This window comes from Pholis gunnellus (genome assembly GCF_910591455.1).
Source record: "Pholis gunnellus genome assembly, chromosome: 1".
Lineage (NCBI taxonomy): Eukaryota > Metazoa > Chordata > Actinopteri > Perciformes > Pholidae > Pholis > Pholis gunnellus.
The window spans coordinates 2,440,944-2,513,032 of NC_136528.1; the positions used below are offsets into that span (position 1 = coordinate 2,440,944).

Consider the following 72,089-nt stretch of genomic DNA (forward strand, 5'->3'; position numbering starts at 1 on the left):
TAAAACACAAGTCAGTAACATTTGACTTTATTTCCATTCATCTTAAAACCTGACTTTTTACTGATATTTTTCTTTTTGCAATATGATTAGCTGTATTTTAATGAAATGAAGACGATAATATCAGCATGCGTCAATGTCATTATGACCATAGTGAGACCTCATATGATCATGGTGTCCATTTTGTCTGCGTAACCAATGTCTGTTTTTTAACCAGTTTTAGAAACTACCTTAGTGAAATGTGGTCTTAGTTAAATAGTACACACATAAATCTCCTGAGTCATGCTATGCTAATAAGGCATCAGTGAGGAATACTGGCCATACAGGTTTCTGGCGACTGACCCACCAGGCTTCCCAACAAGTCATTCTGCTAATTTCACTTTTTCCACTTAAAAAAACAAAAAAAATCCCAACCCACGCAATATCTAAAAAAAATAATTAAAGCACATCATACCAGCTGATCCGCGGCATCTTGTTTTGACAGGACCTGGACCTCGGTGACCTCTGCCAATTTTCTTTTATTTATTTTTATCTCGTTTCACTCTAACTTTGTAGATCAGACTTTAATTTTGAAGCATGGACCACAGGACAGTGATGAATAGGCTACATCAAGGAGGGCTTAAATTACCCCTCTCCCTGGTGGCAACACTGACCGCAAGGAGAGGTGTGTGTGCATGTGCGTGTGTGTGTGTGTGTGGTGACCTAGTAACAGCAGACAGAGAAAGAAAGAGGGCCGGTCAGCACTTGCCCTCTCAACCCTGCCAGCTCTGCAGCACACCCAACAAGGTAGGAGAGGGGGGGGACACACACACACACACACTGGGGAGAGAGAGAGAGAGAGAGAGAGAGAGAGAGAGAGAAACAGAAAGAGAGCATCCACTCAATCTCTTTCAGCTTCTCTTGTCAATGCATTGTGTTGTTTTTTGGTGGGACTTTGTAACTTTTAAGGTTATTTGAGGAGAGTCCAACCCTGGCCTCCTTTTTTTCTTTCTTTCTTTCTTTCTTTCTTTCTTTCTTTCTTTCTTTCTTTCTTTCTTTCTTTCTTTCTTTCTTTCTTTCTTTCTTTCTTTCTCTCTCTGTCCATACAAATAGGTTATTTTCTTCTTCTTTTCTTCATGTAGACAGTTTTGGGAGAAGGCCACTGAGATATCGACGAAACCTTAACACTACATAATAAAAAAGTCAGTCTCAAATTGAGGTGGGAAAAGGCAGGAGGGTTGTGGCCAAACAGCCACAGGCACGGCCTTAGGCTGAGAGGAAGAAAATCCCAAAACAGGGTGATGAAAAGCAGATTTCTGTGAAGGAAAAAAAACTACTTTTAAAACTGAAGAAGTTTAAAGGATTCTTGTGGACTTCTCCTCTCAGCCTGCTCAGCTTAATAGAGACAATATTTATTGTTTTTCTTATTAACAATAACTCTACCTTGTGACAGAATATATTTTTTGACTCAGAAGGAGAAACGCCTATTTCTTTGTATTTTTCCTCATATAAATTATAGAGCGTTTTAGATGCATTATCATAGTAAATGATTTGTTTACAAGAACATTACTCATGCGAGCTTCCATTATAACAAGGTATGTGCAAGCTACTTTGGTGACCTACGCACTACTTTATCAGCAATCATACATCAGTTACTGTCACACGTCCGTCTCCTGTCGAGAGCGGATGAAAGGATTCAGGGGCTTTGATTGTTTAAGGTTCTTATAAAACAAAAAAAATCCTGCGATTTTTTTCCAAGCTGCTCTGCAAACTGCCCCCCCCCCCCGGCTCTTTATCCAGTCTACTAGAAACCAGTGTGCCGTGAAGCCAGTGCGCCACGCCACCTCTCCACGCCAACGTGATCACCGTAGAAGAAGAAGAAGAAAAAAAAACCCGAAAAAATTTCGGATAGTGTAGTATGGTGTGCTCTAAACCTCCCCCTGTTTCTGCTGAACCCCACCGCTTCTATTTGCGTTTTGAGGAAGGGGGGCGGCGGATATTCACTAAAGCCTAATCTGGACTGTGACAAAGTCCCTCCAGTTAATAGAATATGGCATTGGAACTTTTAAAAGCCGCACTTGCAGGTTATATTTCTATGAACAATGTATATGAAAGAAACCTAAAAAATATATATTATTCTCATGATGCATCCATGTGATAAATAGTGTGTCGGAGATCACCAAAATAACATCTTCAAAAACAATCATGGAATATTCTCGTGCGCTCCTGCGCTCAGGTGATCACTCACTCAGTGAGCTTCCTCTCCGCTGCTTATTATAAATAACCTCAATAATAAAAACGGACAGGATTGAGTTTGGACTCACCCAGTCCAGTGCCAAAGCCGTGCCCTGCCGTGCGTCCGTGGAGAGGGCTTTTGGAAACTCCGATTCGTGCGTAAAGACGGCAGTGGCAGAAGCGCAAAGGCGAAGTCCCGATTCCCTCAGCACAGCCCCCCTCGGCACACACACACACACACTAGATGGCATTCGGAGTGTGTGCGTGTACTCACGCTGATGGCACGTTTAAAGCTGCGTTCCTCTCTTTGACTGTTCGTGGAATCAATATTATAATTGTTCATGATTAACTTCACCCCCCTCCCCCACACACATGTCCTTTAAATAGAGTCTCATAGATGAGTCATACACGCGGTTATTCCTTCATAGAGTCCGCGTATACTTCCAGTGAACTCTAATATGTCACCGCGGATTGTTTTTGTTTCCATATGAAGCACATTGTTTTTAGAGGGAAGAAGTAAATCTGCTCATATCATCAGTGGAACTTAAATGTTGCGAGCAAGCAAAGGCGAGATAGTTCAATGAAATCAGAGTTTTGTATCAGTGAGGACGACGTGATAGTGTGCTATTTATCCAATAAAATAGGCCTAACGAGAATTAACAATTGTTAATATTTTTGTAATGCAGTAGTTTTTTCTTCTTCTGTGGTACAAACAGGACACGAATTAAATGGCGGTGATGCGCTCATGTAGTTTATTTAAAAAAAGAAAAACATAAAAAGTACCTCTGCGTCGTGCGTAAAATACATATTTGTGCCAGAGACATAAAGTTGTGTTCTCTTTCACAATAATCAGGAAATCAAAAAAAAAAAATATCCACGAGAGAATGATTCAGTGGGGTCTATAGTTAACGTTACCTCACCCAGAATTGTACCGCAGGTCTCCTAATCTACAAACGTCGACGGTTCCAGGCAGTTTCCAAACATTGAAGGGTTCGGCTAATATCAGCAATGATCCGATATATCTGCTTTGAAACACTGAATTACATTTAGTGTTTTTGCTTTCTTAGTGCTTAATCACAATGCTGCATTCAATACGTGGCTTTTACAAGATTAAGTGTTTTGGAAAGTTTTATGAAAATGTTTTAGGACGTGAAGCAGAGATTAATGATCAGTCTCTCTCTCTCTCTCACACACACACAGACACATACACACACACTGCACGAATGTTGTGTAAAAAATGAGAAAAACAGACTTTAATTCAGTCAGAATGATTGTTAACGTTCAAACGAATATTATGACTTTGTTTTGGGTTCGTAAGATTTGGTGATGGACATGTGAAAATAATAACCATGCAAGTAAAGCACACTGATTTAAGGCATCGACAGAAACTCATTGCTGCCTTTTAATTACGTTAAATATAATATCCACACTGGTGTTTTCGCGAGTCGTACTCGTACACGAGTCTCAACAGCAGTTTTGCGTCGTGATTGTATTTCACACATGGATGGTTAAAAAGGAATACAACTCCTAAAGCACCAACCGTGCAAGTTAAAAGCCTAATTATGCCCCCCCCCCCCCCCCCCCCCCAAAAAAAAAAGCGCATATTGAATAAAATCCCCGCACACGTATCTGGCACATCAGGAACTGTGACGTTTCTTTTTATTTAATCTATAATGTGTTCTATCTAAACCCAGTTCTCCTCCAGACTGGTATAAATCTCCAGGTCTATCAGAGTATATAATGCTTTACATTATTGGATTATACGACTTTAAAGAGGAGAAAGAATTCATTTTGTCATAACAGGCTTTTTGTTTTTTAGTTTTGGTATTCATGTGTTTGCATCCGTATAAATCGAAGCCTTTCTATCTCTCTCCCTCCTCTCGCTCTCCCTCTCTAAAGGTAGGCGTAGTGGGTCACGTCTGTATGTCTACATCCCCATTAGAGAGTACAATGCGCGGTACTCTTTCAGCCAGGATTTGTCAAATGACAACAGCAATTTATGATCAAACCTATTGTTTTACAATGAATAATAATATTAATAAAAACACACGGTAGATGTATATTTCATTTGACTTGTAAAAAAACAGTTTTTAGACTTAATAAATGATAAACATTTAGACACTTTATTTATAAGTGTTGGATGGACGTTAGGGAGCGACCTCTTCAATTGAACTTAATCCATACCGTAAACAAATGTAATGAGATTATGAGCATTTGCCTGGCCACCTTAACAGGTAAACATCTTGGTTATTAGGTAGACACGTTTCACGTGCTTTCGTCTAAAAAAACATAGTTATATTTCAAAGCAAATTTAAGTGTTTCTCATTTGAGCGTAACGCGCCGAAACCAAGCCGAGCCTTGTGATTTATACTGAGAAAGTCTTTCTATTTTATTTCTCTGTTCCTGTAGATTTTTAGGAAGAAGAATAAAGTGCTGGCGCCGCGAGAGGTAAAAAAACCCCAATAACAACTAAAACTAAAGACAACACTCGGACTCCTATTCTGGAGAGAAAATGTCGCACAAAAGCGCAGCGCGCTCGCGCGACGGGCTTTTAAGAAAGTGGGCTGTGTCAATCAGACGGAGAGGAGAGAGAGCTCTCCATCGCCGACGAGCGCGGCGCGCGTGTGTGTGTCTGCGCGTGTGAATGAGCGCTATGTGTTAGTGCACACCGTGATGGGAGGGGGGGGGATTGTAGCATCGCATGGAATGTGCGCACAGCAGCTGTGTGTGTGTGTGTGTGTGTGTGTGTGTGTGTGTGTGTGTGTGTGTGTGTGTGTGTGTGTGTGTGTGTGTGTGTGTGTGTGACACTGATGGATGCGCCAATGGAAAGACGGACAGATGCTTGGGCGGATCTAACGGCACGCAGTGGTGGAGCGGCGCACACAGTCGCGGCGAGATTAGGGCGAAAACATCCTCGGATCGGCGGAGAGTCACCGAATCAACAAATCCTTCAACCGAGCCCCGGTAAACGGAGGAGGGAAAGAAAGCACCCCCCCGGTTTATCCGAGGAGCGGCGCGCGCGGAGAGAGAGAGGCTGAGGATCCGACGAAGAGAGACGTTTCTCCGGCAATTGGGCGAGCGCGAGAGGCGAGGCGGCGGCAGCCCCACATCTGGCGCAGAGGGAGACGGGAGGTAAGAGACAGACAGAACGATTTTGGCGACTCACCCTGGGTCGCTCTCCCTCGTCCTTCAACTCCCTTCTTCAAGAATCCGTCCACCCTTTTGTCTTCACCCCGAGGATTTGCCTGAAAAAGATACAGGAGAATAATTTTTTTCATCCACTTCACCAAACTCAGTTGAATCCAAAAAACTTTTTATTCCTCACTGCGAGAGAGAAAAAGGGAGCAACGGCATCTCCAGAAAATATTTGAATAACCAACATCTGGAGGATTCTGATCTTACCTGTGAAGAAAAGCCAAAACTACTTTATTCCATTCAGTGCCAAATAGAAAGGGACAGCGCTTTGGTGAGCTTTGTTTTGCGCCTCTCTGGTCACGGGAAGGCAAGCGTGTAGGGGGAGACACGTCTGATTCGCCGCGTGGCTGATTTAAATAGCTCCTATCGGGCCGCGCGAAGAAAAGAAAAAGAAAAACGAAGGAAAAAAAGTACCATTGGCGGCCAAACAAAGTGTTTGTCAGAAAGGCGCTCGAGCTCGGCTGATCCGTGCAGCTCCAGCCAGCCTGCATGCATGGGAGCAGCCTGAGCCCGTCCCCTCCTCCTCCTCCTCCTCCTCATGTACATTATTACAACAAGGGAGACCCAATCAAGCGCGTATCTCATCGATTCGGTCACACACACTGACGCGCGCGCGCAGTTGCAGCGACGCGCCGCGCACACGCGCGCACTCACACGCACACACACACCGACGTTGTGACTTGCCCCTCAGCGGATTTTTTTGTTTTTTCAAAGCAACTACGAAATATCGTAGCTCCGCACCAGGCAGGCAAGCAGGGCAGCGTGTTGGGTGACCAGTACCCGCTCGTCACCTCCTCCTCTTTTCTCTGAGAATAACAAACTGAAAGAAAAAGCTTCATGTTGCTTTTCTTTTTTCATTATTTTTCTTTTTTTACATCCCCTCCTAACAACCAACAGGACTTGCGAGAGCCGATTGGATTTTTATGAGATGGTTTCAGGCACGTTTCGGCTGGTCCGCCACCTCTTGGCTTTGAATTGCGCGTGATTGCCGGGAGGGGAAAAAAAGAAAGAAAGAAAAGCGGAAAAACCTCATGGATAGCGCGGCGGAGGATCAGCCCGTAAAGTAAGTATGCATGTCCGTTCAGATCACGCTGTCAGCCGTGCCCGCGTGCTTGTGAATGATACTGTATACACACATATATGTGTGCGTTTGTGACGGGCTACCATGCGTCCATAGTCTGCCCATGTATAGCGCTCCTTAGATCCATCTGCAGTACGACTGACGCACATTTCAAAAGCAGAATAAGCACAGAGCTTCTGATTAGCCCGCTCGTGCAGGGAAAGGGGGGGGGGGGGGGGGTAAACGGGGACGGAACGAGGCAGTGACTGACAGAGAGAGAGAGAGAGAGAGAGAGAGGCAGAGAGAGAGAGAGGGTGAGAGAGACGGGGAGCTACGTGACGCCGATCAGCAGCGGAGAGGTTGAACCGTAGAAGGAGGCGCAGGGCTTCAGTTGTGTCAGCTCTTGATGTGTTGTTGTCCCCTTGTTTTGCGGACTTTTTTTTTGGTTCTGGTTTTTGACTGACGCGATCGTTTTGCTTTTTCCCCCCCCCCCCCCCTCTCTCCCCCCTACCCCCTTCAAGCTTCGAGCCTGTTGCAGCTTCCGACGCCAAGTAGAGGGGATCACACGGAGACACGAGGTGATTTTTAAAAAAAAGAAGAAAAAAAACCTCCGTGTTCTTTTTTTTTTTCTACGGAAAAGCACCCGCAGACCTCTGTTCAAGCTCCCACCGCGTCCATCCAAGTCGGAGCGTGGAGCGGGGCGAGAGAGAGCGACACAGCGCGACCGACGGAGAGGAGCAGCCAGCCGGAGGAGTCGCGCTGAATTTCCACCAGTCTCTCTATTTTTATTTTCATTTTTTCATCACCGTCTTCTTCTTTATTACAAATTATCAAACTGCACACCCGCCTCCTCCTTACACACACACCCACACCCCGATCTATGTGGAAGCCCTGAGAGCGCATCCAGGGGGGGTGGGGGGGGGGGGTATCAAAGCTCCGCGGAACCCTTCCGGGCAGCATCGACACAGCAGGGCCAGAGAAGAGCGCCCTGCCGGGGCCCCCGAAGCCGACATGCCGCGGAGGAAGCAAGAGGCGCCTCGGCGCGCATCAGGTACGGGCTGGCTTTGGTTTGAATGCAATTTACCTCTCTCTCTCTCTCTCTCTCTCTCTCTCTCTCTCTCTCTCTCTCTCTCTCTCTCTTTCTCTCTTTCCTCTCTCACCCTCTCTCTATTTTGCCCCCCTCATTCAGTTACTTTTCACTATTATTTCCCTCACCCCCTCTGTTGTGGGGGCTACTGTAAACTAACAAGGACAGGGCAAACATCTAGCACTCTGGAGGTACTTTTCACAGCTCCAGTGCCCTCAACATAACTTTTGTTTTGCCTTCACATACTAGACATGTCCCATCACCTCTGTCATAATTCCTCCTGTTGTAATCAGTGGAATCAAAATCAACCCCATACCTCTGTTTTTACAAAATATCCGTTATTCTTGGAATCCCAAAGACTCAGAACTCCACATTTTTCTTTCTGTTGTTGTTATTGTTGTTGTTGTTGTTGTTGTTATTGAAGTGTTTGTAAGCAAAGTCGTTCCTTTCGTGGTCTGCAGTAGAGCTTCAAGGACGAGTTGGTCAATCGATCAACAGAAACAATTATAATTTGTCTCTCGTCGTTTGAGTCAAATGTCTAACACATGCAGTTTTCCAGCCACTTAAACGCAACTATGATCTGCTCGTGTCTGCTCGTGTCTGCTCGTCTCTGCTGTGTGTCGCTGCGAATTGAATCTGGGTGGCTTTTTGAACTGCTGTGGTTGGACAAAACCAGTCACCCGAGGCTTTGGAAAACTGTGTTTTTCGCCATTTCCTGATTTTCTGTACACAGAGCGGTCTCATAAAGGAACATTAATCAATACTGCGAATTATTGTTATTGTTGTAATTATTCAATATTTCTTCAATCACCCATGTCAGAAGAAAAAAGAGGGTCTGGATGCTTTTACACCACCCGGTAGTTAGAGCAGTCATCTTATTGCACTCTGAAAAGAAAGGTCACAGGTCAGCCTCGGCGTAGCAGTTTGCACGCGTCCTAGAAAAGAGTGTCAGCGTGTGAAAAAGCCTCCTTCTTTTCATTCTCCTCCTTTTCCATTCTTCATTTCTCTCTCCTTTCGCCGTTCACAGCGTCTCTTATCTCTTTTCCGCTCCTTCGCTGCGCCTCCTTCACTACGTACATTTTGACTGTAGAATCAGGGGTGTGTGTGTGGCTGGGGGGGGCTTGGTGGAGCCCTGTAGGGGTCAGCTGACCGTCACCGAGGCCTCCAATGCCTTCTGATTATCTCAGAGTTGGATTGAACTCTGAAAACATCCCCGACAGACTACAAGGAAGTGGACATTTGCCTTCCGTGATCAGCGTCTTTCTGTCACGGAACCATTTGCATCCCTTAATATCGTCTGTGTTCGACTGTCTGCCGGTGATGCTGTTGTACGTCACGCCGCAGGAATTTGGGATGTCTTCTGGTTCACAACATTGGGCTTTAGGGACCTTTTGTTCTTGTTCTTTGTCACTTTTGGACTCTAATACTGCAACCTCTCCCCGAGCTGTTTACCACCTTTGTTTTTTACTCATCAGGGTCCGGGCCTGTTTTCTTTCTCTAATTTCCCCTCTCAGTTTCCGGGAAAAAATACTTTTCTCCTTGTCTAAAGATTATTTCACCGCCCCGCAGGAGGGAGTGCATACTGGAAGAGAGCTTTAATGGACAATTGCCATCTTTGATTTGACGCCTGATTGATCGCCTGTCATCTGGCCGAGGCTTTGATCTGTTCATTCCCGATAAGTGTCAATAAATCACCCCCTCCCTCCCTCCTGCCTCCCCCTTCCTCCCTCTCTCGCTCCGAGGGGCCTGCTGAAGTCACGTCTGGCCCTCACAAAGTTCTCGCCATTAACAACGTCATTTAATTGCGTTTTTTTGTTGTATCTATCCCCCCCACGCACACACACACACTTTTATTAGCTTTGATTTCTTACCCCTACCCCTCCCGCCCTCCCCCATTCTCCTAAGACTTGACGAGGATAATGAACCGCTCTCGGCATTTATTTTATGTTTCCCATTGAAGTGGAGGGAGAGTTTCGGTGTTCTCATCAGATCATTTACGACGCCAATAATTTGCGCTCAAGCTCGAATTTTTGCCATTTTCCAACCTAAGTTTTTTACTGTAGCTTTGGACTTGTAGCAAACGTGGCATTGAAACACTAAATTACCATTCCTGTTTATTATAGGGAATTAGTAATGATTCATGTACGACCTTTAACATCTCACCGTAAGCCCTTTTTACCTTTAGCACACTCTTTTTGCAACTTTTTTTTCTCTCTTAAGCAAACCTGGTCATCGAATGCGCTCACAGCCGAACCAGCACGCGCACGCAATTACAAATGTGCAGCGGTGCATGCTGGGAGGACATGCTGCAATGACTTTATAGTGCATATAAACAAGCATGCGATACTTTACGCCGCACACACACACACACACACACACACACACACACACACACACGTAGAGTGGTATGAAAAATGTAACTATTAGCCTAATCGTGAAGCGGAAGACTGCTTTGCTCCATCAGAAGGGCCCGTCAGAGAGACTTTGTTTCATATTTGATTTAATTGTCTGCCCTCTGACAGCCACATTCATCAATGGCCCTAATGGTCAATCAGAGGCTGGGACACACACACACACGGATAGAGAGAGAGTCTTATGTATTCTCAGCCCAGGGCCTTACTTGATCAAAATGTTTTAGCCCTAATGGACACAATGGGTGGGGGTGAAGGAATGGGTGGACAGACAGACAGACGGATGGATGGATGGATGGATTGATGTACAGCGAGGGAGTGCGCCGGCAGAGAAAATTAGGCATTTATTTCTTTGATGAGTGGACGAGAACAAACGCAAGGCAGGCGAAGGAGGAGTTTCACTTTAGACTATTGGCAGCTTCTTATTTTTTTGTTTTGTTTTTTTACCCTTCATTCCTCCTCCTCCTCCTCCTCCCTACATCCCCTACTCCCTCCCTCCCTCGCTCACAGCTGCAAGTTATAAGGTTGAGAAGAACTGCATGGCACACAAAGAGTGATGACAAATTGATTGCGCCGGAGTGATGGCAAGAGTTATGGGAGGATGGCAAATGATAGGCCTTGATTAGGAACTCGGGAGGGGGCAGAGCACACCACAACCGTAGGGTTTTTTTTCAGCTTTATTTCTCTTTTATGTCACTGATTCTGTCTCCCTATCCTGCACCCGGAAAAATGAAGCAGTCCTCGAGGGTTTTGCGGTCAAAGACGGCAGGCAGATCATGCCGGGCTTCGCTGATTCACTCAACCATCAAATTTGCTAAAAACGACACAAACTCGTAAATCCGGTTAAAGGTCAGCGTGCTTACCGAGTGGCCTCTTTTTGAATCTGCTCATTTGGAGCTCCTCATGTGGTCTTAATTGGCCACCGCGCATAGACGCACTCCAACGTGGAGTCACACACGGCCAACTCTTTGCGTACAGTGCACGAGCGAGGAGGACGTAACCCGTTTATTCTACGTCACACATCTTTCTCCATCCTTCCCGTCTGGTGATCCCACACATTTGTCTCCTCTCTCCCATCCTGCAATCCTCCACATGCAAACACACAAACACGCAAACACACTTCCAACCCCAGCGACGGCGCGCATTCAGCCGTCTAAAAAGAGGAGTTGTTTTGCCAGCTTCATTAGCGTTCTCCTAATTAGCCGGAGCATCTGATGGATCTCCTGACGGGCCTAATGATTGGAGATGACAAGCTCAGCACACTGTCACGCTCGCCAATTAGGGTCCGCGGCATGGTTGGATGTAATCAACTTGATCTTACACTGTCCTCATTTGCCCCCCCTCCCCCGATTCCCTTTTTGATTTTTTTTTAAACCCCACCACAGGTGAAGGCTTTGGGACGGCGTTGGCGCAGTTTGAGCGTGAGCGTCCACCGGTTTGGTGGGAAGCCATCGCAGGTCGCTCCTATAATTAGCAGCGAGGATTGTTGAGGTGGAAGATGTTATGCAAAGCCCACGCTGGCTCATCCACGTACGCACGTATATGTGTGCACGCCATTTTTTTTCTGACCAAAGGGTGTTTATTTGATCAGGGGGAAGAAAAGGCACAAAGCTCCGGCGAGCGGCGGGCTTTTTTGTCCATGCGCTTCAAAGCCAGGCTAGACCAAACAGATCATTGTTACGGGACAGGAAGCTTCCACATCCAGTGTATTTTTTCAACCTGTTTTTTTTTTTTTTTTTTACATTTCCAAAATCCTACATCCTCACATGCACGACTGCAAATCTATTGTTTCTGTGTGGGTTATTTGAAACAAAGGATGTTAGGCAGTAAGTCGCAGCTGCATGGTGTTAACATAGCACTGTGTGTGTGTGTGTGTGTGTGTGTGTATTGTTCTCCTGAGAGCCCCCTTCTGCAGATTGATGACGTTGACACCGGTCATTATTAGCTACTCAATGACACTTTCCCGGAGCGGGAGGATTTTTCAACCCCCCAGCGTTGATTTTTTTTTCAGAAACACCTATCATCAGCGTGGTGTCCAAAGAGGCTAAGCATGATTTATGTAAATATTAACATCGAGACAGATCTGGTTCTGTCCGACCGGAGATAGATGGCAGCCGAGGAGGGAAAAGCAGCTGATTTCTGGGATTTCTCTGCCTCTCTGCGTGTGTGTGTGATTGATTGTAGATGAGAGCGAGAGATTAATCATGCTTGATGTGTGTTAACGTCGCACTCGCGGTGGATCTAAGTCGAGATGCAGTGGCCCATTTAAATATACTCACTCACACACACACACACACACACACACACTCACAGGAGGGAGCGGGGCTCACATGTACTCACCACGCACACACACACACACACACACACAGCTGTGAATGGCACACAGGCACGTAGCATTTGTCCGTTTTAGGACACGCGTTACGTGAGAGCTGATGTTGTTTGTTGGAGACAAATGTTAATAATATTCTGACACCTTGTGTCAGAGCCTTCAGTCCATTTGTAATGAAACATGGCAACATAATGAAGCCCATTAACCTTGTTTAAAATCTCTTGATAATTGTGTTGATGATTAAGAGGGTGACACATTCTTTTTTATAAACAACGACGTTCACGCAGCACTTTGCTTCATGCCACTATTAGCTACAATGTATGGTAAAAATGTTATAATTATATGCTACTTTTAGCAGACGCAAACTTTCTTTTTTTATTTTAACAATCCCTCTTCAACATTACAACGCTTTTTCCGCCTGGGAATGTCAAACACGACATGGTAGAAGAATTACTACAAAGTCCCTCACTGAAACATGATGTTAGGAGGTTTATCAGCCACTCCGATTTCTAATGAAGAGGATGTTTGAATAACAGCACTTAAACAGTTTTTTTCCCTGTCTATTAATCTGAAAGGCGGTGGTCCTTTTTTGTGCTCCGGCTGCTTTCCACCTCACTCAGTAACAAAACACATTGACTTCAGATTGAGGAAGAGCAAACATCAGGGGAGTTTTCTTTGAAATGGAGTGTCATAAAAGTATATGGCTACAAAACCCTACCAGCATTTATTCTGTTAGTTTGACATGTTGTCAAATGTATGGGATTGAACTGTTTCTCTGGAGGCAGAAATAACTGCCGCCTTAAATGTTAAACCAGACTTTCGATTACAGTTTTCTTTGCTTCGGTTTACTTACACGTTAACTTGTAACAGGATCACTTTCGGCTTTGTTTGAAGTGGTGCAGACTTCCCATGATCTTTTAAAACGGAGTTGCCATGTCAAAGTTGTAATTACCAGAATAGTTTTTATTTTTCAAATAGTTTGTAGAGTTTATCTTAAACACATTTCGTCATTATTATTATTATTATTTTACATTTTTCACCAGAGTTTCTTCTATACAATTGGTTCCCAACCTGGGAGTCGAGACCCCCACAAGTGGTCGCAAGATTATTCTATGAGGTCGCCAGAAGGGTAAAAAATATGGTACAAAGCTAAATAGTTTTTGATAATATCTCTTGTGAATAACTTCATATTGTGATCTGTTCAGGGCAGGAAATATATTATATAGACAATACTGATTACTAACAGCCTGCGGCCTGTGATGAGGGGTCAGACATCGTTTCGTAGAAGAGGATCAAACGCAAAAGCGGTTAGGAACCACAGTTCTATGACCGACAACAAGCTAACGTGGCCACTTTAAGTCGTCCCGAATCCCAAATCTGCCCTCACTAGCCTAAAGCCTCCCATGATTCAAACACTCTTGAGTGTCGGCCCCGCTCCCCCGCACTACTGTGTGCAGAGTGAGTCTTTCCCAGGCAGCTAACTGACACTGTGATTCGTTCTGGCCCTCCTCTGCTTTTTTTTTTTTTTTTCAGGGCTCTTGCCCCAAACGACGCTCTGCCACAATGAAACGAGAGAGGGAGAAAAGATATGAAGTGGGGAGAACTGTTGCATAGTTAAATATTCTATCATAGGGGGAAAGACAGAAAGGTAATGAGATTGTAAAAAAAAAAAAAAAGATTATGTGCTTGGGCAGGAGAAAGCATGAGCGAATGAAAACGAGAGCAAGTAGACAAACGACAATCATAGACAGAGAGGAAGAAGGAGGGGAGACAGAGCTCCCTCACCCCCCCCCCCCATTTCCCTTCCCTTCCTTGAGGATAAGTGGCTGATGGTTTATAAACAGTGTTTCTTTTCCTCCCTCTCCCAGAATCTTCCGTCATGGCTCCCATTAGGTTGACAGCTGTCAATTAGAGCTCCCTTGGTCTGGCGCACTGCACTTTATTGCAGGCAGTTGATGCTGTCATTTCGCTCCCAGTTTCGCCTTGAGCGTTATCACGAGCGCTCAAACAGTCAATAGCTGATGCATCAGCAGTTATTTCTTAAATTGGCTCACAAGGCTGCATCCTTTCCTCATTTTTTTTCTCCGCCCCCCACTCCTCCCATTCTTCTCCCTCCCTCCCCATCGCCTCTCTGTTCTCCTTTTCCTCCCCAAAGATTATTTTTTGTGAGAACAGAGCACTGGGTTGTGTTTGTAGAGGGGCGGCTGCAAAGAGTGCACGAGTTGGTTGCGGAGCGGAGGACAGATACGTTCACCGAAAGATGCTCCAGGATTTGCATCGGTATATTTATTTAAGTTATGTATTCAAAAAAAACATCAGATGCAACTAAACGTAGGTTTGAAGATGGTTGCACAACGAGGATCAAACAACACATTTATTTTCCTATGATATTTCCAATAACAACAAGAGGAAGCGAAGAAGAGAGAAATACTCTGTGTCTCTTTGGGACATGTTTCTTTTATTATTCCTAATACCGTCCTTATGAATGAAGCAAAACAAATCAGAGCAACTATCTTAAAACAGCTGTGAGTTAAGTGTTCTGATCCGCAATTAAAGCTGCAAATACCGCATGCAAAGCAAAAGCATTGAAATTCAAAAGGTGTTATTTGTCACACGTCTCATGCAATATGTGCACTGAAATGCACTGTGGCATACTGAAACAGGCTAGTGTGCAACAAAGAATAATAAGTAAAATAAGAGTAAAAACAAGAATAGGAAATATAAATATTCATTATAAAAAAAGAAGAAATAAATATTGTAGAGATAACAAAATACCTATAGTGGCCCTGTGTGGAGGTGGGCTGGGTGTATATTTGTATTTAAAAAAAAGAAAATCAAATATAAAACATGCAAACGTTCAGGGCAGTGGAAGTCTCTGTTTGAATACAGGATGAGAGTGGCTACTGATTTGATAATGCTCGTATTTTGTGTTGGAATAATATTCACAGTCTTTGTTATTTCCCATTGTTTGCAAGAACTCGTTAAACTATGTAAAAGTCTTTAAACGTGCCCGTAATAATAGAGATCAAAGGTTGTTTGGTCCTGATCCAACCAGCAGCCCCTCGCTGTGAGGTCCGATTTGGCTGATGAGCCCACACCGAGGCACCCTGGGAAAAAAAGGCTAAAACAGGAAATGCAGTGATCTCCGCACGCACACACACACACACACACACACACATCCTGTGCTGACACAAAGCAGATATATGTGCATTCACTGCGATCCTATAGGAAGCTCTAGATCCAGACCTGCTGTGTTATGGAAAAAATATCAGTGGGGTGGTCTGCCCACGTTACACTCGTCACCAAATACTGGATCTAAATCCTGATTGGCATCGGTGACCCCTTCGGTTTCAATCACTTTTAAAACTTTCGAGAAAGAACTCGTTAGTAGTGGTCGGCGCTGTCTCCAGCAAGACAACTGGCTCCTGTTTACGGTTATTTTTATCACATGTACAGCCCGTTCTACTCCTGGTCGTGTTCAGGAGACAGCATGTAATGTGTGTGTGTGTGTGTGTGTGTGTGTGTGTGCATCTTTTGAGTGTCATCTGGGCTCAGCTCCAGGTCTGGGTTTCTTCTTACTCTCAGTAGGGGTCGCCTTTATGTTGCAAAGTGTGTGTGTGTGTGTTCGTGCGCACGCTTGCACAATCAGAGCCCCCTCGCTTCCCTTTTCCCACGGAGGCTTTGGCTGAACCTATAGGCGAGACTGGCAGCCATCAGTCTTGTGTGTGTGTGCGCGTGTGTGTGTGTGTGTGTGTGTGTGTGTGTGTGTGTGTGTGTGTGTGTGTGTGTGTGTGTGTGTGTGTGTGTGTGTGTGAGACGGTGGCTGTGATGAAAGGCAGGGGAGCCAGTGAGGACCCCGTCTGAGGCCCCGGTAATCAGGGCCAGCCCGAGCTGACATCCTTCTCAGGCTGACAGCGCCTTCCTCTTCTCTCCTCACACACACACACACATACACACACACACACACACACACACACACACACACATGGCTACTGCATGGTCACCACTCAGTCACTGCCAAAAGACAGACCAACATGCCTTCGGCCCTCCCAATTCCTCCTTCTCGTTTCATGTTCCGCTCAGCCTCAGACGTGGGGAATTATCCTCGCCCTCAACGTCATTGCACAGAGAATGCCCCCCCCCCCCCCCCCCCCCCCCCCCCCCCCCCCCCCGTGAGGAGGCAGGTGAGAGAGAGAGAGAGAGAGAGAGAGAGAGAGAGAGAGAGACTGTCGACTGAGAAAATAAAAAAAGAGAGATGAGAGGAGTGAGGAGGAAGGCTGTTTTATTTTATACTGCGAGGGCCTGTTGCTAATTAATGTTTCTTGGTCGGTTTCTGTCGGAGCTGAGTAATGTTTTTGATCTTTATGCCTGATAACTGCATACCTAATGAGATTTCAAAGCTGGTGGAGATGGGAGTTGCTGCTCCCTGCAATTATTGACAGATGCCTTTTCTCCGCCACTGGCTGCCGCGCCATAAATCCTTCCTCAGTAATGAGCTTGAGAAGTGCCACCCTGCCAGTGAGCTAATGAAACCGAGCGAGGGGGGGGTGCCCGCCCGCGCGCGAGTATGTGTGTGTGTGTGTGTGTGCATGCGTGCAAAAGAGTGCATCACACTCCTCTGACACATTTCTTTTCCTCTTTAAATGCACTCTGCAGATGTCAGCCACCTCGCCTGCTAGCGACAAAGAGAGAAAAGAGGCAGGAGAGAGATAGTCGATGAGGGGAGGAAAGAAGGGGGGAGAAAGAGAAACACAGAGCAGAAGCCTCCCCTGTGTTTCTCCACTTTATGAGGAGTTTCAGGGTGCTGCTGGAGGCTGCTCAGGTTACAGCCCCATGTTAAGGCTATTTGTCTAGGTTTGGCTGTTTTATTTGAAATGCTAGTATCTCTGTTGCAAACGGGACTGTGATTGATATCGTTGCGGCCCTCCCTCCCTCCCTCCTCGCCGCTCTCCTTCCCGGATCCAACAGATGATTCTCTCTCATTTTCGTCTCTGTTTCCTCGATGAACTCTCCCTCTCTCTGTAACTCAGCCAAAAAAAAAAAAAAGGTGGCACGTGAAGAAAGAGAAAAAAGGAACTTAAAAAAAAACAAAAGAAAAGCAGGACGACTATTTTTTTTTGTGCTAGACGTGCAAAAATCAATGTGTGTTTGCGAGTTAACGCGCTAACACATCAGCCGTGTTGCTTTTTTCGGAAGGTTTTCCAGTAACCGGGAGGGGGGGCGGGAGAGCGGGGAGCAGACGAGCGCCGTCTCGCTGCCAAACAGTCGATTTCCCCCCTCTCATCGTCCACGCCATACATCACAGACCCACCCTTCTCTCCTGACACAATGACGTGTGTCATTTATCAAACGGGGCCTTGCCAGGACCCTCGCGCGCGCGTGTGTGTGTGTGTGTGTGTGTGTGTGTGTGTGTGTAGGACAGTCCTTCCGTGTGCCTCCGAGGTCCACCCCCTCTGGGGGGAGGGAGGACGGGAGCGTGGGCCGAAGAGCTAGAGAGAAACAGACGGAAAGATGGGGGGGGATTACTGGTGTTGAATGAGTGAGTGAGTGTGTGAGAAGTTTGGGGGGAGTAGTAGGGGGAGAAAATCGGCTGGACTAGATTCACGAATGTTTTGGCCCCAGACTACTTTCCACGTCCCCTCCAGGGACATCGGGAGAAAAAAAAGTGTCTGCTTGCGATATTGATACGGCGACTTTAGAACGGCATTTTACACGCAATTACTCACATTTCACATCATAAATAAGTATAGATTGTGAATCATGGCTCCATTAATCTCCTTGCGAAGGAACTCGTTTTGTGTTTGCCGTGTCAATAACAATCCGTGTATGTCTCTCTCTCTCTCTCTCTCTCTCTCTAGCTTGTGTGTCTCGGGGGTTGCTTGCAGGCGTGTATCAGTCACAGTGTCTAACACGCACACACACGGGTTCTCCCACGGGTTCGGGCAGTGCAGTCTTTCTCTCTCTCTCTTCACTTTTCCCTGATTTCAAAGGGAGGCCTTATAGAAGATGGATGCTCCTTTAAAAAAAAAAAAGAGCCCGTTGATGGATATGAATCTGGCCCTGCCATTCATCACTGCTATATTATTTAGACTGGATCGCTACAGAGCTGTAACCTGAGCTACAGCTCCGAGTGTTGTGTGTGTGTGTGTGTGTGTGAGTGAGTGTGTGTGTGTGTGAGGACAAGGCAGGTGAAGGAGAGGGTGTGAGGGGGGGGGGGGGCAGTCGTGGTAGGGGAAAAACAAATAACGGCGAAGGAGTGACCGAAATCGTGCGGCACAGAACACACAAGAGAGGGATTAAAGGTCGAAGGCTCCCGAAAAGGTCAAAAGGTCGGAGTTAATGATGGATGTTGACAAACCTCTCTTGTGTGCGTTCTCCCGAGGCAATGCACGATAATATTCACGATGGCTTAAAGGAATTAGATAAAACCTTCTACATGGTCCAAACTAACTATTCTCTTTATGGATCGATTTAAAGGGAAACTCCACTAATGTAACATGTGAAAGTCTGTTTGCAGGTGTTGGTACTACTGCATATGTATAAAGCGCCGTATAAAGCGCTTTGTGGCTTGAGTGATACCACTCAAGTCTGCATAGGTTAGGGGGGGGGGTTGATGTTCCAAGATGGCGCCTCGTTCTTTCCAATAGAAGTTGCTCTTTGACAAAAAAGTATTTGTTTGGCTAAATAAGAGCTGACATCTATCGTACAGAGGTTGCATTGAGTTGTAACATGATGCGTTAAAGCTATATTCAGGCGAAGGTAAATGATGACATTCTAATGTCGTGTTTACATGTTATGTTATATCATTTTGTGTTTGGCAAGAAACTTGGGACAGATCATCAGGGGATTTAAAATTAATTCGCAAAAACGATGCAAACGGTAACGGGATTTATTACTTTGCTTTAGTTTGAGACCGTGTGGTCGAAGCGGTTATCATGGAATTTCATTGGTATTAGAATCGACTACAACATTTCTGTGACCTCCCCATCTGTAAGTGCTAACCAAATTAAAACAAAACAAATAATGCAGTGGCTCATTGGTTGTCATTGTGTCGATTATTGTCTATCATCATTTTGGGGATTTGCAGCTTTGGCAATGCCACCCTGACCCTACACAGTCACCATGCCTACAACTATCTGTCTACCAGTGCACACGAGGCAGCCATGTAGCCAGCATGCTAACAGTGGCAGATAATTATACAGCAGGAAGAACATGAAGGCCTCACTGCACACACATCATTGTAAAATAGCAGATCCCATGTTGGTTTTTTTCATCCATGACAAGCAACCCAGTTCATACAGATACTCCTTGTCAACTCTGCATGTGCATGTAGTAGTAAACTCGTGTTGAGTTTTTGTGTTACAATACGCATGGACAGACGGTGAATAAGATGGTCTGTGGTTATTGCTTGGAAAAAGTGCTCTCGCTACTATTGACTGTAGTCCTTTAGCCCAAGAGTTTTATTGGACGAATGAATTAATGGAAGATAAATACCTGTTCAGACAGGATGTCATTTACCATATATTTATGTGCAGATTAAATATTTAATAACAGAATTCAGAATGTAAAATACAACTTATGTAATTTGCATATTTGTATGCTCTTCTGTATGTTTTTTTTATTCATTTTGCAATGAGAGTTTGGGCACCATCGTCCCCAGAGTGAACAGATCTGGCTGCGCTGAAGTCCTTTTTTGAGAGGTTCTGTTTTTGTAACCGATGAATCTAAAAGAAGAGGAGATGTAAAAGTCGAGGAAAAAAAAGGGGAAGGAAGAGGGGAGCAACGGCAAACTCCATGGCTCCTTCTCAAAACTCCATCCTTCCCCATAACCGCTTTAAATAAAAACAGTTACATTGTGGGGCCTTCTGGTATGCTCCCTCCTTCCCTCCCCTCTCACTCTGCCCAGGTTTCTATAGCGCCAAGGCGGACGCGGTGATTTATTGTGGCTATCCATCTCTGGTACTCATCCATCACCGGCCGGTTGCTAGGCGATCATGGCAGCAGCTGTTTGCTTTTGAGTTCAACAGAGGGGCCGTCAGTCAGCGGCGGCAGGTGAAAAGCATTACGAACGCGCCGTTGTCACGCCGAATAATTAATCAAAGGCGGGAAAGATAATTAAAAAGATATGACCCTTGCTGGTACTTGGTCCTGGGTTTGCCCAGGAAGGGAAGGGGGAGGAGGGAAAAGTAGGAGAAAAAAAAGGTGAGAGGAAGAGGACTCTTTCTTTGCCGCTGCTTCTTTGCAGTATCGAGCTCAAATGGTTCTTTGAGATTCTACCGAGCGTCTCACAAGTCTCTCCCTCCCTCAAACACGAGTGGAGGAGTGGAATGAGTGAGTGCAGATAAAACAGGCTCTCCTGTTAGTCAGCGGCTCTACTCCATTTAATTATGAGGAGATGGGCTGGAGAAAAAAGGAGAGAAAGGATTTTTGTGAAAAGGCCTGGCAGAGGGAATGAAGGAGCTCTTAAAACATGGTTTGGATGCATCGTCACCTTCAGTGAGTGGTAATCAACTGTGCTGTCAACGTTGCAAAGATTCTGCATTTTTAGTTTTTTTTTTGGGACGGTTGTGGCAAGTAGAGCGTCGACACATCCTCTGCTCCTCTGACAATGTGTGGGCAGTGGAAGTGGCCATGAGGTGAGAAAGTGACCTTCTTGTCTCTCCTAATTCTTTACCAGACTTCATTTCGCCTTCACTTCCCTTCACTTATCTTCTAGAAAAGTTCAATATTAACTAATTCAATGTCATACATGCGAGCCTGGTCCAAAGAGCGTCGAATACCGACTCTTGGCCAGTGGCCCACAAACAAGGCCCCCTTAGAGTCGGAATGAGACTCGCCGGAGTTTCAACAAACTACGTAAACTCATCCGCGTCATCATAGAGTGCTTCAGGGATGAAGTGTTTTTTTTTGGCCAACCCAGAAGTTAGCATCGCGCCGGTTCCCTTGACTTCCCTCGATTTTGGATTATTGCAGAAAACAAGCTCTATTGCAAACACACGTTCGTACTTACACATTTTGTTCAGCAAGATAATCTTCACAAACGAACACCACTTTTATGGCTTTTAAGATAAAGGCGGACAAATGTTCAGCTTGATGACGTTAAGTAGTCACCTTTAGACAAGCGCCTTTTTAAGACTTAGGCGAGAGGGCGTGGAGCTGAATAGGTCCAACAAACAGGACTTTTACTGAGAGGACCGGCGTAGCGATACGCGATACGGCGTTCCGTCCGTAGTTTACACTACGGTACATTCCATTATTATTATTATTATTATTATTATTATTTTAAGCCAAAACCATGATATTTTTTTCCAACCCTTACCAAGTATTTAGGTTTGCCTAACCCTAACCGACACGGTTTCACGTTAACCACGAGATAGACTACAACGGTAACAGCAACCGTTTCACAATGTTAACGATGCGCAAATCTTCAGCGTCGACATACTTGGCAAAAGGTTAACATGACGAGTAGAGATGAGATCACGATGATACCGTGTATGTATCCCTCTTACAATGGGAATCACTCAAAGATCATCAATCTGTCCGTACATGTTTCCGGTATGCACAATTGTGTGCGAGCGTTCATGCGTACACTTTGCATTGATGCTCATCTTCGCATTTGTGCATTTTACATCAGTGCTGAAGAATCCTCTTCTCCTCTTTGTCACATCTGTGATCTCCCGAGCCGGGGCCCCCACAAAGTGTTTTGACGTCCCTCATTTTCTCACCACCGTTCTTTATCTGGAGTTTATACTGAGCTATCACACCGGCGGAACCGAACGCTCCGTACACACAACAAGCCGGGCCTCGAGACATAACAGCAGCGTGGGAAAGGAATACACAGACAAAAAGACAGAGACTGTCTTGTATGTCTCCCTGGGTTCATTTTAGGGCATCTGGTCTGGCTGCATTAGCAGATCATTTAGCTTTTTACCGTTTTGTTTTTATGAATTAGGAGACATTAGCTTGAAACAGGAGAGACTGTCCTCGAGCACGTACTTTGAGTACACTTCCCAGAGATCAGTTTTACTTCCCTTTATTACTGCTTAAAATACCTGTAAAGTCAACATATGAATGAAGTATCTATGAAAACATTATGGATTTTAGACTTCAATCCTCCATCTGTAAAAAAATCGATCTTGGAAAAAACTAACCCAGAAGGAAATCAAAGGTGTGATTCACTCAAAAACGCCGATGTTTGTTACAATTATTATTAAATTATTAAAATGTCATTGAGCTTATTACTTACAGTGTATTGTATTAGGGGTCATCAGAATTAAAAGTGTTCTGCTGGTTAATGTTACCTGCTGTGTTAGCGTGAAATGAAATAATGCCACAAAATGTTGTGTTAAAAGTCTCTCTGTGGTCCAAGACGGGACCACTTAGAAGACCGGTGACGGGGAGGTGTGTGAGTCAGAAAACAGAATGAAGGAAATCACACGAGCAGATCAGTTCTTGAGCTTCTCTTAAAGAAGGTCAAAGGGAATCAGGAAGAGCAGAAGGCCATTTTCTTTTCTTTTCCGAGGACGGCTCTTATTACTCGTTGCCTTTGTTGGTTCGGTTGGTTAGGTTTTTGGCATGAAATGTGAGATTGGGTAGTGTTAGGATAAGAACATCGGGGCAAGCCAATCAGAGGCAGAGGGTGTGTGTGTGTGTGTGTGTGTGGGGGGGGGGGGGGGGGGGGGGGGGGGTGGGTCATGCCTTCGCCATTCAAGAAAAAAGAAATATTGCGACCAGTAGGCTATTGTTTTCATCTTAACTGTGCCTTATTTACCGCTAAATACCATCATTATCTATCTATTATCTACATCCATACGTTATTTTAAATGATCCCCGTGCCTTGCTATATTTAACGTGTTCCATATCTTTCTTTATCCCCCAAAAAAACAAGCGTTTCAAAAGGGACTGCCGTGCAGATAGAGGAGTTGCAGACTGACAGGAAGACTTCGACAAATGGACGGATACTTACCCAGATAGTTTGGAAGGATAAAGAGGGAGAGAGTGTAAGGGAGACATGTAACTATAGAAATACACAGACCAGGGGAAGAGAGACGGAGACGGAGAGCAGCAGAGATGGAAGCAGCAGACACAGCATCAGTCAGCATTTACCGGTTTTTTTTCTTCCTTTCTACCTTTCCTGCTACTCTTCCAGGAATGATTTAGCCTCGAGCCTTGCCCCAGGTTATATCCAGTCTCACTGAACCTTCTCTCTCTCTCTCTCTCTCTCTCTCTCTCTCTCTCTCTCACACACACAAACACACACATCCCATCTCGTAAAAACATCGCAGAATCCGACGGCGCAAATGAAAGCCTCTGTTTTGATTGAACTGAATGAAAGAACACCAGCTTTTTAAAAGGCACGTCGGCACGCAGAATGACGAGCGATCCACAGTTGGAGAGGGAAACAGAGAGCGGAAAAGAGTAAGAAGAGGTAGCGTTTGTTTGGGTGCCTTTCATTAGCACTTATAACCCAGTCAATACACTTGATTGGTTAACATGTTGCTATTGATTCATCGACCATTATAAGCTTGGGCGTTAAACGCCTCCCCATACACAGCCTCAGCTGCTACTGTACGAGTGGAATCTACTCCGGAACACTTGACGTTCACATCTGAAGGTCCTGGAAATAGAAGACATTCACAACCACGTTTGACTTTCACTCTTGACTTCGCTCCTAATCGATGAAACATCGAGCTCTAGAGCGGTCTGACCCTGTCTGAAGCAAGACCAAGTTCTTGTAACCCAAATAAGAGTTGAGCATTCCTGAACATCGTATCAGTCATGATTTAAACAATAACGTTTGTTAAATTACTCTCTGGTGTCATAAGGGCTCCCGTCACCACATGCAACCGTCACATATCTCAGCAGAGAAAATTCCAGCAATCGAGGCCGATGGATCCATCCAGTCCGACTTCCGTCACGGGAAGCTGAAGCTGCGTCGCTCTGGAATGAAAGCCCAAAAAAGTGAGATCCATCAAAAAAAATAGCCAAAAGTGATTAGTGGACTCAAATTTAAACTCCCTGTGAAATGTTATGGAGCATCGCGAGGCTTTGACTTACAAGCTGGTAACTTCACAGGGGATGTAAATATTTGTATATTCAAATTAACGAGCATTGACTATGAGATAGTTTTGTTTGGTAGTGCACAAAGCATAAAATTAAAAAACACTCGTAGCACTCTGAAAGATAGAAGCGATGCATTTCTTTTTCTTTCTTCCTTTTACTTTTTATTTCTCCACCAAATTAAATGCAGCGTTTGAATGAAACGTCTCATTCATCAACATCCCGCAACATCAGATGCTAAAAAAATCCAGCACAAAAATGAATTATGCAACTCCGTCACATCCCCTCAGCTCGAGCTCATTCAAAAGGAGACAAAAATTGTCTCCTTTTTGGTGCCTGCGCATTTTTAAAAAGCTGTCCGGTCAAATTTGTCAACATCTCGCCCAGATAAATGCGACCCATTGTTTTTGTCCTCAGTGCCCAGGGTGATGGGTACAAATGTAGCTTTGTGTGGTGCAGGATTCTTTCTTTTTTTCTTCTCTCTCACACAGATAATGTGATCAAGCCTGGATGAAGCTCCTATACTCTTTATACTTGAGGTATTTTTAGTTAAACACCACGAGATAAGGGGGGGGGCTTTTGTCAAAAGAGCAATCTGGCCGCAGGATTTTGGCGTCTGTTTTTTAAATAGAGATGAATATGAACCGACTTTTCACAAACACCAGCTTATTGGGAACGCGTCAAAGTCACGTGACTGTGTGTGTGTGTGTGTGTGTGTGTGTGTGTGTGTGTGTGTGTGTGTGTGTGTGTGTGTGTGTGTGTGTGTGTGAGAGAGAGAGAGAGTTTGTCTCTTCCTGTCAAAGAGGAAACAACGTTGCATGTAGTCCTTATGAGACTGATGAGACTCAACGATCATGGATTTCACAGGCCTGATACAAATCCGGACCAGCGCACGCACACATGCAAAACATGTGTGAACTGTGTCTCCGTGTGTGTGTGTGAGTGTGAGTTACGTTGTAAATCACACTCATCAATTGTGGCCTGTGTCGAGGCACGCCAGACATCGCGAACGGCCTGTTTTACATTGAGGGGATTTGTGTGTGTGCGTAAGTGTTAGTGCGTTTGTGTGTGTTTGTGTGTGTGTGTGTGTGTGCAGCCGTCCCATGATGTCCTGCACACAGCTATCACAAATCACAGCTCCAACGCCACAGTCACTGTATGTATGGTGTTGGTGTGTGTGTGTGTGTGAGCCGTACAAGGCTGGAACACGGGAGAATCTTCACGACGTGCATCGTGGTTCGATGTTTGCTGACTCTTTCACACACAATCTAGAAACGATGTCACATTAATTTATTTTTTTAAGATGTTTTACATTAGACATGGGCGAAATCAACACGGAAAGTGCGCAATAAACACATTTTAGACAAACCATTTAAAAACTGTGTTTATCAGTATGAACTTAAATTAGTTAATTTGTTTCCTAAGTAAAAATGATTTCCCTCACTGATCACTGAGTTGAGTAATTAAAGCCATGTAGCACGTGTTTTGAGCAGCTAGCTTGTCAGAATAATGAGACAGTTAGATTGCAAATTGCTGCTGTTGCCCCTTGCAGGATGCTAAACGCAGTGCATCACATAAGCAACCGGAAATCTCACGTTATTCTTTATGCATCAACATAATAATTATTATTCAGAGTTGTTCTCAGACGGATAGCGCTGTTTGTTGTGTGTGCGGCGCTGTCCTGGGTGCAAAAACGCAGCGGCGGAGATGGATATATATTTTATATATTGTCAAAGGCTACAGTCTATTTATTTGTTTTTACAGGACTACATATGAGCAAATTGTTATGTGCTATCGCTGTCATTTATTCAATGTGATTATTGCACATTTTGTTGCCATTTCTTTATTTTTTCTGATATCAAGGAAAATCCTTGAAGTCCGATATCTTTGAGGAAAGTTGGACAGCTTGCGTCCAGCTTTGTCTCCCCTCCCACGGCCGTGTTAATGCACGGGATCCCCGGGGCTCAATCCCGACGGCGTAAAAGGAACCAGACTCAGGTTTTTCATACAAGAAAAATTATATTCTCACCCCTTCTCAATTTGTGTTCAGCTCCTCTCCTCTCCTCTGTATTTGTGTGTTTTTTGTTGCATGTGCATTTCTACGTCTCCCCTTTAAGGCTCGGTTTCCATAACAACACTCTGAGGTTGTGTAGTTGTAGTCGGCCTTGCTGGCCTTCTTGTTCTACCTGTAGTCTGGGTGACATGTCTTGCGGGCTCGTTCATATACCAAAAGATAACACACACACACACACATCACTGACGCCATTTTGGCACCGTTCGCATGACATACAAGACCTTTCTTCTGTTTCCTGCTCGTCTTCGTGGCTAATTACATGATAAAAAAAAACGGCAGCCTCCTTCCTGACATAATTCATCGCTGCCTGTGTATTTACCCGCCCCTGCTGGAAACACACACACACACACACACTGTGGCAGACACACAAATCCCCCCCCCCTGCACCCCCGTGGCCGAGAGGAGAGGCGTTGATGGACCTGCGAGGGCCCGAGATCCATCATGTGACCATGCGGTGCGCTAACAACACGCTTACTACAAATCAGAGCCGGGAGACAGGCAGCCTTGTTTTGAGCTCACAGGTTGCATTCTGTTTGCACATCGCTGTAAAGGTGATAAGGAAAGAAAAGTTATTGTGTTAAAAGATAATGAACAGAGAAGAATTAGCATGCAGAAGGTATGAACATCAGATAAAAACTTACATTTTATTTTATTGAACGATATCAAAAAGACAGAAGACATTTTTTATGCAAGGAAGGCCTCAGGGGGTTGAAACTCGGCCGAAATGCCGTCGTAGAGCAGCATTTAGTTCAGATGACGTTTCAGTGTCTTCGTATGTGTGTGTGTTCTCACGAGCGAGGCGACTCGTCGTCGTAGAAACAGTGGACCGGTGGCGACTTAATTATTGCTTACTTTGTCTCCTTCCAGTATGCGGCTCTCTCTCTGTAATTCATGTTCTGTTTTATTGGCACGACATGCAGCAGTGTTTACTGCCAAAGCAGAAGACGGGAACAGACACTGTAACACGAATAAATAGCGCTGACGTTACATGTGGTGCATTTGGAAAAAAAAAATAGGATTCAATTCAACAACTGCTGTTGGTGAAGTGATGGAGCCGTGCGGTGTTAGGAGACTGTTTTCTCAGTCACCATATTTACACATATTGATCAGGTTTATTTAAACAAATCTGCGATTGTAATTCTTTGATTTTTTCTGGTGATGTGTGTAGAAAGAGAAGAAGCTGCGGCTCTTCTTGGGACCGAGTAGAACAGAGAAGCAGTTGACTGTGTTCTCTGTCTGGGTCACATTCAGGTGTTTTACTTGTACTTCTACACGTAACCTGGTTTAAAAGGTGCATTGTGTGATACCGGGCCACATGCTCCAAACAAATAAGAGTCAGCATCTCGCCTCTACTACTGGGACCACGCAGTCTAAATCACAGTCAACACATTCAGAGCACACTTCAATCAAACGGCCGACACGCTGACATTCGGTCACATAACTCTGCTATCTTCCAATCTTCATATTTTGTTTTTGGCGAGGAAGTTGTGGCGGATCATCAGGGAGTAAATGTTCTTTTTTTGAAGAAAAAAGAACATTTACAAATGGTGATTAAGGATGTTAAAGTTTTTATAGCGGTATCAAATTGGGTACAGAGAATCATTGAATTTCACTGCTATTGATATCGCCTCCTACATTAGTGGTATCACGACATCACTAATCTCATTTTAGTAGATAACTCTGCAACAACACTATTCACACTGAAACCCCCGTTCTGTTGATTCTGTCGGTTCATTTTTTTAATGTTTCTGACCAAATCTTTCAGGTTTTTACCTTTGACTCTTATCCTAACCTCATCTTAACCCCAAGAAGACGAGGCAAACGTCCTTTCCTTCATCCTCCTCATATCCTCCTGAGAACATTTGTTTCTAATAAGTGTAGAATTGCAGCAGTAATTTGGACATTCACCCCGAAAACCCGACTTCACAAGGGGCCACATTTTCAAACACATCAGCGTAAATGACAGCGACACCTGCATTGCTGTAAAAAAACCTAAAAAACAGTGAAAACTGGCCATGTAGTGTGTGTGTGTGTGTGTGTGTGTGTGTGTGTGTGTGTGTGTGTGTGTGTGTGTGTGTGGGTGTGTGTGGGTGTGTGTGGGTGTGGGTGTGTTTGCGTAGCCACATTAAAACATGTGAGCCTCATTAAATGAGCATGGCGCTGTAAACATGCTAATATTTCTTAACGGCAGTCTTCTACATTGATATGCATGTGAACTCGGGACCGTTAACCCCCTCCACGCCACCCCACCACCGCTCATCAACAAAGACCCACCCACACACACACACACACACACACACACACACACACACACACTAACCACCCTCCACCATTACGGGGCCCCCCTGGCTCTCTGTTTTTCCATTAATATCAAGTGATTGAGCGTAACATTAGCAGATAAAGCGGAGGCTAAGATGACATATACGCCGTGGATGGAGGAATTAAAGCCTAATATAATCACTCGGCCTTGCATGGGGGGGGGGGGGGGGGGGGGGGGAACCATCGCTCGTCACTAAGCCTGACATTTTGATTTCCGACGTTTCTGGCACAGCGAGAGCGGCAGGAACAGATGGAGACCGATTTCTCTTTTAAGTAAAGAGATACTTATGCAATTGTTCAAAGGCTTTCCCGCGCACACTTTAACCCCCGTACACACAAAAAAAACGCACACTTCAAAACACACACACACACACACACACACACACAAAAAGTATTGATCTGCTACCTCTCAGGAGGGAGGTGAGTGTTTGTGGGCAATGTGTCTTTGAGCTCTCGGTCCGGCTGGTTATTTTCAGAGCATAGTGGAGAGCCCATCAGTTTTTATTAGCTTAATAAATCACCTTTGTTGTCAATCAAGCAGCAGAGAATAATTGGATATGGTTGAAGCCTTGCGTGATGGATTATAAATCATTCAAGATTAAATTAAAAGATAATGCACAAACTTAATGGTTTGTGTTTTGCAGTCTAAATTGCCTCGGAGCAGTGCTGTTTTCCAGCTTTATTGCCTGCCGTTTTTCTTTCCTCTAAAAACCCCATCGCATTTTACACCTTTTATTGCTCGGACGGAGCTTCGACGCTGCTTCTGTGTTTGGTTTGTTTTACAAATCTTTTTGTTTTGTTTTAGGGGGGGGGGGGATTCTCGTCATTTCTTTACAGAGGAGATGCATCCAATTCTTCAGATGCAGGACGTTGTCAGCGAGAGCATCTGTGTGTGAACGTGAGTGTGGCGATGACTTGGCACGTGTGCGCCCTCTTGTTTTAGAGAGATTTCTTTTAAAAGGACTAATATCCGCCTTTGAGGGACGCTTGTTTTCAATCTGTTCCCAGCAGATGCACCTCGGGCCTGCACCAGCCGTAATCCCGCAAAACATTTTTACTGCACAAGAAAAAAAAGAAAAAGAAAAGATAAGAAAGACGACAGACACACACACACACACACACACACAGAGAAGCGGGCAGGAAGAGCCAGAAACAGAGCTATATCATGTATATTACGCTCGGGCCCGCTGGATTTAAGTGTGTCCGTTTGCGTTGGAGCAGAGCGGGCGTTATCATAATCGCCTCCTGCCTACCTGACGGGACCTTAAAGTGATCCTGTCGTTTTATTTACACCCAGGCCGCTGTGTGATTTACTACCAAACACACACACACACAAATGTTCCCCTTTGCTAACTTCCCTAGCGAGGCCCAGTCGAGTGGGTCGGATGACATCTTTTGATCAGAGCTGTCCAAAGAGATCAGGGCAGACTGGCAGGTAATAGACACCCAGCAGCTAACCAGGCTGCAATGCAACGAGTTTGTGTTGTGAAAGTGTGTTTCTGACAGTGTGTGTGTGTGTGTGTGTGTGTGTGATGGGGGACATTTCTACTCTCTATTTTACCAAAGTTTGCAAAAGCACCGACTTAACGGCACAGTTGTGTGTTTCTTCTATTTAGCGTTTTACTTCCTGTATTGCGCATTGTGTACATTTTCTTGCTGCGTGTGTGTGTGTGTGTGTCCCGCAGTGAGTGCCCACTTGTGTGTGCACCCTTTGCCTTCTTGGCAAGTCTGAATTTTGGTGAAGATGAATATCGAGGGAATTTGAGGAAAAGTAAACAAAGAGAAAAACAGCAGGCCTATGTGTGTGAGGCGGACTGGAGATGATGGAGGAAGAGAGAGAGAGAGAGAGAGAGAGAGAGAGAGAGCGAGAGAGAGAGAGATGAAATGGCAGGAAGGAGAGAGGGAGAGCACAGGACGAGTGGGAGGTAGGAGAATGGGAGGGAGCTCGGAGGGGAGAAACAAATGGGAGATGGTGGAAATGATGGGTCTTGCTCAGCCCTGCTTGGCTAACTCTACACATTCCGCTGGTTTCTCACACACACACACACACACACACACACATCCCCTGGTGATGGGTGCTCATGACCCGAGGTCGCCCTGTGAGCTTTCAGAGTGTGGCTGCTCCAAGTGCAAGCTATCAGAATAACAAAGGGACAGGCGGAGGATCGTTTACTGACCGACAGTCGCCCACTGATAATATTTGTGTTGTGCGGACAAGATATTGTTGCTTACATTGTATTTCTATATACGGTTTTATTCATTTCCATTTACTTTGGAGATGTCCACCCATTTTCATCCAACTGACTTCTACTACTACTACACACTGCCGACATTTTCTAATGAATGAACATACACATCAGATACACATGATGACGGAGCGAGCGAGCAGCAGGAGAGCTGCTGCATCCAAAGAGTTCTCAAAATCATCTTTTTCTTTTTCCAAATGGCCCCCGACAGTTTGCATGCACCGTACTTATTGTATTTGTATTATGAATTAGAAATTAGAGTTAACAGTTGTTTGCATGTTTACATGGAGCTCTTTTTTCCCCAATCCACGCACTGAAGTCGTGGCTCGCATACTGTATGCCACAAGTTCGATCTAAAGGGTAGATGATGCAGTCTTTTTTTCTTTTGGTAACAATTATGATACAAAAAGGGATAATTAATGTTAACTTTCTACTATAACTCATATCAGTCTGTGAAGTAGCAGTGGGGCAGTCAGTATATTACCTACAGTAGGTGGCTGTCAGATTGAAGAAGCAAAGAATATCACTATACACTCACAGTGTGTTTAGAATATTGTCCAACCAGGAAGGGAACTGAGAGTGAAACTTAAATATAGTGTTTTTGTCAACAGGGTATGGTGGCTTTAAAGAGGGCGTGGATTAGTTTCACTTTCAGTTCAGGGCCCCTTCAGAGAGGGCCTTCTGATGGAAAAGTGAAAATGTTCTAACTATAGCATACACTAAAACACTAAAACACATGTAAATGTTTTCATGGGAACCTTTCCTGGTGGGAATACACATGTTGTTGTTGCGACCCTCCTGGTCTGTTTCATCGACTCTAGGTAATACACTGACGATGCATAAGACCCCCAAACAACACCACTTCAAAACACCCAAATGATACCTTTAAGCTGAATGGTGGACCCCCCCCCCCCCCCCCCCCCCCCACACACACACACACACACACACACACCTTGAACACCTTGAACATTGATTCCCTGTGTGGCTTGCTGGTTTGTTGGAGCGTCAGAGTGGTATTTCAAAATGTGTTTTGGTCTATAATGTACACATTAAATTCTGCTCCTGTTCATTTCCCTCAGTTTAAAAGGGAATTAAGATTTTATTTGTATTGGGTTTACATACTTAAACGGCTTAATTGCAGGCTATCGACCCGGTTGTTATTTCACCTTTCACAGCGTGTTTTGACATTTGCGCGACAGCAGAGGAGCATCATCCAAATTTGACCGACCTTGTCACCGTCCGGTCTCACCGGCCGTCCTCACAAGCACCGCTAGCATCCTAGTGTACGCCTTTTTATATTATGTCACGAAATCTTTTGTTTCCCGTCCACCGTCTGATTGGTTTCTCAGCCGCGTTTCTCAAGAATCTGTAACGCGAGGTGCTAATCTGTGCTTTCCGTACCGTCTCACTCATTCCTTTTCAGCTCCTCCTTAATGAACCAGCGCAGTCAGAGAGAGGTCACGTAGAGGCTCGGTGCTGCTGACGACAAGCGTCTGTTGGTGTGAGGGTGGAAAATAAACACCTCGCTCATGTGTGTTCAGTATGCAGAGAGTCGGACAGGAGTTGGAAATACTGACTAATACAGGAATAAATGGCACATACGTTCTTTACCATTTGTATTCACAAATGACTGAATATGGCTGCTTGTAGACACAAACACACGTTTATTCCCACAGTTCAGACTGTGTGTAGTTGTTAAGTTCACATTGTACAGCGTCAGACTCATTTGAAACGGTACTGCATGTGATTTGTACAAAAAAAAAAAAAAATTGATCTGTTTTGGCTAAATAAATACTGCACACGTGTAATATAGCACACACACACACACACACACACACACACACACATCAGCGAGTTTGTCAGTAGCTCTGGAGCCCAGGCATACACTGTTGTATTGGCACTGTAACAGCAGCATGTAAATACAGTGTCAGCAGCTCCCCAGCTGAGTGGCATGGGGAGATGATTAGCCAGGCCAACGCTGCTCACGCACACACACACACACACACACACATTTACGGACATACGCAAGCGTACTACAACAGCATCCACATTTCTGAATAATCGCAGTATTCCAGTGTGCTGCGACGCAGTCGTAGTCGCAGACAGACACACAGACTAACTGTTGCCACTCCAAATCTAATCTCCCCTCTCTCACCCGCCCTCCCCCTCTGTGTCTCTCGCTAGCACCACTGCTGTATATGCTAATATTATCTCTGCTTTTTTTTTTTCTCAAAGGCATTTTGCATATTTAGGACTATCGTGCTGTTCATTACCGCTTATCAGCACGGAGCTAGTCCCACATAGAAATAATTCAAATACGGTACATTCCTGTAAAAAAATAAAAATAAACACATTTTAGAGCAAACTAAAAATCGGAGTATCTAACGGCCATCATTGAAATATGATACAAAATACTATATCATATTGTGCTTTTTATATTTGCTTTTATTTTCACATAAACTACATATACAGCTAAAACTACAACATCACCTTCTGTGAATGTATGTACAGTATACAACCAAAAACATCAGTTTAGAGAAAATATTTCTATTGGTTCCCCAAATGATTTTAAACTAAATGTACCACAATCAAATCAGTCTTTGTGAGTCTTTCTTTTTTAAAGGTATTGTTGGCAACTAGCAGGTTTTATTAAAATTAATTGTATTGATATAAATAATTCTTTTTAATATTTGCTTCTAACCAAACCTGCTCTTACCTGCATTCCCAACATTATGAACAAACTATTGTACAGAACACTGTTAAAGGTTCTTGCAGCAAAACTGATCATAGACAATAAAGTACAATACAGTATTACAAGGTTTATGTAATTACTATATTATGAAATGAAGTATAATACTATACCACATGAGTCAAATGTATATCATAGAGAATACTAAGTGTAGGTGACAATACAAACCATGACATGACAGAAAGAAATGTACCGTCAGCGATCTGTCACTTTAACATATTTGCATGTACTGTTGACAGAATTGCAAATCAATAAGCAAGAATGTTTTACGACAATTTTGGTTGTTTATATGATTTTTGCATCAATGTGCCAAAGTGCTTTTTCTGATACTTCATTTTCTGGACTAAAAGAGACATCCCACTCTGGTATTCTATCTATTAAAAAAAAATATATATATATATATACACATCATGTCAAAATATATGTTGTTATTGTAACATAAAGTCACATATTCCGTGATACAGCATAATGGAGAAATAGTTAGTTGACCGTTTGTTTTCAAATTGACTTTTGAAGTTTATGCTTTATGTCTTACATTTAATTATTATTCTAAGTCAAAGTAATAGCAGCATAGTAGCAGTTGTGTTACTAATATTCTGAAAGATTAGTAAAACATTGTCACTATAAACACTGAAGTGACAAAAACAAAGTGGATTCCCTCTGTGATTTAACATTACAGTACGTTAAAATAGTATTACAAATTATATTTATATATTTAGGAGATTCAAAAAAGAAATAAAGTAGATTAATGTTGCTTTTTGATTATATTATAACATTCTCATTTCTTGCACGACTTTCGTGGTGATTTAGTGCACGACTCATCACACACACACCGTGTTTTTTCTAGCAACATGGCGAGCCGGCGGAGAAGCGATTAGCGTGCCACATTCCGATGATAACGTAAATATGTTACAAGTCTGTAAAGCCGCTTGGAGGAACAGCTTCATTCGTCTGAGGGTCGATCGAACGCCTCTCGAGATATCGATGGCACGCCTCGCCAATCCCGAGGCACTCAACGCAGACAGCCGTGCCCCTTTAACCACCCTCGCTGCTCGCCACACACACACACACACACACATATGCAGAAGCCATCCCCCCAATTTGTCTCTGCATGTCAAATCACAATAATTAAGTATTATCGATCTCAGGTTCAATTAACTTCATTAATGTGGGTTGCTCTGGTGATTGGGGCGGGATGGAAAAGGGGGAGGGAGGGAGGGAGGGAGGGAGGGAGGGGGTGGAGATTATAGGATCTCATCAAGTGGGAAATGGCGGGGGATGCACAGATACACTCACACATGGTTCATGTGAGAGGATTCAGCTTTGTCTCTACAAGAAATGTTTCCCTACTGCGACTGATGTGGACGGTCCGTCTCTTTGTCTCACACACACACACACACATGTGCACGCGCACTGAAACTTGCACGGTCCAAGCCGAAGTGTAAACAGGGAGCCCAGACGTGCCTGTGTGTCTGATAGGGCTGTTAAGTGGTTATATAAGCATGATTAACCGTTTCCTAACATCATAACATCTGCAGAGTGCACACGCATTTCCTCACTTTGAGCAGCAGACAGGAATACAGACACATAGTTCTGTGAATCACAAGCATTCCCGTTCGGTTTAATTCGGCCGTGTGTTCATAGAGGTGTTTGCTGCTATAGCAGGGGATTTGTAATCTTTGCTCAGATGTAAAGAAGTTTGCTAGCTTTTTTTTTTTTAATCGACCATCTCTCCCGTCCCCTTCCTGCTGAAACTGAGTCCAAACTATCTCTCCCACCCTGCTGACAATTCATCTGGAACTCTCTCTCTCTCGCTCTCTCTCTCTCTCTCTACTAATTAAAAGAGCACCTGCACACCTGGTGTGTTTGGCCCAGGCTTCTTCTACTCCAGCTTCTTCCTGCTGGTGTGTGTGTGTGGATATGTTTCTTCCATATTTATCTCCGTATCCACGGGTCGTAGTGTTGTGAACCCTTGCAGCCTGGACACAAGCCAGCAGCCTTGGGGATCATCTCTACATGTTCTCGACCGTGTGCGAGTGTGGTGTGTGGCCCCGGTCTTGACATCCGTCCAACTCCCCCCCCCCCCCCCCCCCCCCGCCCCCCAGTGAAGCCATGTTGTGCCAAGTAATGGCTAAAGAGAGAGTGGGACAATGAGCAGCCACTCTCTTGAATCCTACAACAATTGGGCAGTTATCGACACACTCCTTTATTATCGTTTGCATACTTTATTTTGAGCATTTCTTATAAAGCCCTGTCGATGCGCCTCAATTTTCTTGCCAAAACCAAAATTTGACAAGATTACATTTGAACACATCACGATAACGTTATGATCAAATACCAGTTTTTACTAAATAGAGATTAAACGCGTCAAAGTGTAACTCAATCAAACCTCCGTAAGGCAGCTGTTGGCTCCGTTACTTAGCCAAGCCAGACTGTGCTACACATCGGATGCTAACAGCTAACGTTAACTAGCTCTGTTCCTGCTGATTTCAACAGATTTGTTGTTCACAATGTATCAGGGACATTTTTTTTTAATCATCGTCCCAGGGACAACGGGACAACGTTACTCTTGATCCCTGATCCTCAGTACCTACGCTATCTGTGGTACTGTAGGAAAACGAGTACGAGAATTTTGGCTTCGACTTGGTACCGAAGTACTGATTCGCATGACATACACAAAAATAGTAATAAAAAAAATGGAGAAACAGACACAAATAGGATTACAAATTGGTGTGGGATTGAATTGTAGTATATTTACTACCAGCTGCAACAGGCTGACTACACAGGACTTTATCAGCGAGGTCAAATAAATAGCTTGAAGTGATGGATAAACGGTACTAATGTACATAACGAAACAGAAACATAGCCAGCAAGGCTACAAAGGAAGCCAAGTTCAAAATGAACTAAAAAGCCATGTTTTCAGAATAAATATAACAAAAATGTCGATATTTGTTTTAAATGGATATTGAGTCAGTTTAAACTGCAATTGAACTATTTACTTTACGATGTCACAGAACGACGCGAGCGGCTGTAGTTGAACCTAAGCTGTCATTGCAGCCTATTCAATGTAAGCAGTTGTATCAATTCGTTGCAACACTGCGCCTATTAAATGTCAAAATGTTTCCATAATTTCAACATCCTCTTCCTCAAACAATTCCCGAAAAGCAGTCTTGCGCTTCACGCTCCATGTAGGTGGATGCAGCCTACACGCCGAGGTTTTATTCTGCACACGCTGGTCTCGCTGCGAAACGCAATTCTCTCCCCGATCCTCCTGCCTGTGTCTCTATACATATCACACATTTGCAGGTACACCGATGGACACACGCAAGCACACACACCGTGTTCTCGTCACACACTAAGGCAGCTAATTCAAAGCGGAGCGTGCACGTTTTGTGTTTTAAAGGAGATTTCACATTGATGTTTGGCCTTGATGAGAGCGCCGGGCTGCTGTGTTCGGCTGTTTCCTCAGCCGGAGCATTGTTCTCTTAAACAGCTGTCGTTTTGGCTGATTCAGAACAGATGGCATGTACATGTGGGTCGGCTCGGCTGCACGTATGTGCGGGCGGGTGGATGCATCTCCGAGACAGAATGGGGGAGAGAGATGGGGAAGCTCTGAGACGGTGTGTGTGTGTGTGTGTGTGTGTGTGTGTGTGTGTGTGTGTGTGTGTGTGTGTGTGTGTGTGTGTGTGTGTGTGTGTGTGTGTGTGTGTGTGTGTGTGTGCGTGCGTGCACGTGTTTTATATCGGTACATGTTAAAACATGCAGCTTAAGCGCATCGAGGTTTGTTAGATAGATGTACTTCAATACAATAAAAGACAAACAATAGTAACTGGTGCAGAGTAGATAAGGGTTATGTGACCCTGCACATAACAGCATCTAATATAAGATAACATGTTTGAAGTGTTAAAAATGAATCCTTTTCATGTTACACTGAGCACTGGAGCAGACTGCATGTTCAACAGAGAAGTTCCTGAGAATGCCCGAAGGCAAAGAGTTGTTAAGACTACAGTGTGTGTGTGTGTGTGTGTGTGTGTGTGTGTGTGTGTGTGTGTGTGTGTGTGTGTGTGTGTGAGATGTGTGATGGGCTCTGGGAAATCTGTGTCTCTGTGCATCTGTTTGTCCCACGGTGGTGTGTCGTATCATCGCCGATGGCAACCGGTAGCCTGACAATGACAGAGACTCCTCTCTGTGTTGCTGCAGATGCAGTACTAGCACATACACATGCTCAGTTAGAGATGGGAGTCGGCAACAGCTTCAGTGTGCTGTATGAGGTAGCTGGCAGGTGGTGTGGGCATTACTTGTGGAAGCCCGTATATTCCTTTGTTTCCAAGCCGTGACAAAACTGTCGGCACAATATGGAGTTTCTTTACCTTGCGCATAGTTTTCCTTTCAGTTCTTTATAAGGAATTTAACTGTGCGTCCTCATATTAAATACTTTGCATCTCTTTGAAAGTTGTAGATTGTGATTGAATATGCCCTTGCTTCCGTGCCACACCCGTCCCACTTACCGGCTCGCTCCGTGTTTACATACCGGCTTAAATGAGCGATGGCCTGTTTGCAGAAAGGAATGCCGGGCACAAGGGCACCGGCGTTCACACACACACGCTCGTCTTCTTTGCCAGTGTAGTTGCTAAAACAAGAGGTTTGTGTATGCATGCGCTGCACTTCCATTGGTATTCAGAAATCCAGCCTTAATCACAAAGTGTGAGCACGCAGCGTTTCTCATCTGATGTTGTTTTATCCGTTTGATAGACTTATTAACAAAATAAAACATTCATAGATGTACAAAGAGGCGAGACTGTGATTTGTCTTGATACATATTTTCTCTATATGATTCCCATTGTATTATTCTTAAACTAGAGGGATTTGAATATAAATTGAAAGCCTCAAGCCCACTCCCGAAGCTAAACTGTAAATAATAACTCTAAACTTTTTCTAATCTTTGGTAATTGAAGCAAATGGGTTTTTGCGGGGAGAGATTTGTTGCAGGCAAACGTACATACATTCATTTTTATTTACGAGGAGGCGAGGGCTGAGCAGTGTAATGAGTGAAAATGCATGCTTAATTTAAATGGCGAGTGTGTCTGTTAGGGAATGCATTAGAGTCTGCAGAAGAAGCGTAAGACATATTAATTGACAGACAGGAACCGCTGTCTCCGAGGTTGATACAAGTAATTTATTACTTCAGAAACGAATGCCACCGCCAGAATGTGCTTCATTAATTTCAAATTTAGTTTTAATTTCAAGCTGCTGCCCCTTGAGAAGAATAAGGTGGCAAGTTCTGTTTGAAGCGACGTTTTTCCTCTCTGCCTCCCTCCATCTTTCTCTTTTTTCCATCCTCCCTCTCTCTCTCTCTCTCTCTCTCTCTCTCTCTCTCTCTCTCTCTCTCTCCGACTGTCTCTGGTTTTCTGCAGTACAGAACAAAGACCTGGGGGTGGAGAGAGAATGGGAGGGGGTGGCAACTTGATTCCAATTTGAAAACAATGTCAATGTAAAAGGGTGAAGATAGAACAGAATTAATGCAATTGTGATAGGAAATACTGTGTCTGTGGATGCCATTGGATGATTGCTCTGTTTCCTCTGGAAAAAGTGTGAATGTCAGTATCTTGTGTTTCAATCAGTTCCCTGCTTGGTGTAGAAACAGGAATACTGGAATCTCCATCATTAGATATTCTGTCAGTGTGGTTCTAACAAATCTCTCTCTTTGTTTTTGTTTTTTTCTCTGCTTGAGCAGCATATGTCCCTGAAGATGAGAAGGAAGCAGCCCTGTTGGATGAGGACCTGGATGGAGACGACTCAGCTCAGGAAGGGGAGGAGCCTGCCTCCAAGTTCCTATGTCAGGACAAGGACAGGCCAGGATCCACTGGCTTCCATGACTCCCCAAACGCTGCTGACTTTTCTGGTCAAGAGTTAGACAGTGAGTCTCACCTAAGTGAATCCAGTGACAGAATGTCCGATTTTGAGATCTCTCTTAAAAACGAGGATGATATCCTCCTTTCAAAAGACCCCTCAAACGCCCTTCCCTTTTCTTCCTCCTCTGTCATGATGGCTGTTGCCAATGTTGCTGCCCCAGTAGGTGGAGACGAGGCCATATTAGCCACAACAGGGTCTGTGGCTGACAGCCTGGAGAAGATGAAGGCCATTTACACCTCCTTCCTGACCAACTCCTATTGGTCCACACTGAATCTAAACCTGAGCCAGCCCCCTGCAGAAAAACCCCCTCGCAGTCACAGCAGCAGCAGTAGTAGCAGCAGCAGCAGCAGCTGTGGAAGTGGAGGCTATGACTGGCATCAGACAGCTATGGCTAAAACCCTCCAGCAGGCCTCACAGAACCACCACAACAGACTGGGCCTGGTTCAACATCCCACAGTGGCTGTATCCGCAGCATCTATAGAACCCAACCTCTTTAGTACCGTCCAGCTGTACCGGCAGAGCTCCAAGCTGTATGGCTCTATATTCACTGGTGCCAGCAAGTTCCACTGTAAGGACTGCAGTGCGGCGTATGACACCCTAGTGGGGCTCACCGTGCACATGAACGAGACAGGCCACTACCGCGACGATAACCACGAGACAGATGGTGAGGGTACTAAGCGGTGGTCAAAACCAAGAAAGCGGTCCTTGCTAGAGATGGAGGGGAAGGAGGATGCACAGAAAGTTCTCAAGTGCATGTACTGTGGGCACTCCTTTGAATCCCTGCAGGACCTAAGTGTCCACATGATCAAGACGAAACACTACCAGAAAGTGCCTCTGAAAGAGCCTGTTACTCCAGTGGCCGCTAAGATTATCTCCTCGGCTCGAAGGAGAGTCCCCATGGACCTGGACGTCCCTAGCTCGCCAGACTCTAATGGAGGCACACCTAAGCCCACCTCCCTCAACGACTCCAATAACGTACTCCAGAAGGTCACCAATCCTTACATCACACCTAACAACCGCTATGGACACCAGAACGGTGCCAGCTATGCCTGGCAGTTTGAATCCAGGAAGTCACAGATCCTCAAATGCATGGAGTGTGGTAGCTCTCATGACACACTACAAGAGCTCACTGCTCACATGATGGTGACCGGACACTTTATTAAAGTCACTAACTCTGCTATTAAGAAAGGCAAACCCATTATAGAATTGTCCACCCCGACCCCCAAACCCAATTTAACAGCTGAAGAAAAGTTCCAGTCTGTTCCCTTGGCTGCCACAACATTCTCCCCTCCACCTGCCCCAGTTCCTCCTCCAACCAGCATTTCCCCCACTGCCATGGTTGTGGAGATAAAAAAGGAGGAGAAGGAGGAGGAATGCACGAAAGAGCCCATCGTCAACAATGGTAATCTCAACAAGGAGAAGAAGGCAGGAGGTGAGGAGGAGGCAGAGGAGAAGTTTGATGTTTCTTCAAAATACTCTTATCTAACTGAGGAGGATCTGGATGAAAGTCCAAAAGGTGGTCTTGACATCCTCAAGTCCTTGGAGAACACAGTGACCTCAGCCATCAACAAAGCCCAGAATGGAGCTCCAAGCTGGGGTGGATATCCCAGTATCCATGCTGCTTACCAGCTCCCAAACCTAATGAAGCTCTCGCTTGGCAACACTGGGAAGAGCTCTGCCCTCAAGTACATGTTCCCTGGAGGGGAGATTTTCTCTCCCACTGGTAAGATCCAGCCTCTGATCTCCCCTCCCAGCCGCCAGAACTCCCCGCTAGCCAAAAATAACTTCCATGCAATGGAGGAACTGGTCAAGAAAGTGACAGAGAAAGTGGCCAAGGTAGAGGAGAAAATGAGAGAGCCCAGTGGTGTTGTGAGGGGATCTCCTCTGAGACGTACCACGCCGTCACCCTGCAACAGCGAGGCAGGGGACTCAGCCCGAGGAGAGTCGCCCAAAGAAAATAGAGCAGGAAGCTGTAAAACTCCAGAGAATACAAGTGGGGCGGAAAAAGCAGTAGGTGATGGGAATGGAGCTGATCACAGAGATTCAAATGGAGATATTTCTATGAAAGAGTCCGGAGAGAATGGAGTGGAGTCCACTGCTGTGACATCCCCACTGCCTGCCTCTCTGTGTGGCAGTACAGCTATCATCACAGACCATCCTCCTCCAGAACAGCCATTCGTCAACCCCCTCAGTGCACTGCAGTCGGTAATGAACGTCCACCTGGGGAAGGCCGCCAAGCCTGCCCTGCCCTCCCTTGACCCCATGAGCATGCTGTTCAAGATGAGCAACAGCCTGGCAGAGAAAGCGGCGGTGGCTGCTTCCACCCCACCAGCACAGACCAAAAAGCCCGGTAATGACCGCTTAGACCGCTACTTCTACCAGCAACATCTAAACAACGACCAACCCATAGATCTTACCAAAGGAAAAAATGCTGACAAAAACAACAGTGGTGGTTCTTTGGGTTCAACGGCTCTCTCTTCCACCACCACCACCCCGTCTTCAATTTCTCCCTCCTCCGCTGTCACTATGACCAAAGCCTCAGCTGCGGTAGCTTCCTTTATGTCAAGCTCCCCTTTGAGAGAAAACGCACTGTCAGACATATCCGACATGTTGAGGAACCTGACAGAAAGTCAGGCTGTCTCCAAGTCCTCCACACCTACCAGCCTGTCCGAGCGCTCCGACTTCGAAGGCATCACACAGGATGAGATAGAAGATTTTTCTCCAGCCCAGAAACGTAAAGGCCGGCAGTCCAACTGGAACCCTCAACACCTCCTGATCCTACAAGCTCAGTTTGCTGCCAGCCTGAGACAAACAAGCGATGGCAAATACATGATGTCTGACCTGAGCCCACAGGAGAGAATGCACATCTCCCGTTTCACTGGCCTCTCTATGACTACAATATCCCACTGGTTGGCTAATGTCAAGTACCAGCTGAGGAGAACCGGTGGCACCAAGTTCCTGAAGAACTTGGATTCAGGTCACCCAGTGTTCTTCTGCAGCGACTGCGCCTCTCAGATCCGCTCACCATCCACCTACGTCAGCCACTTGGAATCCCACTTGGGCTTCCGTCTGCGAGACCTGGCCAAGCTTTCTGGGGAGCAGCTGCTCAGTCAGATTTCGCAACAGCATCATCAACACCGCCACACCAAAGGACTATCTGAAAAACTGCTCTCTAATCTTCACCCATCAAGCCACCCTTTATCCTCTTCCTTACCCATCTCCCTGCCCTCGTCCTTAACCACTTCTCTGCCCTCAACTGAATCCCCGTCACCCTCCCCCGACGACGACGGCGGTGGGTCTGTGTACCAATGCAAGCTCTGCAACCGGACTTTTGCGAGCAAGCATGCGGTCAAGCTTCACCTGAGCAAGACTCATGGGAAGTCCCCCGAGGACCATCTCATGTATGTGTGTGAGCCGGAGAAACAGTAGCACTGACTGGGGACAATGCAGTGTTCTTTTGTAATGGCTCACTCTTTCTTGCTCTGTCTCTCTTAAGCCTTTCACAGACAATTCTTTTGAAGAGAAGAAAGGATTATTAACGTGATGGAACTGCACAAAGATGCCATACAACTACTGTTTTAAGTTTTGGCACATGGTTTAAAATTTTGTGTTGTAGCAGTTTTTTTGTTTTTTTTGCTGTTGTTGCTGAGTGAGGTAGTCTCACTCTGGCCCAAGACACTCAATTTTAGTGATCTGCTTTGACAGGAATAGAGTGACTTTTTTCAAACTGTGCAGATGGGGGCTGTTGTCATTGAGAAAATACAGTATATGAAGGTTTAAAAAAAAAAAGAGATTCTAAAATGAAGTGGCGTGTATTTTGAAACTTGTGTAAATGGAATTAAGTTCCTTTATATTTTGACATCACTGGGATGTGATAAGCTGCATGCATAAATGAAACAGTTTAGTTAAACATTTTATAACTAAATCTGGGTGCACTTTCCATGATTTCTTTTTGTTTGGGATTTTTTTTATTCCACTCTTCCGCTCCTTTGCGCTCTTTTTTTGTTTTTTTTTGTGCTGGAGTCAGCATTTAAAATTTAACCCTCTGAGTACGTCAAAGCACTTCTACACCTACGATCCAAACACTATTGACTCATGATTTGAGATTGTGAATTATTGAAGCTAATGTGAGAATTTGATGGACAATGTGTGCATTGTGTCTGCAATGCCTGTTTCCCAGACAAACAGTATGGTAAGTCTAATCCTAGACATGAAAGCATTTTATTCAAAAGAGATTCTCTATTCACTGCAAGGTTTTCATCGTGGGCTTAATATTTGTTTGAGATATGTTTGCCGGACTTGACACAAGCATTGTAGCTATGTGGTAAAAAAAAAGAAAAGAAAAAAAAAGAAATCTGAAGTCTTTTACTTTGGTCGATCAGGGACCTATATTAATTCAGGTCTGTGTAAAATATGTACATAAAAGCATATTAACTAATTCCTGTCTAAATTATGCATAATTTCTATATTTTTTAATTTAAAAGGATTATGACTATCTGCTGGTGCACAGTATATGAAGACATAAATAAAATTGTTTTGCACAATAGTTTTATAAATGTGTTATTTAATCAAACGATACAAGAAAAGATAGGTAGCAAAAGGATGACAACAGGTGAATCTTTTTATTCCCAACTCGTGCTCAAAGGGTTAAAGACTCTTTTTACCAGACACTACTCTACATGTGCCGCTGTATGAACACTAAAAAAAGATATTAAAGGTTGTACAAAAAAAGATGTTACTTTATAAAGATATTTCACATGTAAACTGTTATTTATAAGCACTCTTGGTTGTTTCATATTGTTGAATGCCTTTTCGATTGGTCCTATTTTTTTGTTCTGTCTAATTACTCTGCCACGATTCCACACTGCAGCTTTATCTTTTTGGGATATGAAAGGTAACCATGGTTACAATAACCTCTTGAGTGACAAGTTCTGCTACATTTTTGGCAGTTAATTTGCTGAAGTAACTGACAGCTGCCAGGGTAGAGAAATAATAAAAAAAATATCCTTATGTGTAAAATATCGGCATGTAAACAGCACAGATACTGTAATGCATTCTGTGCCGTTAGTCTTTTTTCATTTCGTTATTTTCGTTTTCTGTTGTTGTTGTTCTTGACAATGAACCCCCATTATATGACTTCATATAACCTTGTTTTCTACTGCAGCATTAAAAAAAGGAAACTGTTTTTTGCAATTATGTGTGTATGCATCGTGTGTGTCATGGCTATCAATTATGTGTGTGCCGTGCAGTCCCTAATGAGCACATTAGACTGGGACTGTGTCAACGTCTGTCTGTGACGAGCTGCATACTAGTTTACAGTGAGTGGCAGCAGCGGGGCCGTGTGGGAGACAACACACACACACACACACACACACACACACACATATCCAGACATGCAAACAGACACCATCATTTTTGGGCTTTTACCAGTAGCCTCCTCTGTTGTCCTGGTGACATAGACTAAGGCGTAGACACTGCATAAATAAGACTGAGCCTGCAACAAAAGATTTGAGAAACAGTAAATACATCAAATGACAACAATTTTATCAATTTAAGGGGGCAGTGGAGAGAATCACACAACCAAAAAAGCAACTGAGCTCCATACTCACCGTCTTTCTCTTTCCACACAGGATATGGAAGTATAAAGACAGACAAAAACAAGGTTTAAATAATAATTACCTCCAATGTCCATTTTGTGACTATTTCCCCGCGAGGCAAGACACCTGGCAGACGTGTTTGTTTAGGCTTCATGGGATACGACAACAATGCTGACAAGATGAGCAGGTCCTTTCAAGTGTTTATTTATTCATTATTTTCCCTGTCCGGAGCCGTGATTAAGCAAGAATTGCGTCAGTATCAATTTGATGTGTGCTGCACACAGATAAAGCAGATAGAACTAAAGAGTTAAAAGTTTGCATGAGGAAGCATTTCGACGAGATCGACGTGAGAATCAGTATCCGTTCAGTGCAGATAAGGGAATGAGAACACAGAGGTGGGTATTAAAAACAAGCACGTCACATCATCAACATATGCGCAAATCTGCACACACAAGCGCACAAGTGCATTACATAAACATACAGAGCACACGCGATAAATCAAAGCGAGACGGCGCTGTGTGTTCCTGAGCTACATCGCTTTCCCTGCTCCGTTCTGCCACTTAGTAAACCCTGCTGGAAAAAGACATGCGCAGACCCACCTGCACACAACACAAACACTCTGAATTGTACAGAGCGGCCCACCAATTCCTCTTCTTTTCTTCACATGCACAAAGGTGCACAGAAGGCCAATACACATACACACACACACACCTCAACAGCTAGGTAGAAGGACTTCATCCGCAGTGACAAGGTGCCACTGTGTGTGAAAATGTCAGCCTTCAACGGCGCAGCCTGAAGTCTGGCACCGTATTTAAGGTTCTCATTAGCCTCAAAGAAAACATGCGTGAAATTGAAGTGTAAGAAAGCCCTTTCCTCTCTCCCTGCCTTCACAACCGGCGAGCGGAGGCAAGGGGCTTATTAAGGTTCAAAACTAGCATGCAGAAGACAATGGGTACCACCACTGGGATGTGCGCACACACACACACAGACATATACGGGAAACATATTCCCATCCATGCACTTACTATGTATCTCAATGCAATCGTAATATGCATTAAACCCTATTAGTTACAGCCAATGAAGTAAAATAGACTGACCTCCGTTATGTGCACTACAAAAGGGCCAACATTGGTTTAAGTTATAATCTTTTAGATTTGAGTTCCCGTTGATTTGACAACAATACCGGTAACGGAAACTGGACTTTAATAACACAGGTCCCAGAGTTACATGTGAAACGACACGTATATCGTTCACTGGGGGCATTCAACACACCTGGGTACAAAATCAGTGGTCTAGGAGGTTCCATCGCGTTGCATTGTGTAAATAAAGAAAGCCTAAGAAGACAGCCTTCAATGCTGTTCAACTCCGGCTGTGCCAGACAGGGGAACAACAGGGCCAGTGATATAATATGACACGGAGGGAAACAGGTCAAAATGACTGATGCAATTGATTGAATCTTAATTATACTAACTTTAACTTGACTGTGGATGGGACCACATCATTCACAGTTACAGGCGTGTGTCTCATGCTAAAACAAATGGTGAATCAATCAATCAATAAACAACTGTTGTGATTTCAACACGAGGATACAGCTGCACTAGCTAAAAGTGACAAACATTGGCTGCTTCAAGCTTTTCAAATGCAATGATTTACCACTTCAATCATTTTGTTTTCCATTGTAAATACTTCTAATTTGAGTCTTTAGCTGTTGGTCTCAAAAATCCAGCAAAGATGGGAACTTGTGCTTTTAGAACTCTCTTTTGAGCCATGCTAGCTGGCTCCACATTGAATTTTCCACATTGAAGTTTTCCAGCAACTTTTGATGGATTTCCCTGACATTTTCACAGAGGACGAATCCCATTGACTTCGTTGATGAGGTGACTTTTCCTACAGCGTCTTCATCAGGTCACCAAACACCAAATACCTGCAAAACTAGTGACATTTCCACCAACCAACAAGCTTAACTAAAATGGTCGAACACGGTAAACATGAAAACATCATCATGTAAGCATTGTCATTGGGAACAATTTCATCCTGCTGATGTGAGCATTCAGCTCAAAGCACTGCTAAAAATCTACAAATCTAGAGTTCCCATTAGAAAATGTCATGTGATTAGAGGCATGATATCAGCCTCTCAGAACCACCAGCACAACTGTCACTATTTTGAGACATGAAATGAAAACAAAAATAATCAATAGCTTGCGCATGAGACCCTCAGAAGTGTCCGAAACCTGCGTAGCAATTAAACACTGCTGCTCCATTCTGTGGCCTATATGTAAGATTGGAAGTATACGCTGTCAGCTGTAGAAGGACTGCACTGCCTGAAGCTAGCCATGCCAGTGAACATTACCATCTTAATAGTGGTTTTTTGGAGATGGTGTTATGTGCCAGCGTACCACACCCTCATTGTAGCCCCACACAATGCAACCGTCAGAATCCCCCAGGAACATAGAGAGAGCCTCCACAACAGTAAGCTGCTCGCATGCATTTGCGGAAGGGAAGGTGTGCTGCAGATCCAGATAGCTTTATCTAAAGCAGGGGGCTGGAGGGAGGGTGGGAATACAAGCTCGGTGGATCCACCGCTCACAATGGAATCACTCGGCATAACACAAATAAAGCCGAGGTACAAGCAAACACACTCCCTACACAAAGACGCACGGGGAGAGCGCCCTGTCCATCTCGCTTTCTCTTGATTTCTTTTTCTGTTCCCATTTCCTCTCTCCCCTGTTCTTTATTTCACGTGCACACACCGTCTTGCAGACACATTGCTACCCATAGGCCGCTGCCTCACGCACCATATTATTTGTTTGCCCACAAAACAAAATATATAGTTCTTACTGGTAATACTTTATGCCGACAAATGGCCCTTTTTCAGTGGAGGCCTGAATAGATACGATTGGCTGATGGATACAACCCATTCCTGAACAGCTAAACAACAAGACTACTACATTTATTCAGTAGAAATGTTGTTGGAACAACAAAAACTAAAAACAAATATCAACTAAGGCCAAGCTGATCATTTTCTGCCCAGAAATAACAGACGGTCATGTCCCTGCCGTCGGGATGAATTGTAGTAACTTTGATGAACCCTGGACTGTTCATTCAGCGCCGCCATCAGGACAACATGTCAATGTGTTCAATGCTTTGGTTTATGACCAAATAGCTGCACCCTAAACTAAGATAGGGAACATGGTAAACATTTTACTTGCTAAACATCAGCATATCAGCAGAGTCATTGTGAGCATATTAGCATGCTGACAATAGCATTTAGCTCAAAGCGCTGCTGTGCAAAATTACAACCTTACAGAGCCACTAGCATGGCTGTAATAGCCTCTGAAACTTAAGGTTTCATATCTAAAACATTTCATGGAAACAAAAAATTCAGCACAAATCGGAGGTAAAGTTCATAAATAAATAGCGATCGTGGTTATTCAGAGTTCAACACCGTCAAACAGGACGTTCAGCCAGCAGACCACAGTTTGTGTCCCATGTGATCACAAGGAAGGTTTACTCATTTTACCTACAGTTTCTTTACATATCTGGCATGCTTAACCAATGTAAATAACATTATTACATTACATGAAGGATTATTTGTTTGTTTGTTTCGTTTTTTACAGGTTTTTACAGTATACTCACAAGCCAGGTTGCATGAGTGCTGTTGTTGGTGCTGAGAAGTAACGTCAATACTCTGGGTACATAGTTTTGTAGCCAAGATCACAACAGCTACACACACAAACACACTCGCCCGGTGAAAACGTAACATGTTGACAGCCGCACTGACTTTATTCTGTACAACTGTCAAGAAAATACAAAGTTTCAACTACCCTGTATAGTCACTTAGTATTGATTGACTGGGGTTTTAAGTCAAAGAGGGCTTCCAAACAAATATCTGCCAAGAGCCTCTTAAAGGGCAGTGTGCCTTGTTTCAGCATCGTCAAAGTCAACCAGTCCACTGACCTGAAAAGAATGGGATTGGTTTTTTAGACAGTTTCCCTGCATGCTTTTTTTTGCCTTGTTACTTAAAGTCGTTATTCCCCTAATATTCAGATGTTGTACTGTGGATCTAGTCGTGGACTTTACAACAACCTCATGCTCCACTCTACAGTCAACAACATATTGAAACAAATTCTCAGGTTGCATCACTGAGACTTCTCTGGGGCTGCACTGACGGCACACACTAATTATATGGAGATATGGGCGATGTTGCTGTGTTTGATCTTATCCAAAATTCCGTGAATACCAGCTGTCAAGTGGGGAAAAGAGTTTATGTAAGCCCCCTAGTGATAATTACAAGTATGCCATATGGAGATACTTTGTGGTCCCTGATTTCTCCCATTTGGTAACTTGAATTGCAGAGGTTTGTCAATACAGGCTGCAAACACTGCAGCCAATGGTGGCAGTTCAAGGTACAAAAACTTTATAAAAGGTAAAGGTAAAGGCTTTTATTTGCAACTAATCTTTAAGTTAATTTAAAAGTAGAGTAACAACATGCTATCTTGGATGTGGACAAACTTGTCCGACCTGTAGCGACAACATAACCTTTGCACTTCTTCGTGCATTAAGTGAACACAGCATAGACATTTGCACTACAGTAACGAACCAAAGTGAACTCGTTTGGATGTAGAACATCAAAGAAGCGTGAGTTCAAAAGATCGCACCCAGATTCTCTGTCTTCAAGTCGCTCAGCCATTAATTCACCAGGGCATAGCTTCTTGGTAACATTACCAGGGTCTTGATTTGGGAAAGAGGTATTCACTTGTACAACCGCTGGTGTCTCAGATCACAGGACTGGCATATGTAAATTCTGTCTGAGCTGGTTTTTGGGCTTGATTCCTTAAGACTATGGGAAGTGTGCCAAGAGACTGGGAAGTTGCAGATCAAAGTCATACATCAGAAGCAGCCTGGAAGGTAGAGTCATGTCATTTACTTGTTTTTTTTTATATAAAATATTAAGGAATCCTTACAAGGGTTAACTTTAAGGCTTTATGCTCGTGTGCTGCTCTGAATCTTCCTGGTACATGCAAGACGAACAACAAACAAGGAGACTTTCATGTAGGCAGAGATTAAGATATTCTACATTATCCAAACACATAGACAGATGTACTATTATTCCCCAAAAAATGTATGCTCAATTGTCTTAATGTCTTTTATAATACTAAAATAATTTAAACACTATTATTTTTACAGTATTGCAAATTTTAATAATCTACCGGCGTCCTCATCATTTGTCATGTTCAAATATCAATATATGAGATATGTTGTCATGCCACAATCAGGTTCTTGGAACTTTTAGGTTTACGATTATAGGAGAACAATTACTTCTTGCCTGGTTGTTTGTTTATCAATGCTGACTCATTTTGAGTCACGCAAGGACGTTAATTTACGTCACGTACGTATACGCTACGTAACTGAAGTTAAGTAACAAACATATTATTCTAACCCAAAACCACAATCTTTGAATAAACCAAACCAAATAGTTGTGTTGCCTAAACCTAAGTGATGCCAAGGGGTCCTGACCAAGCGACCGTATGTGCCAGGTTGGGAATGAGAACGCGTTGGGACTATTTGTTGGCCGGAATATATCTTGGCATCACTGTTAGGTTGTCAGGCAACCAGCGAAGACTTCAGGAAGTGACTGCCCCCAGTAAAGAAATAGTTCATCAACTACTTTTTAATGGATTTAACAACCTCTAGAAATGTGTTAATTAGTGAGGTGTAGAGGTGCTGGTCGGCAAATTGTGCTATCTTTGGGCGGAGCCCGGCTAGCTGTTCCCCTTGTTTTATGTCTTTTTGCTGAGCTAGACTAACCGACTGCTGGCCTTAACCGTGTATTTCTTATGTTTATGTGCTGTTGAACAATAGCTATCTTGGCAAATAGTCATGACGCCGCTAAGCTTCTAGCATCCCCTATTTTGAGAATATAAGCAAATGAATCTCACAGTGCCACGTCCTGGAATTGCAGGGCTGTTGTACTCAATTCAACGAGGTGATTGTTATCTACTAACTCAATTTATTTTCATCATATATGAATTGAAAATAATGTAAACCGGCTTTCATGTTCTGTTTGAATCACTCCAACCTAAGTGCAATGCTTTCTTTCTTAGTTCTTACCTGCAACATCACAGATCTTCCCCCACAAGTTTCCAAAGCATCTTAAAATAACGCATGTGATGAATGTGCAATTTCCCTAATTTACGGCTGGCTGCCGTATTCAGGGCTGTGGGCTGGACGGAAATCTTAAATGGGGCTTGAACAGCACTCCTCACAACAAGAAATCAATATGCCATGCAGCCTGGAGAGGCGACCCGCTATCTACTGTGGCCGAGGCAACGCTTGCGGGGTAATTTCCTCTAAACGCTACAAACACAGCTCAGCCACTTCACCGACACAAATAGAATCCCAGTCACACGCTCTGACACACTACACTCGAGAAGATGCATGCTGAATGAGGTGTGTGTGTGTGTGTGTGTGTGTGTGTGTGTGTGTGCATGGGCTGAGATTCAATAAGTGAATGTACTGTATACATATGAGAGTGTGTGTCTCCAGGTGTTGTGGGTAGTCTATAGCTATAATTTGCTTGTGAGTACAACATTTTGTCAGGTAATATGTGTAATGTGTTTTGGCGTTTCAAAGGTTTTATACCACACGTACAATATATGCCTCGGCGAGTGTGTGTCTCTGTTTATGTATGTGCCAAACAGCTCTTAAAGCAAATACTCAATACTCAATAAAATGACTTATTTTTAATCACACAGAAACATTTAATGAGAAAAATAAATGAATCTGTATTTGGATGGATACATTTGTCTCAATCAGAGGCCATGTGTCGCACTCCTTAGGGTTTTCTTCACCTTGTACCCAAGCCCCCGGAGGAGTGTCGGGTTTAAAGCCAATTTCCGCAGTTGTCAAACAGTGGAATGACATTTTTGGATTGTTCAGATGATGCCATTGAGCCCAAAAGGACTTTTTCCCATAGACAAACATTGGGAAAGAAGTGTCTGTAAATGTATTTATTTAAGTATATCAACTTCCCAATACGAACACTTAAAATAGTACTTATTTAAAACATTAAATCAAAATGCACTAATAGCTGAATCCAGAGGCCCATAGATGCTGCAGATCATTTTGGCATAATGCATCACTGAGCAACTTTCATGAGAATGAACTGGGCCCCGCCTCCAACGCCGTATCCAGTTCTCTCTCTACGTCCATGCTTGTACCTTCAAAAAGATCATTCTTTGTTGCACTTTAAAAACAGTTTGTGAAGGATAAATGCATTTTCTGATTTTTCACTTCTCGCTCTAACAAGCGAGGAGCGAGGAGCGAGGAAATGAGAATTAAGAGACTTGGGATGTACTCACAGTCCTCCTCTTGTCTTTTGTCACTTCATCTTTGTTGTGTTTGTCATCGTTGCTGTTCCTGTTTACCAGTTACCCGTGATATGGTAGTATGTTTAGTGCTTTGTAAAGGTATAAATTGGTACAAATATGGTGTTATCACCCACTTTGTCAAATAGTATTCAAGAAAAAACTCTTAACTTTGCCTTGTTACACTTGTTATACTTTCTATCATTGGAAATGTTACAACTTGCTTGAAAAAAATATAGATGAGCAAAGGTGAAATGAGAATGACAATTCAGCCGTATGCAACCCTTTGTGAGGAATATGTTGCTAAGCATGACAGTAACTATTCATTCCCCCTTCTCTCAGCTCTGGATGGCATTTCAACTGCTCTTGCTGTATATATCATGTATTTATATATATAACTTACCTGTGTAAATTATGGTATTTGTTAAATGATAACAAATTACTAATAGAAATCAAAAACTGGCCCATGAATATCCTAAATGTTTTTGAATTGTCAGCTCCCATCTGAAATTATTGGCATAGAAATATAAACATTTAAGTCACTTTCTTCTCCGGACCAGACGAGATTTCGGATGACGACAGATCTAATAGTGTTAAAGCTGAAACAGGCTGAGCCTGGCGAGAAGAGAACTTCATTAGTATACGTTCATTATTATCAGATCCTAATAACATCATGTTAGTGGTCACATCTGCCCCAGTGTTACGTGTTTGTGCTCATGTGTGAACATGTGTGTCAATGCACATGTGAGTGTGTGTATAACTGCCATTAGTGACCTCATTCTTCTCGAGCAGAGCCTTCAGCACTGATAGTGAAGCTGCATGTTGAGGTCAGATGTGTGACCCCGTTCAAAAAGATGAGTAGAAATGTTGTTTATTACAGAACACCATCATGCCAGACCTCCAACAGTTTGCCTAAAAGGTCAAGAGGGCCTCCTCTATCCTCTGCCACAACTCCTAAAATCACTGGGCAACAACTCAAACTCCTTCCTCGACCTTCAGTTCCACATTCAACACAACCCTGCGTCCCCGCTTCTCATCCACTGGATACACAACTTCCTCAGCATCATCTCCAACACTGGAGCACCACAGCGCTTTGTCCTCAGCCCCTAACTCAACGACCTGTACGCTATTGACTGCACTAGCCCATCTCCCATAACTACACATGTTAAATACTCTGACCACGCTGCCATATGTGCACCTTTTAATGACAACACTCCATCTCTCGTTCCATTCAGTGGTGTAACAGTAACTATCTACAGCTGAATGCTAATTGGACAAAGGACAAAGGAACCGGTCATCGGCATCCCCAACACACACTGGATTTCCCTGAACCTGACTTCCACCAACAGTTTGACAGTCCAGCAGGTCAACAGTTTGAAATACCTTGGAATCACAGCTGACAATAAACTCAGCTTCGACCCACATGCCATTGGCATCCACAAACTGCTACACAAAAGCATAATTCAATCCGTAATACTCTACCGCTCCCCATTTTCTCAACATGCTGTCTGTCTCCAACAAGTTGTCCCATATTACACACACGGTGCTTTCAAAGTTATTGGTCTCCCATCCCACAACCTCTCTCAATAACAGAGCCATCACTCTCATTGCAGTCACCATAGCACATGACCCCGGTCACACCCTCAACCCATTTTTCACTCTACTTTCATCTGGTCACAGATAGGACACTCAGATAAAAGGGAATGTTTTATTGGCCATGTATGCGTACGCATACATGGAATTTGACTTGAATTTTGACCCCTCTGCCACAGCGGTGCTACATTCAATAGCTCGCCAGTCACAATAGCGCACATGGTTCCTGTGTAAATGTATTTGTGCTGTATGTTGTTGTATGTATGAATCTATCTGTCTACCTGTGAGTTGAGGAGAACAACGGAAAAGACTCCACATAGGAAGTGTATGGTGAGTGTTTGGCCTGAACCACAATACAGGAAGAGGAAGTCAATCAACTTGGCAATATTCTATCAAGCAGATATCGCTAAAAAATGTTTTCCTAATGATTTAATTTAGTTTTCATGCAAATCACCACTACAGATGACTATAACAAAGTAACATGATAACATGACTAACATTAGTCTGGAGCCCTGTAAACCAGCTGCTATAACAAAACAACAAACTGTACAGTTATATTTGCTCCCTTATATGTCCCTACTGATCTGATAGGTGACCCAAAACCGTGATACAATACAAACTGTGAGTTTTGTAATCCATTGCACACCAAGTCACAAATGATCTCATGATGTTCTCACCCTTGAGATTCCTACAGGTTGCACTCTATCCTCTGATTTGTTGATATGCATTGTCTTTACATGCTAGTGTGGTTAAATTAAAGGGTTTAAGGAGATCAATGTCTTCATGGGTGAGGGTAAGATCATGAGATCCTTGAGCAGAATTGTGCAGTGTCGGCAGTAATGAGTGCATAGTACTGGACTGTTGTGATGTTTGATTAGGAAGCTCTTGATTGATCAAAATACTTCCAACCCTCACCTATGGTCCCAAGCGCACATAGTGCACATAACCCTTGAGGACAAGGTGAGCTCAGATGTCTAAAAAAGAGCTGACAGTAGGACTGTGTGGTTTGGACGTCTCCACAGGACGCCCTGTGGAGGCAATCCAGACATGTCCAACTGGTAGGAGAACGGGGAAGGACCCAAAAACAAATGGAGGGAATACGTTTCCCATCTGGCCTGGGAATGTTTTTCGGATCCCCCAGAAGTTGCATGATGAAGAAGCTTCGGAAAAAAGCGCCTGTCTGGGCTATTCTGCTTTGCCTGCTATACTGCAACAACAACCTGGATTCAGATGAGTGGCAGAAAATGGATGGACAGTTAAGGTGAGTAATTACAGAGATACGTCTGAGGGAACATTTACTGGAACGCTTCCTGTTTTTGAGAGCATGGAAAACTTTGGACAAGACAATCATATTATTTTATGTGTAATGAACGAAAAACAGGACTGTTGATCGAGCCTGAATAAGTCATGTTGTAAACCCTTCTTACATTACAGAAACATTATATTAAAAAAAACTGCTTCTGGAACTGTTTTGAGCTGATATGAAGAGTATCTAGGTCCATATTCACAAAATGACTGATGTAACAGCTGTAATGGACAATAAAAAGGTTTCATCTTCACACTGACACTTTTTGACATCTTAACAGTTTGGGATATTACCTCATTACACATTCATGAACCAAAAGAAACCCTCAGAATTGATACTGCCAGCTTTTATTTGCAGCTACTTTCCAAACTCACCTCTTCAAGTAAGGAGACGAAGGGTTCGGGCGCTCCCTACTCTGTTTGCCTGATATCCTGGAGATCACACCCCTCTCACTGCTCCTCTTCAAGCTCATTATCGCAGTTAAATTATTTCCTCCCACAAGAACGTTAATTAACACACACGTCCAGATCACGTCTGGCACAAATTGATTACAACATCAGAGCCAGTGTGTGTCTTTGTGTGTGTGTGTGGCCGGCCTCTGCAGGAACAAAAAGACGATTGGCCCTCGGTGGGGCCTGCAGGCCTCTAATGGCAGCAGTAACATATTACATATGCCACACAATGTATAGCATACTACCCGCAGTGAGTGTGTGTGTGTGTGTGTGTGTGTGTGTGTGTGTGTGTGTGTGTGTGTGTGTGTGTGTGTGTGTGCGTGTGCGTGTGTGTGTGTGCATGTAAAGCTTCATGTCTTTTATGCACATGCTAATGAAAGAAGGGAGGCAATGCATGCGTGTAGTTTTAACAAAGGGTTAGTGGTAATCAAGAGGTATGAGCGCCAAACACAAAAAGACAAGATGGGTGTGTGGGGGCACAAACACACACAGACACACACTTCAAACTGAGGACTTGAATTTTGTCATTACGACAGAGCGGGGTGGGTAATTTCAGGCTTGGCCTCAATCACCAGTGTTAAGCATAATTTCAGTCCTGAAGGGGTTAATTAGGGGCTGCGAGGAGAGGCCGAAATTAATTGGCTTGTGCCTGAAAAGACAGAGAAAATAATGGAGGGGGAGAGAGAGTGGCTTTGACGTTTTCGTACATCAGAATCAGTTGACAGTGTTGACTTGCCATGGCTATAACTATGCATATAATAATTATGGAAAGTGTTTGATGGAAAGTAAACGACTGATGAGGCCGGAAATATTCTATGTTGTTTGTTATTGTCAACAAGTCCCGTGACCAAAACCAACTTTGAATTTATCCGACAAACAAGTGTTGTCTGTGTATCTGAAGCCTGCACAACATGATCTCATCCCACCTGGTCACATACTGACGCTTGGTGCCGCTTTCTAACACACAGGTTAGCCCAGCGCGTCAAACCATGACGCTCCACCACAGCTGCAGTAAACATCTGCTTATAACATTGGGAATCGAACCGCCGATCCTCTGATTGAAGGAAGACCCTGCTCTCCACTTAGCCACAGTCGCCCCGACTGTATGGAAAACATATCATTTCAAATTAACTCGACCACACTTTGTGACTGGAACACAAGTCACCTGGTCAGAAGTCCCGTGTTTGTTTGACCCTTCGTCCTCCAGCTCTGTGGGTCGGTTATTTTTGGTCTTTATAGAACGTCATCACACAGTCTGCACAGATTGTCTGCACAGATTGTTGTAAGTCAACTACAGACGTACCTACTCTGTCTCAATCAGAAAAAGATTGAGCGTTAACGTGACGCCAGACTGAGTAATGACATTAAAACAAAACAGCAAGTCAGTCTGATTATTGGACGAAACTAGCGCACCTTGTGTATTAATCTGCAGGTTCAAATAGTGCCCAACAAATGCACTTTTTAACACCTCTCTGCGTACTAGGGCGGGCCCAAAATTAATAAACCAAGTCCATCATGACCAAAGCTCTGGCCTTCTCCTGGGTACTCAACTTTTATATGTTACCAAACTGCCAGCTTTAACTGCTTTAAACTGAAGCATTACAACTTGAAAGAGTGTGACAAACTCAGCGAGTATTGTGTGACAAAGTTTAGCTTTGAGCGGTGCAGGTGGTTACTGACTGATACATGTTCACCCCTCAGGACTTACTGTGGCTACTATGTGCTCACTGCTGAAACCAGTGAGCACTGGAGGTCATACTGGAGGTCAGCAGACAAGCTGAGTCGATTTGGGCCGGGGTCTTTTTTCATTGAACGGGCTCGGGTTGAACTTTTCTCCTTTACACATTTTATTCTAATGCTTACAAGGGCAAATCTGCCTATTAGTAGAATGTGTGTGTGTGTGTTTTTTTGAGTGCATCAGAGAGACCTTAAAGTGAGGGGATGGGATGGATGGGATGAAAAATTGCAGACTTTGTCAAGTTGGGGTGAGTCAAGGGCTTGAACATCACAGGCTAGAGCTTGAACATCACGGGCCAGTGCCAGGCCAGTGCTGGAGCGTTTGACCTGTGCTGGGCTCTACTGTGCAGCCACTCGGCTGCTGATACCCGCCCTCATATATACTCGCTGCCATCGACACTTCCTATACATGCCGAACTTCACTCTGTATGATGCAGAATGCCAATGGAGGATGGCCAGATTAGTTCAGGTCGCTACCAGTGTCAGACGGTTGATTCAGTGCTCGTTAGCCCGTTGAGTTTGCGGTTATTATTCCTGGCTGCCTGCAGACTTTGGCGAGACTCGTTGCTGCAGTTTGGTTGTTTGTCAGATAACTTTTAGTGCCTGCTGCATTTTGATTTCTCCAGGTCATTTCTAATTTCTGTCACGATACAACCTACATAAAATATGTGGTTATTTATCTGTAAAAATAATATGCACACAGCAACACACAAAGTAACTCGTAAGTTAAGTATAAACGCTTCATCTCATAAGTTGTCATATTTATGTAGCCTGCAGATAGTGAAGCATATTGCTTTATCGCCACTCTTTATCTTTATCTTCAATACTCATTACATTTAGAGGTCCAGACCCAGCTGTACTGTGGCAACATCACACAACAACTGCCCTCCTGACAACTACAGTGCCGAGCTGTTGTTTGTTTATTCAAATGAACTTTTGTATTTGTGACATTTTCTTATATTTTCATCTTCAGTAATAACCTATATGGTAGTGTGGCCAGCAAGTACACCAGACCTTTTAGGAAACAAGGACATGCAGGACGAGGCTGAGAGGCTCTCAGAGTGAGTGAGGTGGACTGTGAAGGTATTTACTTTTGAATCTCTTCTTTTATTTATTAAGTGGTGGTGCACTGATGGCCGCCACACCTTCAGTGTCCATGATACAAAGTTGGCAAAGATCTGATGGGGGGGGGGGAGTCCACCATCCCCTCACTCTATCTCTCAGTCTCTCTCTCCCTTCCTCTCTGCAGTACTGAAAGGCTCATCAGGACTTGTCATCGCTCTAATGAATATCATTTAAATTGCTTTGTGTATGGGAGTGAGTTTGGATGTTGATTTAATTTGCACATGTGTTCGAGCTCCCGTGCTCGGCGGGGCGAACGGACAGAGAGCGGCGGCCCTAATGAAATAGGCCTCGGTGACAGGCTGACGAGGCCCGACCCGATCAGACGGCTTTGAACGGAAATTCTGACAAGGCGGCAGAGGTAGGGAACGCAACACACACACACACACACACACACACACACACACACACACACACACACACACACACACACACACACACACACACACACACACACACACACCAGGCCATGCAGACGGAATGAAAGATACAAAGATGCAGCAATTTCACATTTACACACATGCATGAAGATTAAAGCACACGATACACACTTGTGCAGGAATATTAATGTGTACCTATTTGCATAGAAACGCAACTAAACACATGTACAGAGACAAATATCAGCACCCCAGTCAAATCTGCATTTTCAGGAAATAAACCGACTTCAAGCCGGGTTTGTGTTATCACGACATCCCAGTGTGTTGTGCTCGCGACACTAGCTGAGCACCTGTCCTAATTTGCAGATCCTATCCCGTTTTAGCGCAGCCTTGCTAATGATGGCACCTCAGTGTCCCCGAGCTGGGGAGATATGTAAAATAACACCCCGCTTCGCTCTGCTCAAGATGAGCCATACCAGGCTATAAGCATGGCCTTATCAAAATGAAATTAAAATATATGCTGATACCGTACTCCAGTAACCCCTCCCACACACGCACACACACACACACACACACACACACACACACCTCCACTCCGAATCGTCGCGTGTGCACTCCCACCGCTGCACACCCAGTGAAATATTACAACCTTTCCCAAAGCAAAAGATATAAATCCGCATTGAGGAATTGCAAAAACAGCACAAAGCATTCCCAGGCCGGCCCCTATCTAGTGAGGCGCTTATGATTTAGCATTGCAGGTGTATCAAGTGCCCCCCCCCCCCACCGGCGAGCGAGGTCGCGCCGCCACCCGCTCAGCCGCAGCGCCCTGTTTCATTACTATCACCCAGAGGTTTTTTAATTGAGTCAGATCCAATTACGAGCTGGCAATTAGCTATTAATGTAATCAATTACTCCTCCACGCTTGTCACATCGGAATATGATGCAGATGTGGAAATGTGTGTACGGTGCATTCAGCGCATTACCAGGTTTATCCCGTGGTGGGGAGAAGGAGAAGCGCCCAGGTTAAAAATAAATGAAATAAAGACATAACAAGACTCAATTACAGGAAATGCGAAGACAGCACTACTTGGCTGGTGATGGGAGTGATGATGAGGAGTGTGACCTGTCTGAAGAAGAACCCTGCACACAATCAATTTGCCTCTAACGGTTAAGAGATATCTTAGACTGCTTTTACTTCAATATAAAAGGTCATCTTTCCTTTTGCTTCAATATCTTCACTTTCTGGTCGAAACGTCTTTGCCATTCACCTGCACTCAAGTAAAAATATGATGAGAAACGATGTTACACGTATAAAATAGGAGGCAATTCGTTAAAATCATAGATCCAAGACAACACTGACCAAAGGGCGTGACTCGGAGAAACAGTCCGTCTTCAGCACCATGGACTTATCAGAACACAGCAGAGTTCGGTAACTGAGACACGGTCGAGGCCATACATTCTAACTGATTCAGATAAAGGATCAATGAGTCAGAAAGACCAGACTAACATGTTCAACTAAACACACCATCTTCCCCTGCTCTCTCTCTCTGCTAGTAGGGGGTGGAGAGGGGGGATGGCAGGTTAACAAGGGGCATTCATTTTGGTCATTTAGCTAACAAGGGGTATGGCATCCCCCTCCCATCTTCCCTCATCGCCCCTCAAATCTCCTTCTGGTTATTACAATCTGACATATTCATATTACATTTTCTAATAATGCACCCCTTTTACATAGTAGTTGTAGCTAAATGGCTTTATTAGTTGTTAATAAATCATTTACTAATTATTTGTAGAAGGTATAAGAATATTTTGGATTGCCAGGTTGCAGAAAAATCCTTCTGGCTGTAAGTTAGAATTTATAATTCCTTCATGAAGAGTAACTTGTTTTTTTTTAACCTCTAAGATGTGGATATCAGTATCAGCTTCAAAAGTCAAGTATGAGTATATGGCTTTATAAGAACTCGAGACTGGTTTTAGAAGCTACTAGATTTGTCAAAGTAAATGAAAACACTCTGACAAGAGGTGCCTTCAAGTTCTGAAGGAAGCTGCAGCCAGACTGCTGTTTAACCTCCATGTTCGCCTCTTTTCATTGGCTTTGGATTGTTCGTCCAGCCCCCAAACTGTGGAACCTTTCTGATCAAATGTTAAATAGTTTTTTGCTGTTTGTTAATTTATGATTTATAGACTTTCATTTTCTTTTACATGTTCATCTCATCATTTTTACTATATTAATGTTTGTGTGTTTGTAGTCGTGAAGCCCATTGTTTTGAAAAGTGCTGTGCAAAAACAAAGGTTAATATTAGTAGAATTCCTTTTCTGTCATGGATTGCTCTGATACTTTTTACACAGTTTTGAAACATACTGTCAGTTATTGAATGATATTTCCCATTTGTTTTTGAAATGACTCATCTGTAGCCGCATATTTCTGAGCTGGTTTACACATCATGGCTTATTTGTGTGACACATCAGCGTCTGCAGACTCAACCGTCACTAAATGACACAAATCTTACTCTGGAGGCACGACGCGTCAAGAGAAAAAGCATATTTGGGCCGTTACAAACGCTCATAAGCTCTGGAAAATATTGGAAAATCCCAGAGAGCGATAGACAAAGAGAGAAAGAAAGGAGAGAGAGACTACCCTGACAGTCCAGACAACCAGGCAAGTTAAACAGACACACATAATAAGACATTAAACTTTAACTACCACATATTCATCCAGGAGAGAAACGGCCAAAACTTCAGGCTCCAAATTTCATTTGTGTCTCGTTGGAAAGGCTGAATTTATGAGGCCTTTTTGTTAACAGAGAGGTATGTGCCGGATTAAAAAAGTTCTCCAGGCTTTTTCTTTCTCTCTCTCTCTCTCTTAGTGACATATGTCTTCATTTGTGAGGGCTAAGTTCATGCCAGGGTGGAACTTTCATTGGCAAGAGCCCGTTTCCCCCAGGAGAACTCTTAAACACTGCACAGGAAATAAAAAGGAATGCCAAGTTACTTCCTAATGTCGTGAGCCTTTTCATTACCTCAGACGCCGGACTACTAATTTAGGCTCAAGCGAAGGAATGGGATTTCAACATGACGCTCACCCACCAGAGAAACCGCATAATGCTGGAGTCGTGCAAAACGGCATTCATAATTGGAAACAAATGGGGATGTGCTGCGGCCTTAGTCGTTTGCTTGTGTTTCATTCGATTTGTAAAATGTAGGAATTCCGGAGGTCCAGGTCTCTTGTATTCAGATTTTCTGAATTCAAAGCCCAAGTTGTCAGTAAACTAGTGGAAATGAGAGAGGTTGTGCAACTTGAAAAATGCAGAAAGGTACAGTGGAAAATACACTGAAACCGCCTCGCATCCTGAAGGCCTGTTATAAAGGGTGGTGAGTTAAAAAAAACATGCGATTAAGCGGGAAAAGAAGAGGCGGAGAAACGAGATCTGATGAGCCGAGCACTTGACAGGACGGCGAGGTCCTCGCCAGCCGAGATCTCTCTCCTCTTAACTAACTTGCATCTTGACAAGGCAATCAAGTCCCTACCCAACTTGTAATTAAATGATAAGTTCATATTTGAGGGACAATTGTGAGGCGGCCGGTCGGAGAGAGAGAGAGCGCTGTCACGGGTGAGCCGCTGGCGTGACGAATACCCTTATTAGCAGCCACAGTACACCCTATCAAGAAAAGGGCTGAGTGTGTGTGTGTGGGGGGGGGGGGGGGGGGGGAGGTAGTGAAGGTCCGCTGTTGTGCATTTACGCACACACACACACACATTGTCCATCGCACAAGAGCACACACAAACTCACATCGTGGCACCGCGACAGGACAGACAAACCCACGCACGGCGACACACGCTCTCGCCGTCGGTAATCATTTAAGATGTGCCCACAAAGGGCAGATGGAGGTAAAGGGGACATGCACTCCAGCGTGTCAGCGCAACATGCATCTCCCTGTAAATCAATGAAAGATGATGCGAGCGCTGCATCCCGGCTGTTTGATATGCAAACAGCTTTTCTATGCAAATTTGTCTCGACAGCTTTAGGAACACATAGCAGTGGAGAGTGGCTTCGAGGCCCAGGTGTAGAGAGGGAAGGGAGGATGCCATTATATATATATATATATATATATATGTGTGTATAAAATCCCCTCCGAATGACAAACAGCCCATTTGGACAAGAGGTTTGTTTAAGCAGCACCGTACCTACGATGTTTGCTCCCCCACTCGTCCCCCTTTTGCTTTCACCCTAGTGCTGGGATCATCTCTCAAAATGGAAAAATAAAGGTGCTTGGTAAACACAATGCACATACAGCTGTTATGAGTGTAAGTGTGAGCAAACATCATACTATCACAAAAAAAAAAAACCTGTCTCCATCAAAGGAGGCGTACCAGATCGCGTTTAGTGTTCTTCCTCTGTCGGTGTCTGTGTGTGTGAGATACTTTCCCCTCCCTTTCCTTTCATGGGATTGGATCTTGGAAGCGTGCTCTCGCTTTAATCCCGTGCGTGCCTGCTCGGTGTAGTGCGGGCCCGCTCTCGGCAGGACTCCCATTGTGGCGACCGCTCATTGTGTCTGTGGAATAAAGCTGCCTGTGTTGTCTCGCCAGCTTCCTGCTTCAAACACCGCATGGCTGCTGCTCTGCGGAGATCCCCCCTCCTCCCGTCCTCCCCCTTTTCTCTCCCTCTCCAGTCATTCACCCTCTCATCTTGATTGTTTACCTCTGTCCTTTTCGGCCTGTCTCGCTCTTAACTCGACTCTGCAGCCGCCCCCTCCTTTCTCCCCCACCCCGTCTTAAGAAAACAAACCTGCTCTTTTGAGCCCACGCTGTACAGTGCGAGGGATGAAGGAGGAGGATGGGAGGGTTTCTTTAACAAGAGAGGAGCGGGTGCAAGAGGTGAAGAAGGCAGCCAAAGAAAACCGCGGACCAAAGAAGGGGGAAATGAACTGACACATACGGCACACAAGCATGAGTCACTCGTCATGATTGCTTTTCAATGCCTGAGTCATTTTCGAGCTGCCACTTTGAGCTAATATACAAGTGCTGTTCAACTGGAGCGTGTAACGCACACCCGATACGGCCTCGCGAAGAGTGGTGAACTCTTGAAAATTCTCCACAGGTGATACTTTTCTCTCTGCCCGCGACTTCTTGCTGCAAACCAAGTGGCACAGTGGTGAAGGAAAAGGGCTCCACTTCAGATCTCAGGTTAATAAATCAAAGAGGAGAGGCTTGTTAAATTGAACTTTATATAACTTCTGTGTAAAGGTCAGCGCTCTCTTTTTCGGAGGTAATTTAAAGATTAGAGGAGTCAGTGTTTCCATCACGCTTTCGCGCACACACACTCACGACGGACATATACACGTACGGACACGCACACGTGCCATTCACATAAAGCAGGCATGAGGTGAGAAGGGGGCCTGAGGTGAGACTTTTTAATCATTTTTTCACCCGCGCAAACTTATCTGGGCGCCATTTACACATACCTGAGACTCGAGGGTCCGGCTCTAATTCCTGTAGCAGCTAATAAAAGAATTTCCATTCTTTTCTCTGAATCGAGGTCTTGTTTGACAGATTAGAATGTCATTAAAAGGTGCCCACGCTGAGAAGCTCCAGATGTTGTCATTGATTGGTGTGAGGGGCCTGCCAAAAAATGGTATCACCTTCTGGCTTGATGGAAGCTTTGACTTGCTTAAAGGTGCCTACATTTTGTTGTAGCACCCGATAACACCCTTTAAATGACAAGAATTGTGTCCAGCTCACTTTCAATGAAGTATTCTGAACTTTTCTTTAATTGCATTGACTCACAGTTAAATGATCTCCCCCAAAGTTTGAGTTGAGCTGCACAAATAAATAACCTTCTTATTTCCGCCGTTCTGCTGCCCTGGATTAGCCAATGGAAATTACATTTGTCTGCTTGATGCAAACATCTTTTATTAAAAAGGGTTCTGCCTCCAATTTTAGAATAAAAACGGTGTTATTTTTTATTGCTTTGTATTTGATGACCTTTACTAAATATCAAAACCATACCTTCATTATGTAAATAAATCCCGAAGAAATAATGCGGGCTGAGCAATGACTTTAAAATAGGGTCCAAATTCTAAACCGTTGTGTTGTTGTCGAGGTCATTTTGTTTGTCTGTTGACAGAAGTCCATCACTGTTAACGTGTCTTACATAAAACACCGTAGCTTACATCATTAGCACCACTGGAAAACGAGCTAACTCTTTCAAGTTCTGTCGTTGAGAGATGTGTCGTTGGAGCGCATTGGTTACAGTGCATGAAATACAACCGTAACATCCTGGGATCGATTTTGGCCCTGAGACCATTGATGCGTGTCAATCTCTCTTGTCTCTGACTTGTCCACTCACAGATACTGACATGACCTCTTCTATATGTGTGATGTTTAACTGTTTCAAATCAAAGGTTGGCAACTTCAAACATGACCCACCAGATGGTTTGTCACACAGAACCATCTGAGAGGCCGTCTTTGGGTACTGTTTGGAAAAGGTCCGGCCCTTAGATGATTGGACGAACCACCTGGCAATCAAACTCTTACCGAAAGCCAGTTGGTAGTCGCTGATGGTCTTGTTTACTTATGTAGGTCATACTGAGGCATCAGAATTAAATCGAGACTCTCTCATAACCAGTTAAAAGTTCCTCAGTAGTTCCTCAATGCTAAAAGTAACTTCTTTAAGTACATTACTATTGCAGGTGTGAATGACTCCCTGACGGCTGGAGATGGCTTCTAGATGACTAGAAAGAAAGCCGGCAAGTAAAGAAAGACACAAAGAGTTTGAGCTCAGACGTCAATCAGAGTAATACTTTAAAAAAAGCACCCCCCTCTTCGTCCTCTCAGAGAGGCCTGTCACATGCACTTTGCGCTGATGGCTGACGGATCGGGCCAAGACACTCGTCTCAGGGCACTCCTCTATATATCGTTAATTTAATGCATGATGACGTGACCAATTACAGCGTGGCCTGCACGCTCAAATAGCATGTCAAAACCTGTGTATCAATCTATTAGATCCCGTCTCCTTGCACATTACAGGGCACCTTAGAGCTCATCCCTGGCGCTGGAGGAAAGTGCTGACCTCATGGGAAACGGGCCTCTGATCCTCTCTCCGGCCTTTTAAAGTCGATAAAAAAAATAAAAAACACAACGCGACTTAAACTGGCATGAAAGTGAGAAATATACGGCATGGATATGTATGCATATATTCAAAGTGTTAAAAGTGTTGCTGTCACGCAGGAGGCTTTTTACCTCTTAGTGTTTGAAGACCGCTAAGTTAACATGGTCCGCGGTAATGGGAAGTGGTTGGTTGGCGAGCAGCAACGATGAGCCGAGCTGCGTTGACTCCCTGCAAAACCCCTTTGCCTCTATCTCTCTCCTTCCCTCTCTCTTTCTCCCTTCCTCCCTCCCTCCCTCCCTCATGGGATTGTCTTGCTGACAGGAGGGGCTGTGAAGTTTGACTGGCTCAGCTCAGGCTTTTGATGCTGTCACTTCCCATCCACTCACGGAGTTCAAGGCCATCAAGCTCTGGCAAATGAGCAGACACTGGCGCAAGGAGATGTGCTGCGCGGTGAGGCCGGGGGGCATCTCGTCCGTGCCCAACGTTGCACTTCCTCGGCTACAGGGCGATGGTGTGCTGTGCATTCTACAGTGGTTGAATTGAAGCGAAATGAAGGTATGCAGAAGACAGCGGCATCCTCCTTTTCCTCCTCAACAACAAGACTAACTGACTTGTCAGAGAGGTTGGAGTGGCCTATTGACATAAGTTGACTTTTCTAGGTATGAAATAGCTGTTAACACTGAGCAAAAAGCTATTTGTACACCATGACACAGTCACATTACATGAACACTTAACGTTGCTTAGATTTAGCACTGTATCACTTCTGAGTTCTGAACACCAAGCAATCTGGCATCACCATAGAGACTTTACTTTAAGAAATGGATGTTGTCACTGTGACGTCACCCATTGGTTTTTGGACTACGGTTTTGAGGCCTCGAGTTTGACATTTTGGCTGTCGCCATCTTGTAGTTTTTGCTACCTGAAGTGACAGGAGCGGGTGGAGCTAAGTACAATGCTGAATAAGACATTTTTAGGCGAACAAAATGGTTACAAATAATTTTCAAAACGCGACCTGTCAATCACAAGGTAGCCCCACCTTAAAGCATCCCCTGCTTTATGGTCTGTTTGACTCTAAATGGACCATCATTTACTAAATGAACATCATGCTGTATTGAAGAAGACTTAAAACTAGAGATTGAGACCATAAACTCATGTTTACAATGTTTACTGAGGTAATAAATCAAGTGAGAAGTAGAGTCATTTTCTCATAGACTTCTATACAATCAGACTTATTTTTGCATGGCTATTAAAGAGAATGCAAGGCACACCAGTATTGGTTTTACTGTACAGAACTGGAGGTTGCAGTGTTCATGCTGAGTTCAAAGTGCAAGAGCAATTGCATAATAAAGAAAATAAAGAATGCCGGTGCATTCACACAAATTGAGACAAATACTTGCTCGCACAGGATTTAAAAAAAGGGTAGCATCTGTATAGTTGGCTGTTTTTGGTGAATAGAATTTAGTGAGGCACGCTGTTCTGAACACACCTTTACATATTTCAGGATTGAATCCTGTCACTGAACAAGAACATTGATATTCGATGATTCTGCACCTTGCAACAATCTCTTTTATATGGTCAATGGCAACATTTACAAAAATGTCTGCATATGAACAAGAGTATGGTTGAGGATATGGAAAGAAGCCTCTTTCCAGCAGAGACATTTGCTCAGTCACATCACCGCTCTGTAGCTGCATCACAGTACAGTAACACAAGACAGCAGCATGGCAGGCTGTAAACTTGAACAAACTGGCAGTTTTCTAACAATTACCTAACTACAAAAACTAACAGTGATGGAAACAGAGGGCAGCACAACGGAGGGACGCAGAGCAGCGTGACTCGTTTCTGTTTGCTGCTCCGATGTGTCTCCGGTCCGGTGCCGAATGTTCAGTTGTGTTCAGTTTGATTGGCTCTTCAGCTGACAGCGCTGACAGCAGCCAGGCAGGAAATACACTCTTTGGTGCATCGGCACAGAACGCACACTTTTGATGGGCCGGTCAAATAACAGTGTCAGGCCACATCAAAAGTTCAATGCATGTTGCTTTAATGAAAACCGGACCTTGAGAAAAAAAAAGACCTCGTTGACTTTGTATTTGGTCACATTTGAATAGTTGAATAGCTTTATAGTTGCTTCAGCTTTGGTTACAAAAGACTGCACACATTTGAAGAAAAAGGTGGAAGCACCAAACCCATTTGGAGGCTTATGCCTCTTTGGAGGGTACATTTGATCAACGTATTTTGTCAAAGTCCACTTGACTACCAGTTGGCTCCGAACGACGGGAGATTGAGGACACCTGGGATAAAAGTGGCACTAATTCCAGAGGTCCTCCTTGATTGGCCACAGACAGCAGGGGACCGGGTATAAAAGGCCTTGGAAGGCAGCATGCTGGTTGATCTGTTTCTTCTTTTTTACTCTCCTTTGTGTCTGCAGAGGACCCAATAGGTGAACAAACAGATTTTTCTTTGCATTTCCAGCCAAGTTTTTAATCACAAGAGTGAGAAAGTGAACATCACTTTCCCAGCTCGACCACATTATCAAAATGCGCTTTAGACACAGAAGTGTTATGAGAAAGCGCTCTGAATACACCTACAGGGTTAAACAAATGCAAGCATGTGGACTCTTGCTACGAAAAAAAACTACTTTTAAAAGATAAGCATTGCCTGAATATGTATGGCTGTCAGCAGAGCTGCTCACTTACCCGGTATCATCTACATTGGCTACAGGGGGGGGGGGACACTTGTGTGTGGGTTTGAGAGTGTGCTTTTGTGTGCGTGACTCTTCAGTTTGCAGTTTGCTGTGGTGTTATGTAAAAGATCCGGTAGGGTTTTGGAAACTGTGCTCTACCTTGTTGTCTGCGCTGCACGGCTGACAGATACAGTGATAAGAAGAGAAGTTGTGTGTTTTGTGCGTGTGTGTGTGTGTGTGTGTGTGTGTGTCAGGATAGTAGCAGCGTGGCCGTGTTAACTACAAATCATCACATTTGCGTGCGTCTTTACAAGCGTGCACGTGAGAGCTAAAACCATAAGTGCAACTAATTTCAATTTCATGTGCGCTACTGGATGTGTTCGAGTAATCCAGAATCTTCAGTGTGTGTGTGTGTGTGTGTGTGTGTCCGTGTGTGTCGCTGTGTGCAAGCAACAGTGATGGCCACTGATCTCTGGAGTGACAGGGCTAATCTCCCCGGTTACTGTCCCGCTCTCCTCGTCCTGCCGTGCTCCAAGTGGCTCTCTCTATCAGCTCGCATTAAAGCTAAACACTTTGACTGATTTGGAGGAAAAAAATCAAAATCAATTTGTAGCAGGGCCCTCTATTTGGAGCCGTACAACCCCCCCGGGGCCCTGGAGCTTGTCACATCCCCTCGGTGCACAATTGACGTTTTGACACGCAAAGTTAGATTAAAAAAAAGGAGACAGAGAGAGAATGGAGTGGAGTTTTCCTCCCATCCACTTCCATCAGTTCCCAAAACAGCCACGAGATCAAGGAAGCCCAGGACATGTCACCGCCGGACAGGTTCAATCAACGGGTGTCAGTCAGTTATGTAAGCGTTAGCGTACGTTTGTTTTAAAGTAGGTCCCGTGATACCGAGAAGAAAAAAACCCGGCGAAAGGATTCACGAACTGACGAACAAATTAGATTGGCGTTTGACGGACGGGGGAGACCAAAAAGACGGCTCGGGGACAAGCTGACTGACAGGCTTGATTGAAAGCGGGGCCACCGAGGACTGACAGTGCTAACAGACAGATGGAGTGTGACAAGCCAAAGCTGGTGTGTGTGTGTGTGTGTGTGTGTGTGTGTGTGTGTGTGTGTGTGTGTGTGTGTGTGTGTGTGTGTGTGTGTGTGTGTGACACCGGGAACACCGTCAGACGCGGGACGACGTGCCGATCGTGGCGTTTGACGGACAGAAGGTTGTCACAGCGGGTAAAAGTAGTGACGGGAGATCGACACTGGGAGTCTTATCTGAGAGTTTTTGTCGGTTTTAACATTGTGTGTGCGACAGGAGGAATGGAGGACGTGTTGAATTAAAGCGGAAAAAAAGTGGGGACGTAAAGATTGGGGAGAAAGAGTGATCAGGTCACATGGAGGTGAGTGGCCTTATCACACATACACACTGAGGATGTGGTCCATTTGCAGTGACTCGTGTAGCGATATCTCAGCCGGTGTTGGCGCGGAGACGAGCCATTTTGTCGGCCCTGACAGTTTCGGGTGGGCTCGGTGCATCACACCAGCTCCTACCACTGTGAACTCTGCTGAACAAAACGTCAATCTCCTGCCGTCTTATGGGGATTTCAAACTTCAACAAAACAGGGGGGGGGGGGGGGATGAAAAAGAAGGAAAAAAAATGTCTGAAATGGATACGAACCTACACTTCTCTTTTGTTTTATTTTAATTTCACGATGTGGGTTTGCTTCATGACCCTCATCTGTTTTTTTTGTGTTTTTTTTCCGCTGTGTAATCGCTTGCATTTGTAATGAATTGAGATGTGGCCGTGTGCCTTGTTTGTAAAACTAGCTGTTTTCACGTGTTTGTGCATAAACACATGGATCAACTTCACTTGATTTTCAGGCATCGTCGGTTCTTGATGGCTGCAGGGTTTCAGACCACCCCCATTTAATTAGCTTGATTATATTGTTGGTTTTTTTTTTCTTTTCACTTGCCGACATAACCGTAGCCGCTCTTTTAATTAGAATTAATTGCGCTCTAAGTGGAGGTCTTTCAATGAACATTAATATAAATTGTTAACTAATTAATCATCTCGTTGCTGACTCTTTCCCCCGTTCTTTAAAGGCTCACCGTGACCTCGCCGTGTCTCCGGTTCCTGCAAAAAAGGAAGGTGAAATATTCACCAGCGATTTAAAAAAAACAAACAATTGGCACAAAACCATGTGCCACTCTTAACGTCTCGTATCCAATTGGTATTCATGAGGGTCACCCACTCCGTGACCTCTCGGCTAATATGATATCATGGTCAGTGTGTAAGCGAGTGAATCAGGCGTGTCATGGTGCTGACATTACAGGCGAGTCATGCTCGCTAATGGGCAACGGCTCTGACGTCCAGCGCTGTCACGTGGTTCGACCCCGCAATGTCACCGCGCTGACAGGCCTATTAGCTGTGGTGGATGGAGAGGGGGGGGGGGGGGGGGGTTTGATACAGATAGCTCCTGACAGAGGGAGATGTAGGAGACGGGAGGGTCTGTTGACACAGATAGCCCCTGATAGGAACAGAACGGTAGGGGGGAAATATACTGTATATAAGAGAAGCAACATGAGTCTGACTGGAAGTCAACAGTTGAGTGGAAGTCAAATGGCAAAGACATTTTATCCCCCAGTGAACTCACAGTGAACAATGGTTTTGTAACAACAATCTGAACCTGGCCTGGTCAAGAACAATGGATGTCAGTTTGGGGATGGAAAAGATGGAAATCCTAATGTATGACTACAGTAAGGGGGTCCGCAGTATGACTATTATATAGCTATATAGCTACGTTAACAGAAATGGATTCATATAACATGTTCAGTTATTTGCATTGTTATACTACAAAAAAGAACTTGGTGTTTGCTGAACATGCTAGTTCCTAAACTGCTGAGTGGTTCCTTTTAAACGAGCATGGCCGGGCATTAAATGAGGCTCGTGCTGTTGAGACCAACAGTAAGTTCAAATATTAGCAGTAATGGAGTAATACTGCAAAGAAGAAATAGAATCGAAGTATCAGTATGCTCTCATGGAAGTAACTATGGCTTTGAGGAGTGGGTTTTGGAATAACATAATTAATATTCTATTG

The 72,089-nt window shown here is 44.2% G+C and overlaps 1 protein-coding gene across 1 annotated transcript; it reads left to right on the plus strand.

Moving 5' to 3' along the window:
* Positions 1-7,477: 7,477 nt before the first annotated feature.
* Positions 7,478-43,083, plus strand: tshz3b (teashirt zinc finger homeobox 3b; the record flags this gene model as incomplete). Its single annotated transcript, XM_079162995.1, has 2 exons — positions 7,478-7,517; positions 39,476-43,083. 2 exons carry the CDS (start codon positions 7,478-7,480, stop codon positions 43,081-43,083), a joined length of 3,648 nt encoding a protein of 1,215 aa, XP_079019121.1.
* Between the last annotated feature and the right edge of the window lie 29,006 nt (positions 43,084-72,089).